The sequence below is a fragment of the Prosopis cineraria genome, unplaced genomic scaffold (genome assembly GCF_029017545.1).
Source record: "Prosopis cineraria cultivar Desert tree isolate PC_DT_omini unplaced genomic scaffold, ASM2901754v1 PC1, whole genome shotgun sequence".
NCBI lineage: Eukaryota > Viridiplantae > Streptophyta > Magnoliopsida > Fabales > Fabaceae > Prosopis > Prosopis cineraria.
Genome location: NW_026555332.1, coordinates 31,476,405 through 31,548,493, shown reverse-complemented (window position 1 = coordinate 31,548,493; position 72,089 = coordinate 31,476,405). Strand labels below are relative to the sequence as shown.

General features: G+C 32.2%; 2 protein-coding genes across 5 annotated transcripts in view; both read left to right on the top strand.

Annotated features, from left to right (window-relative positions):
* The first annotated feature begins 62,712 nt into the window (after positions 1–62,712).
* Positions 62,713–67,258, top strand: LOC129293221 (sorbitol dehydrogenase). 2 transcript variants are annotated; one of them, XM_054931053.1, is made up of 7 exons: positions 62,713–62,854; positions 63,669–63,820; positions 63,924–63,991; positions 64,128–64,364; positions 65,529–65,819; positions 66,220–66,407; positions 66,927–67,258. In XM_054931053.1, exons 2-7 carry the CDS (start codon positions 63,709–63,711, stop codon positions 67,117–67,119), a joined length of 1,089 nt encoding a protein of 362 aa, XP_054787028.1. In that variant the 5' UTR covers positions 62,713–62,854; positions 63,669–63,708; the 3' UTR covers positions 67,120–67,258. The 2 variants fall into 2 exon arrangements, with proteins under 2 accessions (XP_054787028.1, XP_054787038.1); XM_054931063.1 differs by having other exon boundaries at positions 63,659–63,820.
* A 2,198-nt stretch (positions 67,259–69,456) lies between these two features.
* LOC129306482 (sorbitol dehydrogenase-like) overlaps positions 69,457–72,089 on the top strand; it is a 5,515-nt gene continuing 2,882 nt past the window's right edge. The window contains exons 1-4 of one of the 3 annotated variants that reach the window (XM_054947106.1): positions 69,461–69,758; positions 69,916–69,983; positions 70,632–70,868; positions 71,850–72,089. The exon at positions 71,850–72,089 is cut by the window's right edge and continues 51 nt beyond it. In XM_054947106.1, the coding sequence (XP_054803081.1) occupies positions 69,662–69,758; positions 69,916–69,983; positions 70,632–70,868; positions 71,850–72,089 (642 nt within the window). In that variant the 5' untranslated portion in view covers positions 69,461–69,661. Of the gene's footprint in view, positions 69,759–69,915; positions 69,984–70,631; positions 70,869–71,849 lie in introns of all 3 variants that reach the window. The other 2 variants (XM_054947114.1, XM_054947124.1) reach the window with 2 other exon arrangements.

Genomic DNA, 72,089 nt, shown 5'->3' with positions numbered 1-72,089 from the left:
GTGCTTTTGTTAACACTCAGGGCAAGTATTACATTTGGTATCAATTTTAGGTTTACAATACCTCTTTTATAGTTGTCACCCTAAATACATTACTCTTATGCTCTTTCCCTTATGCCATTAAGTTAGATTGACATTTTTTTTCTTTCTCTAGTTTATTCCTTTAGGAGGGAGAAAGGTTCGTATGCGTGTGGCCGTACACCTTTCAATTTTGATATGGCTATAAAAGGAAGAGGTAGATCGAGGAATAAGGAACGACTATCACCTCCATCTCCTCCACCTCTATCACTACAAGCACAGGGGACAAATGCAGTTACAGCTAGGTTGCTTGAAGTAATGGTGGATATACAGTAAAATCTTAAAGGTAGTACTATTCTAAATTAGCATGTTCTCAAGTATTGGGCAAAGAGCTTATAGTGCTGTTAGAAGTCATAGATTAGTTTTTGATGACCGGGAGGATAGCATATCTAGACCTTAAAGGAAATTCTCTCATTCTAATCCAACTACATATAATGATAGTATGCTTGTTAGGAAAGCTAAGGGGTGGTTGGATCGAATGGAAAAACTATTTATTGTGGTGAGATGTACACTTGAGTAGAGGGTTATCTTGATTACAATGCAGCTTATTAGTAAAGCCAAGCATTGGTAGGATTCTATTAAGCCCACAGATGGTAGATCTATGGCTTGGGTCAAATTCAAGGAAATGTTTTATGAGACTTAGATTATGAGACTTTTATAAGAAAATTCAATTAGCTGTTTAAGTTCTCAACATATCTAAATACTTTAAATGATAGCAAGTGAAAAGTGAAGAGGTTATTAGAGAAAATAAGGCTAGAGTATTGCCAACAGCTATCTTTGCTAGATGAGACAATATTTGATGAGATATACAATCATTTAAGGATTGCCACTCATTAAGGCCGAGACAAAGAGTAGCCAGAGTAAGGATATAAGAGGCCAATTTTATTTAGGTTGGCTCCTACTAGTGGTATAGCCAAGAGAGTGGGTTTTAGCTTTGGTTCTTTTTTTGGTGGCTCTTTTAAAGCTGGGTCTTCTTTTACTTCGGGTTTAGTTGATCGATCCAGTGTGGTGTGTAAGACTAAGATGACTTTTAATGGGTGATCAAATTGAGTGAATGTGATCAAATTTCCTATGCAAGGGATTGATTTAATCATCAGTATGGACTAGTTGATAGCTTATGGTGCTGTCTTAGATTGTGTGGTTAAGATTGCAACTTTAGTGAAAGTACCTGAGGTGATTGAGGAATACCTTGTTCATTCTTGTTTTCTTTCTTCTTTACAATTTGAAAGGTTAATTGAGTAAGGTTGTGAGGCTTATGTGGTAGTGCTTGCTACCCAAGGGTTTGAGGTAGGTCAAGTGGATGAAATTGAGATTGTTAGGGAGTTCCCGAAGGTGTTTTTAAAGGATGTGTCATGATTACATCCAAAAAGTGAGGTTGAATTCTTGATTGACTTGGTGCTAGTGACACAACCAATTTTAAAGGCTCCTTATAAAATGGCTCCTTTAGAGTTAGTCAAGTTGAAGAAGACGCTTGAGGAGCTATTAGATAAGGGATTTATTAGACTTAGTATTTTCCTTTGGGGATCCCTGTCTTATTTATAAAGAAGAAGAATGGTAGTTTAAGATTGTGTATTAATTATAAGCAGTTGAATAAGGTTACAGTGAAGAACAAGTACCCATTGCCTTATATTGATGATCTCTTAGATCAATGGGTTAGTGTCATGGTTTTCTCTAAGATTGATCTATGTTCAGGGCACTACCAGCTAAGGGTTAGTGAGAAGGATATGGCGAAGATGACTTTCAGGATTCGATATAGCCATTATGAGTTCTTGGTTATGCCATTCGGGTTGACCAATGTGCTTGCAGTTTTCATGGACTATATGAACAGCATCTTTTTGGCCTTTTTTAGATCAATTTATGGTGGTTTTTATTGATGATATACTAATCTACTCCAAAGATAAGGAGCAACATGCTAGATACTTGAGAACTGTCCTAAGGTTTTTATAAGATCATAAGCTATATGCCAAACTTAATAAGTGTGAGTTTTGGATCAGAGAGGTTAGATTCTTATGACATATTGTATTAGAAAATGGTATTATAGTTGATCCACATAAGGTTGAAGCGGTCTTGCAATGGGAAAGACCGAAATCAATTATCAAGATCTATAGTTTCTTAGGGTTAGTAGGTTACTACTGGTGTTTTATCAAGGGTTTCTCCTAGATTTTGATGCCTTTGACTAGGCTCATGATGAAGGATAAGCCATTTATCTGAGACAATAATTGAGAAATAGCTTTTCTTGAGTTGAAAGAAAGGTTAATGATAGCTCCAATATTGGTGATTCTAGATCCTCAAAATTTTATGATGTGTATACTAATGCCTCTCATAAGGGTCTTGGTTGCGTTTTAATGCAAGATGAGAGGGTAGTGGTATACGCATCTCGATAACTTAGGCCGCATGAGGAGAATTATGACTTAGTTGATACGGTGGTCTTTTCATTGAAGATCTAATGTCATTATCTTTATAGAACAGAGTTTTGAGTATTAAGCAACTATGAAGTTCTCAAGTTCCTAGTGGATCATAAAAAGCCGAACATGAGACAAAGACATTAGATGGAGTTTCTTAAAGATTACAATTTAAATTTAAGTATCATCTTGGGAAAGCAAATGTGGTAGTAGATGCTCTTAGTCATAAGACTTTACATGTAGCCTATTTGATAGTTTGGGAGCATAAATTGATGGAGTATTTAGTTGAGACTTCTCTGGGCATGACTGAGTTCTCCTTGAATAGTCTTAAGACTATAATTATTTCTATTGAATTTTGATAAGAGATATAGGATGCTCAGCTTCAAGATCTAGTTTTATCAAAGATAAGTCAAGACATTGAGAATGGTGAGACAATGGACTATTGGTTTAGAGATGATAGGTATGTGGTTTTCAAGGAAAGAGTGTGTGTTCTTGATGATTAGTCTATTTGAAAGCGATTGTTAGATGGGCACATCGTAGTAGCTACACCTTTCATCCTAGTGCTATTAAGATGTATCATGACATACAACGTCATTAATGGTGGCCAGGTATGAAAAAGGATGTCATAGAGTATGTTAGTAAGTGTTTCACCTGTTAGAAGGTCAAGATAGAGCACCAGAAGCTATCGGGGTTGTTACAGCCTCTAGAGATTCCCAAATGAAAATAGGATAGTATTTTAGTGGATTTTGTATCTGGTCTGCTGAGAACCCAGGCTAGTTTTGACTTTATATGCATGATTGTAGATCGTTTAACCAAGTAGGCATACTTCTTACTAGTCAAGACCACCTATACAGTTGAAAAGTATGTCAAGATCTACATTAGTGAGATTGTGCGACTACACAAGGTACCGAGGGATCTTATTTTAGATCGTGATCCTTGACTTATATCAAATTTATGGCAGGCTATACAAAGGGCTATAGGCAAAGATCTAAAGTTTAGTATGTCCTATCATCCATAGATAGATAGATTGAGTGTACGATCCAAACATTAGAAGATATGTTGAGATCATGTACTCTAAAGCTTCAAGGAAGCTGGGATAAGCATTTGCCTTCGGTAAAGTTTGCTTACAATAATAGTTATCATACTAGTATTCAGATGGCTCCTTATGAAGTACTACATAGTAGATGGTACAAATCACCTCTCTATTAATATGAGTTGAGTGAGAGCACACTAATGGGGTTGAATGTCCTAAATGAGACCATAGAAAAAATCAAATTGATCCAATAAAAGCTTCTTAAGGTGAAAATTACATAGAAAAGTTATGCAAATAATCATAGTAAGCACCTGTCTTTTGAGGTTGGGGATCATGTGTTTCTCAAAGTTTCCCAATTGACTAGCATCAGATGCTCGATTCAGGCTAAAAGGTTGTCTCCTAAATATATGGGTGCTTTTGAGTTTTTGAAGAAGGTTGGGCTAATGGCTTATCAATTGGCGTTGCTGCCTCAGTTAACAGGTCTACAAAATGTGTTTCATGTGTCACAACTTAAAAAGTACCAGCCAAACTCGTCACATGTGATAGAACCTGAGGAGGTTGAAATTCATGAAAATTTAACTTATCAAACTAAATCAAATCGTATTATGGATGCTAAGGATAAGTACCTTGGAAATAAGACAATCCAGTTGGTAAAAGTAATCTACAAAGGGATGGCTTCAGGAGATGCAACCTAGGAGACTGAGGAAGGAGTAGCTGCAGTTGTTCTCTAGGTATGTTTCTCTCTTTGATTCATGAGTTGATTTGGATTTTAGGAAAAAAAATCCTTTTTAAAGGAGGGGAGAATGTAACATTTTGAGAATTTTAAGACTCAAATTTAATTTAAAATAAAAAATATATAATTAAATTAAAATTAAGAATAATTTTATAGAGGTCTAGAGTTTGAATTTTACTAAGCAAAAGTTTAGTTTTATTTTATTTTTAATTATAGGAAAAAATTATCAAAGTTGCTTGTGACTTTTGTGCTAGAACAAAAAAATGCTGGACCCTTCTTTGTAATTTTTCCCAAAGCATTATGATTAGTGTTTTAAGAGGAGATTGAATGCTAAAACAGAAAATGAAATGCAAAACGAAAAGAACAAAGAGCATGTGAGAGAGAGAGAATGGAAGAGAGTGTGAGAGAGGAAGGAAGAAAGGGAAGTTATAGCTCAGCTCTCAAAGGCTTTGTAGCCGTTGCGAGCTTGACTACATGATAGGTAAACTCCTTATTTCAAACTTCTTCCTTCCCTATTAGTTTTCTTGAGTTTTTTGGAAGAGGTAAATTTTGAATTTTGATCCCAAAGGATTTGTTCTTATAAGCTTTGGTTTCTTTTGGTCCCAAGGGGTTTTTTTTTAAGTTTTTATATAGTGTTCTAATGTTTTGAGTAGGCAATTGGATGAAAAAGAGAGTTTTAGGGCAAAAATTAAACATAAGGGATTGGGTTTTGTTCTTTAATGATTTAAGCCTATTAATTTAGTTATAATTGTGCTATTTGAATCTAATAAGAATTAAATTAAGCTTTGGTTTTCATTATAAGGGCTAATTATGAAAGTTGGTAACATTAAGTGAAAGTTTTTGGTTGATTAAAAATTATATGGTTTGAAAATTAGACTAGTATGGCTAATAAATGGTTTTAGTTATTAAGTGATATTATGTGAATGATTGGTTTAATATATGGACCATTGAGATAGATTATAACTCAATGACCCAAGTTGTTTGGTATGACTTATAGTCTTCTTTTATGTTATTTGTCATGATAAGTGATGTAGAACACTTATATGTTGTAGGAATTGTTGGTGGAATTTGTTTGAAAGTTAATGGACAAGCCAAATCTTATGTTTGCATAAGGGAAACCCTTTTGGTACAAACAAGGTTGAGATAACAGTAGAATTTATATTTCTTATTACTCTATTTAGCTATTTTTGAGTAGATAATTTTATCTAGCATGCACTACATGTTTTAAACAATTGAATGCAAATAAAATGCATTTTAGAAGGGTTTATGGAGTATTACTTTAATAATAATGCATCTATGTTTACTATCTATTTAATAATGATGTTATTTATATTAAAAATAAGATTATTAGTATGCATTGTGGTCATAAAAATGAGGAGTTGCACTTACGGAATGCAACTAGGTTTAGTACCTCAAAACGGCTAAGATGAATTATGAGGGATGAATTATGAGTGTTATATTACCTTAGAATATTGAAGTGGTCAATACTAGAGAAAGGTAGAAAAGAGTAAGAGGCATGATCTCGGTGGGATTTTACTAATGAAAAGATGTGGTCTTGCGATATTCTATGGCTCACTATCAATACTCAATGTTGCCTTTTGTATTGTGGGCTTAGTACACTTAAGTAACTAGTGGATTGAGTATTCGACACCTCTCAGTAGGAAGGGAATTCAACATATGAAGTGTAAGGTTGAGTGCCTAGTCTAAGGTATCCCTTCACATGGAAAGTAAGTCAAGCTAGCTCTGGAAGGGAGTTAGCTTCAACTGTTCAAGATTCATGTCAAAGGAGCACAGGTGATTTAGTGGATCAAATCATGCCTTGATTTATATTTTGTGCTTATAGAGGTACAGTAGGTATAAAATTTACTTACAAGCTAAAAAGTGTCCGGGGGCATTCTATAATGCCCTCTTTGACATTATCATACAATCCTTCAGTTCATCTACTAATTCATACAAAATAAATTATTTAGAAAGTTTAGGATCCCATATAAAACATTTTCAAAATCATTTCATAAATTACTCGAACTATAAAACTCTGCGCAGCAGAAGTAATATGCAAGAATGCATCAAAGATCAAGAAAACATGTGCATTCTAATCAAATTAGCTCAATATAGGGGCCATGCATTGCAGCATGTGGAACAGAGATCATAATTTCCCACTCTATGCCATGCACCGCAGTGCACATACCTGATTTTGCTATCACTTAGTAGTTTCTAGTATGAACTTTGGATGTGTGCTGTTTCTACATTTGATATTTGATTGGGTTGATTCAAGTTTTCACATGAAACTTATTTCATAGTCTAACTATTGACACTAGTTTCATTTCAATCTGATATCTCATTTATAAATTAGATAGCCAAGTGCATTTTAACTGTTTCATGTCAAAATTTGCCACTTGAGCATTACCAATTGAAAGCCTATGTCATTAACCACTTTTAAGGCCTTGACGATGTCTAAATAGACAACATATTCTTGATTGACCAATTATTTACACAATATGACAGACATATACATACTTGTCCTATAAATTGCCCATAACACAAAAATTGGGCAAATTCCCATTTTTCATTTTCATTCTCATACAAGGCCACATTTCACATATACATCTCACATACCACCATGCCATAACCACAAATACTCAATCACTAGCCTGCATGGCCATTCTCACTATTTATACACATAAACACACAAAAGTCTAGAATTTTAAAGTTATACATACATATATATATACAGGGCTAAGGAAACCTAAGCACCAAAACACTACAGTAAAATGCACATGATTCCTAAGGTAACTTATATACACATTTACCACTATTTATATACAAATTCATTACACTGATTCTTACAAGGCTAAATTGAGAAATCTCTATTCTCAACCCAATTCCTTTCCTTTCACACCACTACTACCAGAACTTGAAAAATATAAATAACTATGAGTGAGATCAAAATCTCAATAACCAATATAGTTCATTTAATATCTATTAGCACAAATAACCATGCCAAAGTAATAAAACTAAAGTATAACATATATATAAATTCATCATAACATAGCTTTTCTCTTAAAAGCCCTTTTTCACATTTAACACACTAACATAATCATCTATCCATTGATCCTCCAAAGCTCCCCGACATTAAACCATAGGCTCTACTGGATTAATCACATATTGACCCAAGCTCAGTTTTATTGGTAGAAACACCCGGCCAAAGGTAATCTATCCTACCTACAGACTATAGTTGTCTTCTTTTCATTCACCTGTGATAGAGACATCGTTAACTCTTAACTGCACCCTAATAGGTACTAGAGAGTTGCCAGACTTCCTAAATATCTTATGGTAATAGTCCCATAATATGTTGTATTAGATTACCCATGGTACCATCCCATATAATGTTGTACTGGATGTCCTATGGTGCCAGCCCTGCCATATAAATTTTCACTCACATGTCCCACACACACACACACACATCCACACATATCCTAGGTGAACTCTCATCCCCTATAATCATGCTTTACACACATAGTTTACTACTTTTCCACAATTTGCACAGTATATATATACATATATCAAACAAAGTTAGAAATCATAAATTTTTATTTCATAAATTCAATTTCATGCTAAATCCATTTACAATGCTAAATCATGCATAAAAACCTATAAAACACAATTTCACATTTACTTCTACACAGTTACAATAGCTAATCAACACAATAAACTTTATGGTTACCCTAACCTTTCTATTCGCAAGAAAGGGTTACCCATGTTTCATAACCCTATTCTAGTTTCTTTTACTATTCAATTTATCATACACAAGAATCTACACCAAATTGGCAAACCAAAATCGATTCCGTTATTGACAAAAGTGCTAATTACCACAACTAAATATCTAATTACTATTATTCCTCTTATTCATGCCCATTTCCATACTCTACTTAGTTACCGCTCAATTTAAGCACTAAGACACCCATTATCTCCCCATCACTCTCTATAGCTTAGGTCAAACTTTGCCTTTAACTTGGTTATGGGGTGTGCTTTTGATGGATTCATTTAGTAGACCAAGTTATCACTACAAGAAAATGTTTATTTTAGTATATATGTGAATATATGTGATTCTATAAGTAAATGCAAAGTGATTGCATTGCGAATTGTGTGCTATAAGTAAACATACATCTTGAATTGATAGATTGGGTGTGTGGACCCCATAGAGATCTCTGAGTTCAGAGAAAATGTTTATCATGTGTATTTATATAAGTATATGGTGTTTAAAATAATTTTTGACCACTCCTGTATGATTTGTGAATTTTCAGGGCTAAGGATCCATTTTAGGAAATGGCACTCAAGTGGTCAAATTTTGATATACGGGTTTTTCTATCATTTGAATATCTATTAGGTACTCCTAGTCCTATTTGATATGTCCAAAGTGTTCCCACAAGTTTTGGGACCCTTAGGATGAGATTTAGACAATTTTGAAAATGACTTTTACCAAAAAGCTATACTTTTGAATTCAAGTGTTCAAATTTCAATCTGACCGTTGGATATTTTTAAAATTTGGGTCAGAAGTAAAAATTTTTATAATATTTATGTGGCCTTTGGAATCACCTTGCTTGGACATTAAAAGAAGAAATGGTGTACTTTGGAAGTTGGTCTGGAGGTGCTGTCATGATAGCAATAGTCACTAAGGTTGGAACGTGCATAAATTTCAATCCGTTTATTAGATATTTTCAAAATTTGGTATAACAATAGTACTCCTTGAATTTGATGTGTAGCCTCTAAAATTACTCTAATTGGATTTTAGATGATGAAATGGTACACTCTAAAATTTAGTATGAAGTTGCAGTCATGACAGTAAAAATGCCAAACTTGTAACATGTTCAAATTTTAATCCGATTGTTGGATCTTTTAAAAATTTGAAATACTATTAATACTCATTAAAAGTGATATGTGGGAGTTAAAACCACTTCAATCAGAGGTCAGATGGTGAATCGACACCTCTCAGAAATTTGTTCAGGAGGGTAATCATGATAGCAATTAATTGCCCCAATTTTCCCAATTTGCTTCTATGCGTTATATAGTAATCTTTCATGCTTTTCTAACAGTTTTAAAATGTTTGTTTTGCTATTATGTAAATTGTTTACTAATTTAAATCGTTTGTGTCATAAGTTGGTTTTAAGATCAATTCCCTAACCATATTTAGTTTATTGATTGTGGTGTGCTTTTGTTGACACTCACGGCAAGTGTTACATAAAAAATCAGATTAAGATCATGTTAATTACATTAACATCTAACTCATGTTAATAATTTCAAGAATAAAGTCAAATACAAATTTGGCACGATTGCCCATAAGTACTGAATGTTTGTACAAAATTGGCACAAGTGTTCGCATGTACATTTTTCACATATTTATCACATGTTCTCATTTTCAATTTCAATCATAACCTCAAATATAGCCATCAATCACTCAAATGGCATAACCATAATGAAATGCTTGATCAATCTCTTCTTTATATCCCCCTCATTTCTCTAGTATGAAATTCATGAGCCAACAACTGAAAGGGATCATCCATGTGATGAGACTACCCAAGGCTTTAATTATATTGCGAGGGGCTACTAGGTTAGGATTACCTTACTCACTTATGAACACATTTTCTCCTAAATCACACACTATGGGATGTCATATCCAAGACTAGCTCTATCCAAAATTTCAAGTAAGCTAGTAGAGTTAAGTTCCTTAATAGGAACAATGCTATAATACTCTATAAGGTAAGTAGAGGCTATGACCTCTAGGATTAATGGTCAATAGCCAAGTACTATATGGATTTTGTACAATTGCTAGCTCCTTTACTTAGGTGAACTCTTGCCATATGATCATGCTAATGAGAAAATGCATTTCAATAAATCTCATATATGTAATTCATAATTATTTCATATATTCATCAATTTTCATGCATCATATCTCCATCATGCCTCACACATCAATTTTCATATTACCACATAAATCATATTAGCATCATATAAAAACTCAATATGCTCATATACAATTCATCACCTTGTGTGATCCACAATTTATAATTAAGAGTATGTACATCATCATCAACCCTCAACCTCATTACTTAAATCATGTCACATTATACAATGAAAGCATAAATTAATGTTAATATTTCACATTACAAGCAAGCTTTCATATTCATTTCTTTTTTTCCACAAATGGGCATCACACTCAAATTCTTTACATGTACCACAAATAACTTTGTCATAAATTATAGAATCTTAATAAAGCCGCATATGCATTATAAACAACAATTTCAAGTTTTGGTGATATATATATATATATATATATATTCATTTGTTTCTCAAACATAAATAATTAAGGGAAAATTAATCATTTAGCCTTTGTAGTTTTGACTTAGTTATAACTCAATTCTTAAATTTTGACTCATTATAACTCAGTCTTTGAAGTTTTGACTCAGTTATAAATTAATCTCTAAACTTTTTCTCTTGCAATTTAGTCACTAAAGTTTTAACTTCTTAAATATTAGTTCCTATATTTTAAAAAATAAAATTATAAAGATTAAAAATGTTTTAAAATTTATTACTAATATTTTAAATTACTAAACCCTTTTAATCTTTATAAATATTTTAAATATTAAAAGTTTAAAACATTTTTAATCTTTATAATTTTATTTTTTAAAATATAAAGATTAATATTTAAGAGGTTGAAACTTCAAACATTAAATTGCAAAGGACAAAGTTCAAGAACTGATTTATATTCAATTTAAAACTTCAAAGATTGAGTTATAATGAGTCAAAGTTGAGTGACTAAGTTACAATTGGATCAAAACTATAATGACCAAATGATTAATTTTTGCAACAATTAATTCATACACAAATGTATAAAATAAATTTTTCCTTGGTTACCCCAACTTTTGAAAGGTCAAAGGTTACCTCACAAATCAATACTTCCAAAGCTTGAATGACAAAGCTTGAATGATGCCAAATACAAATTAATTTATAATTAATCATATCTCTATGTGTCAATAACCTTATTAATATAATGTGTGTGTGTGTGTTTTTTTTTTTTAAGACTTTAGTCTTAGCCTCTTAAATTTTAAAATTTAATTTCATATATTTGAACCTATTCACTTAGTTCAATAACTTCCTTCACAATAGTTTCATTAAAGTTTGGTTAAAATTATCTTTCAAAGAATTTTTTAATATCAAAATTTTTCTTTTTATTTCATAAATTCACATCTAAAAATATCCAAAAATTATAAACTTAGTCTCAAACTTAAAATTATTATTCTATAACTATAATAATCTATTTTTTATTTCAAATAATCATCTAAACATCAACAAATTAATTTATATTTTCATATTTAATTAAAAATCTACCCATAGAGATTTAGAGTTTAACTCAAAAGCCTTAAATTCAAGTTTCATAAAATAATATTCTAGAATATTTATTACACTGCCAACAACTTTAATAATTATATTTATTCATCAAAAATTTATTTTTCTTTTAAATCTTAGATTCTTTATAATCTCAAAATTAAAAATTAAAAAAAAAGATGACTAAAAAAATATTTAAAATATTTATATAATGTGAAACACTTGAAATTTCATTTAAAATATCCTGTATGAAGCGCTCTCTCACGCCTGGTCTCTTCGTCGTGAACGTTGCATCTCTGGGTGACACGGAAGAAATGGAACGAAGAAAAAGGTGGTGGTGGTCAGCTTGCGTTTCGTGTGGCCCTGTGAGAGTTAAATATTCATGTGGGTCCCATTTCCATTGCCTCCTTAATCATATCATATGTGTGTGTGTGTTGTATCGCCCCTTTTTCGAAACTGTGGATCCCTTTTCTTTTTCTTTTTAATTCTATTTATATATTCATTTGTCAATCTCTCTCACTTTTTAATATTTATTTATTTTATTATATATTTATTTATTTATTTGTATTCTAAAAATCTTAAATCAAATTATACCCTAAATTAAATTCAATAATCATCTTTTAATTAATTTACTTATCTTTAAATATTTTTTTAAAATTTCTTTTAGTTTAAAAAGACTATTAAAACTAAATTGAGATGTTACAAAAGGTATTGATTCACCTTAGCCATTGTCTTCTTGGAAACCCATTAATTTGGTGCCAAACTGGTTTGTTCCTTTTGCTATCTTTAATCACTTCTTCGATCCTTTCTTGAAAGAAATGCTTATTTGCTTTGATTAGTGAAATCTGTCTCTCTTTTCCTCTACGAATAAGTTATGGAATTTGTGGGAATTGTTCATAACTTTCCCTATCAGCTTCTCTGAGATTCCATGATTCGTGAGCTGTTACAATTCACACATCGCTAGCCTCCAACAAAACTAAAAACCCCAATTTTAGAAAATCAAAGATTGTGTTCAGTTTGACTAAAAAAGACCAAGTGTGTAACAACCTAAGTATATAATTAATTAATATTAGTTAATTTTCTTATAATCTCTTGATCCAGTTAGTCTTGAGAGTAAAAGGATGTGAATTGGCTTAATCTATGTTTGACTTAACAATTAATTAAAGCCCAAAAGTTCAAAATTTTGAAGAATTACATTGTTAGCTTTCTTTGGAAATCTCCAGCAGTAGATTTAGTGTTAGATTTCCTTATCATATCAGAGTTATTATCATCTCCTTTAATTTTGAGTATTTTTGCCAATACATGACTAATAGAAACAAGTTGGAAGCCTAGTATGTGAATTCCATTTGAAAGTAGATGAATATTGTACTGAAAATATGCTTGGATGCTTGTCTAAGAAGCATTATGTAAGGTTTGAGCTTTGAATTGTGATCAAATGTACCTTTTTCATGACTTAACGAGAAGGTTAGGAATATTTGATAGAAAACAAAAAAGGACGAGGTTCATTAAGAATGAAGTTTTGCTCGCATGACTGCATTATGTTAACTTGCCTTGTTGTAAAAATAATTGAAAATACAGAGCAGTCTAAAAAAGTGGCTTGTAGCAGCAATCTACATTAATATTATGAAAAGGAGGACTCAGCTCAGTAGCAAAATGATCAACCAGAAATTAATAATATTGTATTATTATGTATTACTATTCCATGATAAAATTCCTGTAACTTCCTACCCAATACTTTCTTGAAATTAATAATATAATAACATTATATCATGTATTTTCTCTTTGGGCACCAAATGTCTTTCCACTTCAGCCATAGACTGCTGCATTTTCATCTCTGCTTTACTTTCTTACTCCTTTAGAACTCAAATATTATTTTTTTTCCACTTCTCTTTCTTGTTATTAGCTTTGCTCCATTCCTTTTATCTATCTTATCTAATTTTTTGTGCATCTCATCCATCTATAAGTTGATTGAAAAACATACTCCCTTTCTTTAAAATATAATATTTTCAACTACACACACACACACATATTTTAAGACAACTTTGTTGATGTTGCAATTAACTTATTTTCTGCATGTAATACACATTTTGTTGGATATGAACCAATGCACTCTTAAATAGACATAATTTACATCTTTTGGTTTTGAAATGGTATTCAACTATAATGCATTGACATTGGAAGCTTAGAGTAGGAAGGAATTGAGCAACAAGCTTGCAAACTTTCAAGTATAAATTGTTGTTGTAGCTTATTTAGCTAAGTTATATCTAAATTGGTGAGATGCTCTTGTCTTATTTGTATACTTCTTCCTCCTAATTCTTTGCTTTGTTCGTGAAGCATCAATATTGTGAAGAAGTACCTACTTTCAAGTAATTTATTCTCTTCTTAGCATTGCCTTAGCTAGCATAGTCTTTTAAATGTGGATTTTAATTGTTTCATTATTAGATAAATTTGTTGTTATTTAGAGGGTTATGATTATTAGAATTATTATCGTGCTAGTGTTTTTTCACTTTCCCTTTTTTACCTAGATCTCTCTAAGAACTCTTTTTATTTCTTTTTATAATGTAGAGAGCATGAGGGCTGATAAAATTTGGATGTAGAATAGAAAGGATCAAAATAGAAAAGGGATAATTGAAGAATTTATAAGTGGCATAGATGAGTATTTAGAATTTGTAATATGCCAAGACAACTTTGTTTCTAACGGCAAGATAAGATAAGAAAAAGAGAGATAATCAATAGGTGGATAAGAAATAAAAAACAATACCAATGCAAGTTTAGATTCTCAAAAGCTAAAATGATATCTCTATATTTTGATTATTTATTAATTCATATGAACTTTTTAGGTAACATTCAAAAAAAATATTCAACAAGATATTGGAACTTTTGAAGAGGTTGTTGAGGAGGAAGATGGACAACAAGGAAATGGTGATAACACTATAGAGCTTGATAATAAATGTGCAAGTGAACAACCAACCCAACAAGATGTAGATGATGGCTTCATTCAAACCCAAGCCTCTCTCCCTTCAGAAGAAGTGGCTTAAGCATGGTTAAAGGTTATTGGTAGAACAAAAAAAGTGTTAGAGTTTATAGATTGGGATCACATGTTGCTGTAGTATGTTGTAATGACCCTAGTCACTACTCCCAACACACCATACAGCATTATATTTAATAAATTAGGATAACCTTTAAGACTTACTATCCTTAAACAAGATACATAAATTTCATATATGTTTGCCATCAAATTAGAATAATCATATAATCATGGCTCATAGAAGGTACTTTCTTGTTTTAGCCTCAGGGTACGCTTGCCCTGGCTTGTAGCACAACTCGCATTGGTCTACACGTTGAGGCATCACTCGCCTCGGCCATTTCTCCAATTAACAATTTTGAATACTTTAATTAAAGGGCAATATGCCCTTTAACTCAACAATTTCACAAATGATTTCAACATTGACAAAAAAAGGCATATTGGATGGTTGCTTATTGAAGAAATAGTATAACCTATGAAAGAAAAATTTGACAAATGTTGGGGAGAATACATTTTGTTGATGGCTATTGCAAGTATTCTGGATACAAGGAACCATTACTATAAAAAAAGACATATTGAACGGTTGTTTTTGTTTATATTGGATGGTTATGAACCATCCAATATGCCCCCATCATATATTGAAAGAAAAAACAAATATTGGATAGTTAAATGAACTATCAAACTTCAACATATTAGACAATGCAAAGCACCGTCCAATATTTGTTTGGATATATGGGTATAAGGGAAGGACACTTATATTGGACCATTGTCAGATAAACATATCATTGAATTAATTAGAAAATTAGTATTGAATACCCTACTTGAGATGATATTTGTGGCTTCATTGAACACTTCCAAAAGCCTATAATTTTTCTCAATCTTCACCCAATCCTCATTTTTAGATGCATAAAATAAAATGTGGCTCTTTTTATGATAATATGCAAGGCATGCTTAAATTTCATGGCAATTGTCAACATTAAGAATATAGAATTCCATTTAGTAGGGAAACCTAGAATGAGTTTCCTTTCTTTCAAGCCCTTTAACTCAACAATTTTACAAAATTAATAAAGATTCCAATTTGTATCAACACAATGGCACTTTGACAAATTGGTTCAAAATTTTTAGGATGTTACAGGCACTTTGACAAAACTTAGTACTCTCTCTTAAAGATTTCAATTTGTATCAACACAATGGCCAGTAATAACCATATATTTAACTACTTAGTGACTTGATTTCCACATATTTTTTGTATTGCTAATTTTGCTTGCACTCTTCAAATTGTTCTTCAAGACTTTTTTCTTCTCAGCTTCACATAATGAAACAATCATTTCTTGCTATTTTATGAGACTTTTTTAAAATCTAGATTCGATGCTTATGCACCACGATATCAGTAGATAAGATTTCTCTGATTTTTTTCACTGGAATACCTCAAACCAAGAATAGTGAATGGATTACTAGAAGCATCACTATAGGGATGAAAAAGGATGGTAGACTTTTTACTTAATTGGGATGCTACCAACTTTCTCTAGAAGCAACTCTACAAATGCCTTTTAAGATGGCTAGTGCTAGCCTCAAAGGCAAACCCACATTACTGGTATGGGGGCCTTAGCCCCCCCGGTCCATGCTTCTCGTATATACATGAGATCTTGCTATTGCTAAAGCCTTGGTCTCTTCAATTTTTTCTTTGGTTTCCCCACCCCTTCATGCCATAACCAAACAAATCTCCACTCCTTACTTCTTTGCACATAATTATATTAGGTTAGGTAATACACGTATCACATTAAGGTATATATAATCTTACTGACAGAACTAACAGAAGTTATCTTTTATTTTTACTAACAAAACAAACACCTCTAACCTTTAATTTTTTTTTACCACAAATTTTCTTACTGTTATTTTTTATTTATTTTACTAACAAAAGTTATCATGTAATATTAAAAAAAAAGATATAAAGCAACTTATTTGGTATACAATGTAAGTTAATAATAGCTTTATAAAATCTTTATCCATATTTTTCTATTTTTTATTAGCTTCAGATGTCACATAATTGCTGTGTCTCTTTTTGACATGATATGAAAACTTTTATTATTAAAAGGATAACTAAAAAATAACAATAGAGAGTCTATGGTTAAAAAAAAAAGTTAAGAAATTCAATTCTAACATTTCAAAGGTAAGGAGATTCCATGCAACTCTCTCAAAGGTTAGAGGATTTTTTTGTATATTTTAACCAAAATACATTGCATATGTAAGCTTAATATTTGATTTTATTATTATTATTGTCTTATTTTATTAAGTTATAAAAAATTAAATTAATATATACCTATTGATTTTAGGAAAAATAAAACTTGGCCCCCTTTGAAAAAAATTAAAATGATGACTCTTAAATGAAATAGAACAAGAAATAAAATAGAGAAGAAAGCGTAAGCCAAGATGAAACAGAATGTGTGAAACTCAAATGAAACAGAACTTGATTCGATGGACGAGATGAACGAATTGGAACAAGAATCTATTTTCTCTCTTTTTTACTAACACTTTTTCTAAACATATTGGAATATTCTATGTTTGTCATTTTTAGGTTGACATGGTTGACTGCTCAAAGAATTTTAAAAATTATTGGATCTTTTGAATTAAACTTTTTGACTAATAAAAAATGATTATGGGGATTAGAGCATTTCATAAGCACTGCATCATCCAAATACAATGCTTCACATTTAAAACAATTTATACTTGTAGTTATTCTTATTCGGTGATGGAGAGTTAGAGTAATTTGACAAATATTTCTCAATTTTCTTAAAAAAAAATGATAGATGTTAGGCCTGATATATTTTTTGGCCGAGGGAGATGAATCTCATCTAGTCTAGTTAGAAGAGGAAAAACTTTAATGAACTTGCCCCTACTAAAAATGAAGGATTTGGACAAGAAAGGAACACATAAATATATAATTTATATAACAATCAACTTGTCATTATTTATTATCATAATGAAAGAATACCTTGACGTCTCAAAAAGCACTCATACTCGAACTTGATTTCTTGGAGATGAATACCTTGGAGATGAAGATTAAAACTTGATTTGTGAAAGTCGAATTTGAGCCTCTAGAATGGAGTGTGGAGTGAGATTAAGTCGACATCAAACTGTGTTAAAGGAGACAGGGAGATGCTTGTTTGATCTTTAGTCTTTATGTTAAGGAGGCAAAGAGACTTTGGCCAAGTGTTTTATAATTTAGATTAGGATGTTCTTATTACTTTCTATGCTATATTTGTAATTAATAAATTATATGTTATATATTATAGATATTATATAATATATAACATATGTATATGTAATGTGTAATATGCGTGTGTAATATCTGTAACATGTATAATATACAATTGATATAATATATTATAGCGTTAAGATGCAGCTTTACCGTTGAGTTATTTTATGAGAAGCACCCAATGTTTTATACTATCTATTGTAGCAATCTCACTCCTAAAGTAATTAAAATGTAGTTTATTTGTCCCTGACAATAAATATCCAATGTTGACAATTAAAAATACTGACTAGGACTTAAGTTTGATTGAAAATTTCATTTGTCATGCCAAGTGAATCTAAGTTAATGTGCATTTTTCCCCTCAACTATTCTCTAAGAAGCACCTAATGTTCTAAACTATTTGTGCTATAGCAATTTTGCCCTTAAAGTAATTAAAAGATAGCAAAAATGCACCTTAATATAAATTCACTTGATATGACAAGTGGCATTTTTAATCAAACATAAGTCCCAGTTAGCATTTTTAACTTCACCTTAACTTAGATTCATTTAGTATGATAGGTGGCATTTTCAATCAAACATAAGTCCCAGTAAGCATTTTTAACTATCAACATTGGGGTATTTTATGTTAGAGATAAATATGTTATATCTTAATTACTTTAGGAGCAAAATTACTACAACAAATAGTTTAGGACATTGCATGCTACTAAAAGAATAGTTCAGCATTTTGAAGGTGCATTTTTACCTTTGAACTATTCTTTGAGGAGCATCCAATGTGCTAAAGTATTTGTCATATCAATTTGGCCCCCAAAGTAATTAAAACATAGCATATTTGCCCCTAATGTTAAGTAATCTAATATTGATAGTTAAAAATGCTAATTGAGACTTGAGTTTGACCGAAAATGTCACCTATAATACCAAGTGGATCTAAATTAAGGTGCATTTTTACTCTTGAATTATTCTCTGAGGAGCACTCAATATCCTAAACTATTTACATCATAGCAATTTTTCCTCTAAAGTAATTAAAGCATAGCAAAAATGTACCTTAACTTAGATTTACTTGACATGACAAGTGTCATTTTCAGTCAAATTTAAGTCTCAATCAATATTTTTAATGATTAACATTAGAGCATTAAACGTTAGAATAAAATGCGCTACATTTTAATTACTTTAGATGTGAAATTTCATTGATAAATACTTTATGACACTAGGTAGTCCTTAGACAATAGTTCAAGGATAAAAATTTACCTTAATCCTATATTATAATATCTGATCAACATATCTATAGAAATCTCATAATATTCATCTGATTCACCAAAGATTGGCGCCCTCTTAGTGGGCAAACTCATTAATATTAACTTGTATTCTGCCTCACTATTGGTCAATTTTTTTTTTCACTACAAGATCTTGGTTCATATCACCTTTTCCATTCTCTCCCTATTTTCCTTAAATTATTTCTGTATGCCAATTTTTATTTTTCATTTCCATTTATCTTTTTCTACTGCCTATTTATGTTCTTGCAACCAATTTGATGATTTATTTCAAATTTTAAATTTATTAGAAATGGTTGATTGGCATAGATCCTAACCTATGTGCTTTTTCTTCTTTTTTTTTTTTTTCATTTTCTTCATCTATCCGTCCCTTGACATTTGTTGTCCCTAGATTCCTTTGTCCTACATCCTCTCTTCCTCGAACACCAAAAGTTTGCTATAATTTTTCTTAATGCCTGTTATTGTAGTCATTGTTCTTTTCATATTTTGTCCTTTATAATCTACCTCATAGTTTATTGGCTATTATGCTTAACTCTTTTATGGTTGAAATGTAGTTTTTTTCATCAGTTCCTTTCTCTATATTAAATCCCTTAAGTTTGAATTTCATGCCTTTTTATCTTGTAATGATATATTCTTGTAGATGTTGCGGGTTTCATGTCTCTAATTATAAATTTTCTTCTCTCTTTTCATGCGTTTTATAAGTTTTTGCCTTAGATGTTAAAGTCATCCAAAACCACTTCAATGCCCCTAGTCTTAATTTCAATGTGGACTCTAAGATCGCTGGAAATTTTAAGAATAGCTTAAAACATAGGTGCTTTATTAAGGACTAGAGCAAAGCATCTTGCTCTAGGAGAAGTAACTTTTATAATATTCATTATCTTAACAATTTTTATGTTGATTTCAAACTACTATATGTATTTTTTAGCTGATCGGCATTGATGTTCACTAAAGCATCATTACTGGATGATCATTTCATTGTATATCAATAATGAATATTGTTTGAGTGTCTAATTTGATATTCATACTCATAGAGATTGTAACATTCTACCTTTTTCAAACTGAATTATTTAACTCTACAATAGTAAATAAAACAAAATTCATCCTTTTAAAATGTTTACCAAGCTGTACCATAGTAGAAAATAATATTTCGTAACTAATAAAACAATTTTCAAACTAACTACCATAGTAAAAAGAGTCTACTATAGTAGAAGGAATTAAACTTAATAAATAAGCCTACCATGACAATTAGAAGTTTACTAAATAATAAAGATATAATTTTTAATTGAGGATAAACTAGTAAATTAGTAAATTAATTATGGTAATTATAATTTTGGATTAGGAATTGACATTTTGGGTTGTTAGACAATTGTGTGATCAAGATTGGAAGGAAGTAGAGTGATTCAAGACAAGAGTAGGAGAGTTAGAGTGAGAAGTGGCTCATAGTGCCATGTGCTATGGCATGGCATAATGTGCCACAACGCATGGTTTAGAAAGTTTATTAATAAATGCGTGGATCAACTCCTAGACCAAAGAGAAAAAAGGGGGAGAGATACGAGAAGAGAGGGAAAGAAAGCTTATTATGGTAGGGCAAGAAGTCTTGGCTACCTACAAGATAGTTCTGACTTATCAACTATTGGGTAAGCTTAGTACTTTCATACTCTCCTATTCTACCATATTTTCTCTTGGTTTGAGGTTTAGAGAAACTAAATTATGAGATTTTGAAGGGTTGATTTTTGGCCCAATAGTCACAAAAGAGTTATTGGAAGTTAAATTAAGGATTTGTAACAAGTTTGGTTGATGATTAAGTAGGCTTTAGCTAAATTTTAGCCACAGTTTTGAGGTTTTAAAAGTGTAGAAATCTTGTATTGATAGTAAGAAGGTTAATAGAAGTTGTAGAAAGTTGGTGGAAGTTGATTAGGACTTAAGGTTGTCCTATGATGGAAGTTGAAAGTTTAGATTAGCATAATTGTATTAATGGATGATTGTGTGAGTTTGGAATTTGACATATAGTACTTAATCGTGTAGATTGACATAGCTCACGTTATTTTTAAGCAATAGACAGTAAAAAGGGCAAGAAGTACCAAAGGTAACCTTTTAAAAAATAAAAGAGTTGAGGTAACTAAATAATTCATGCTATTTATTAACTTGTTTAATTGTTTTCAAGTTGTTTATTTTATAAATATGCTATTACATGCTCTAATTTTGAAAGTATATGATTTTGAATTTATAATTGATAAAAAGGCTTTGGATTATAACTTATATATTAATGATACCTTTGTTTAAAGTTAAAATGGAATAAAATATGAATGTGATTAAATGTGTGAATTACATTGTGTGTAAAAGTCAGGATCATGATAGAGGGTGGAAATTCACCCTAAGTAGAGTAGTATATGAAATTCACATGGTATGGCTAGCATCATAGAACATCCGGTGTAGCAACATATGATAGACTATTACCTTTGGACATCTAGGCAGTCAATAACATGGTTATAAGCTCTTCAGTACCGATAAGGGTGTAGTATGGGAGTATATGGCACCCCAATTATGTGTAATATGGTGAACTTGTAGTCTAAAAGTTGGCACCTTAGAGAGCTACTTTGTAGTTTGCAACATTATCTATTATTATTTGCACCACATTTTTCTCTCTCACTTTTTTTTATAACTTCATTAAGCATATCAAAAACTCTATCAGTTGTCTTCGAAATATCAAAAGTGTGCAATGAATATAAAAATATAGTCCCTTTAAGACTATTCACTAAGAAATTACAAATTGAATGCTTTTTTTTTTATCAATCCACCTATCAGACATGATGGAACAACTTGTTCTTGCCCATTCACGCCTAAATTGATCACATAGCATAATTGTTTTTTGACTTCTAAATTCAAGTACTTCTCTCTAATCTCATGATAAGAAGGAGGTATACATCCAATTCAATATTTTCCTATAATCTCACACATATTTATACACTTTACTTTTTACCATTCCCATCAATATCCATTCCATATTTACATATATATCAAACCTATTACCAAGATAATTTTTCCTTCCAGCCATAATTTTTTTCTTGCAGCTCCACTTGGTGATAAGTTAATTTATTATATTAACTACTAACTAAGCAGTTAACCTAAATTATAAAATAAGAAAACATGTTAAACAAAATTAGATATATAAAATATGATATTTATCTAAATATACACTAGTATAGAATTTGACTTTTATAAAGGACCTTTTACAATAGTTCGAAGGCAAACAATGTGAAAAGTCTAAGCGGTAGTAATATTTGGCATAGTTTGTTGGACTTTCTACATCGAGTGCCTTTGCAACTAATGTGAAAAGTAGTTTCTACATTCGGTGAGGTGTCACCCAATGTAAAATGTAATCACTTTCAACATTAGGGTGCTAGACCCGATTTTGAAGGTTGCAAGAAATTTAAAAAAAAAATTCAAACAACTTTCAACATTGGATGCCTAATGTAAACAACATTTTATAATAAAAAAGATTTCCACTTTTTACATCAGGTGGAAGGTCCACCTTATGTAAAAACTCATCCTTGAATACCTTGTTATGTACCATTCTACTCCTTATTCATCATCATCATCATCTCTTCGCATATCTCTCTGTAAAACCTTCCCCCTCCTTGCATTGTCTCCTCACCCCACCACCTCACCTCCTTGCCTCCCTATCATCCTCCCCTTACTTCCCCACCCCACTCTTCCTTCTCCCTCTCCCTCAGTCACAGGTCAACAGGTATGCTTCCTTTTCTTTTCTTTTTTAATTTTTAATTTCTATATATTAATTATTATTTAATTTTATTTAAAATTTTAAATTAATTTAATTTATTTTTAGTTTTTGTTGAATATTTTATTTAATTATTTTAATTAGTTATTATATATAATTGCTCGTTGGGAGTGTTATTAGTGGTTGCCTAATGCCTTAGATTATTGCATGTGTGATCAAAGTGTTGCTGCTGCACAGATTGTTTAGGTATAAATTGTTATTTTTTCCTAGTAAATTTTTTTACAAGTCTAATCTTTAGGGAAAATCATGCCAAAATTTTTTCAAGTTCATTTTTTTCCCTAAATTACTTCAAATTTAGTTGTTATTAATATTAATTGTTGCTGGGAGTAGCTTCAAAAGCCCTTGAGTTGTTGCATGTAATTATTTATTTAGTGCAAAATCATGAATTTTCTCTTATAAAATTTTTTTAAAGTTTTAGGAGGTCCAATTTTTAGGGAAGACTACTAACATTTTTTTAAATTTATTCTTTTTCTTAAATTTTTTAAAATATTATATTAATCAAGAATTTACATTTTTGAAATAATTTGAAAGTGATAATATGCACATTAGTTCTATTATTCTTTGGGTAGTGATATATGGATCATAATTGGATGAATGCTAGACAAACAAGTAAGGAGTATGATAATGGTGTGAAGGAGTTTTTGAAATTTGTTAAGAAAAATGTTATTGATAATAGTGAAAGGTTCTATTGCCCTTATATAAATTGCTTGAATGAGAAGAGACTATGTGTTGCTAAAATAAGATAATAATTGATTTTCGATGGGATTTATAAGAATTATATGGTATAGATTTGGCATGATGAATGATTAAAAAATCATTGTAGTACGTCTCAATATGTGAAAGTTAATCATAATCATGATGATGAAGTAGATATGGATAAAGATCGGTTAGAGGACATGATCCTTAATATTAGGAAAGATGCCTTTAAATGAGCATATGTATATGATAACTTATGCACTGATGTGAGCCTCTATACCTGGGGTATATTGATTTCAATCTATTGTCTAAGGCACTAAAATTAGTTACCTTAAAGACAAGAGCTAGGTGGAGTGGCTAGAGTTTTACATGGTTACTAGAGTTACTCCAAATAATGTTTTTGAAAGACAGTGTATTACCAAATTGTTACTATGATTCTAAGAAGATCTCGTGCCAATGTGTATGAATTTTAAAAAGATACATGTATGCCCTAATAATTGCATGCTATACAAAAAAGAGCTTGAAGCAACAGAGAAGTGTTTGAAATATGAGGTACCACTATTCAAAGAGAAGAGGGCTCTTGTAAAGGTCTTATGTTATCTTCTGATTATACAAAGCTTTAAGCAATCATGCATTGTAATTGTGCTAATTTGTATATGGTATATTTATTATGTATATTTTAAAGCTTGTTTATAACTTGGCAAGTTAATTAATAATGTAGATTATCTTAACTCTTGAGATTTTTATCTCACCCCGTGGTTATTATTTTATAAGTTTTACTGTCAAGTTTGAGCAAGGAAAGGAATCAGGTAAGGATTAGCTGTTTAGCTCCACTTGTATTTGTAATTCTTGATTTTATTGAGTTGTGTATGTAAACTTAAATGTATGATAATATGAGTTGCCAACTAGGAATGCATAACATTTTATAGTTAGCAACTGTATTACACTGTGCTATTTTATATTTTAGCCTAATATTGTATATAATGTGAGTATGTGGTAATTTTTGTGGTGAAGGGCTAAAATACAAATACAAGTGCAAGAGATGTTGTATACATATGGTGAAAATGTATATTGGGTTTATTATATGGCAATAGAGGCTAAACAATGTGTGATAGTGATTTCGTGTTTTTGGTCATATTAGGTAAAACTAGCCTTAAGTGGCCAAATTTTGTGTTTAGTGTGTTATTGTGTATTTAAATGCTCAATTAGGTATATATTGGTCAATTGGACTTAGTTCAAACCTCAAAATGAGTTAATGTTATAAGTTTTGAATTTTGGGTACTTGAATGCTTGAAAACAATTTTAAGATCTGACTTTTACATTTGGATGTCTAAAATTTACATATGGTGTCAGATCATAATGAAACTTGTATCATTAGTTAGCTTATTGAATAAGTTTTGTGTGGGGGCTTAAATCACTCCAATCTAACATCGGATATGAAAATGATACACATTAGAAGTTCACTCTGAAAAGCTGTCATGACAGCAAAAATACCATCATGATTTGGCATGTGCATTATAGCATAAATTGCATATGTCACAGCATATGGTATAGTGGTGAAATTGAGCTTTATGTGCCATTTTTTGTGGCATATGGGCCATATGCCGCAGCATAAGTGCTAGATTATACAAAAAATAGAATTTTTGGCACTGTTTCAAGTGTTTTGTTTCCAAAACTTTTCCATACTCCTGTTATGTTTAAAAACTATTAAATTTGAGCTCAAACTACTTATTTGAATAGTTTTCTTAGGATCCCAAATATTCTAAATTATTTTTAAAGGTTTATTAGATTTAACCATTCTGTGTTTAAGGTGAGCTTTTGAGCGATCTAAAGCTCCTAATTATCATTCTTTGTTGTGATTGTGTGGTGAATATTAGTAATGTCAAGGTGGATATTATAATGGGCAAAAATACTAACACAAATATAAGAATATTGTATACATATGGTGATAATGTTAACTTGGTTTGATATATGGGGTTATACTTGTATAAAGGTCATTTTGTTGTGTGGTAGCCTAATCAAAATGTGTGATACAACATTGTATCATGAGGTTCAAACAAAGATATAAGAATATGTGGTGATAATTGTATATTATGTGGTAATGATTTGGCCAAGTAATGATTGTTTATGGGATTGTGCTATATAGTCCAATTAGGTGAAATCAGGCTTTAAGTAGCCAAATCTTATGCTTGATATGTTTTCATGTAATTGGTTGGTCAAATAGGTGTACAATGGTCCATTGGACTTGATTCAAGCCTCAAGTTGGGCTAATAGTATTAGGTTTGTTGTCTGATGCCTTAAAATGGTTTTAAAAATCTAACTTTTGTGTTTTCAAAAAAAATCAAAATTTTGCATATGGGTGTCCAAAATTTACATAAAATCTTGGATCATAACAAAATTTGTATCATTAGTTCGATTTTTGAATAAGCTTGGATCACTTCAACCGTACTTCAAGTATGAAAATGGTGTACGTCCAAAGTTAGTACAAAAAAGCAAATAATAGCAAATAAAATAAAATTAAATAGCAAATATGAAAAAATATCAAAGATACTATTTATATTTTAAAATTCAAGATTTAGGTGGTTAAAATCCAAAAGTTGAAGGCTGACTAGTATAAATCAAATAATATTCAATTAAACTCAATTATCCTCAAATAAATATTTAAAATTCAAAATTAAAAGGATAAAAATAAATGAAATTAATATTTATCAATTCCTCCACGCTTAGACTTTTGTACTCTTGGATAAAACTTAAATCTCAAAATTTAAAAAATAAAAAAATGTGGAAGTAACAAAGCATAAGAACAATCATAGTTATTTAACACTTTAACACTCTAATCAATTTCTCTTATATCCAAAATAATAAGTATTATGGCAATTTCATTTGGCAAGAATGACTAAAGCAATAACTACTCATAAAGGTTAAGTGTTTAACTCTTAACACTCAAGTGTTTATAGGCAAGTATTTCACTCAAGTTTCCCTATCATAGGCTTGTTTATCATCTAAGTCTTCAACATGGCACCATCTATGTCATATGCAATGCAAAATTTAAAAGAATTTTGTTGTAGGTTGTAATGGGACTTAAGTAAAGGTATGATATGAAAATAAGAAAAAAAAACCTAATAAACTTTAAGAAAATGAAAAGCATCTTTTAAAAAAAATATGTAAAATTGAAGAAACAAAATAAATTAATTTGAGTTTTATTTTCCCTTTTTTTAATATTTCTCTTTTCTTTTCTTTTCTGCACCTTTTCAACTTCTCTCTCTCTTCCTTTTTCCCTCCCTCCCTCCCTCTCTTCCTCTCTTTGTTTTTTTTTGGTTTTTGGGCTTGTTGGCCTCCCTTTTTTTCCTTAAAATAATCCAAATTTTTCATCAAACATATTCATTCATTCAAACAAATATAATGCTGTGCTTTTCATTGCCTAAAGTGGGGTGAGAAAAATTAAGAGGAAAAAGGTATTTTATATCTTACATTTTTAATTGGCTAAAATTTCAAAGAAAAAGGTCTAGACTCAAAGTGGTTAATAAGGGATAAATTAAAATGCATGGGATGTCTATTTGGCTAACTAAGTTTAAATTAAAAAAAAATGCCTAAATCATCTTCACACAAAAGCATATGCAATTATAGTCTCAATCAAGAATCAAGACATTTTCTAAAGTGAGAATAATGATAGGAATATACACATAAGAAAAGAATAATATTAGGCTCAAATCTTCACAAGCTAATGACTATTCACTATAATTCATTAAAGTCAAATTCATTGCCACTTAATTTAAATTCAAGACACAAGTTCAATTTATTTTCATGCCAAGAGGCTTTAAACCAAGAATTGCCTTAAATTTGCAACTTCAAACTAAGAGACACTAAAAATTATCTAAAAAATACAAGAAAACACTCCAAAAAAATTAAAATTTTCAAAACAATATTTCACCATCCAAAATCCTAACCACATATTAATTTACTAATTTACCCTTACTTAGAGATTAATTCTAGAATTAGAAATTCAGAATGTTACATAAAGATTACTAGCATATTCAATAAATTTTTTAGAACAAGAAGAGTTAATGGAAACAAGAAGGGATATAACAATCTCAATATTTATGTTGAAACTTTTGACTGCTCTGTTGAAAATGCTAAAACAACATGTTACTCTCCAGTATCTACTTCATCATTACTTCCAAATAACTCCCCTTGCTAGACTCCTCAAGTACTGGAATTTGTTGGCTTACAAGTTGTAGAGGCTGTGCAATCTCAAGCAAATCATTAGCTTACATATAGGTGTATTGTTGGACAAAAGCTAGAGTACTCTCTCTCATATGGATATGAGTAGAAGTGATGGTGTAGATGGTAGTATGACCATTGCTCAATATATGTTAGGGAACTCCCAAAGGGGTAATAGTGAGGATGGTAAAGGGCCAATTCAAGTGGTTGCACCAATACCTATTCAGCAAGCCATTGTCAAACAATAGAGGACAATCATCAATTTTCCTATCAATACTATTATAATGAATGGATGGACAAAAATGAGTATCAAGGTGATAACCATTTTAAGCCATCTTCATAGCCAAAATATAATCAGTCAAACTAAAGGAAAATAATTGGAAGTAGAAAGTCCTCTCAAGTATATGATCAAAATCATTAATTTTCTTTCAAGTGGGCCTTGTCCTCACTAAAATAACAAATAAAAATAAAAGAAACTACCTAAAACAAGGAAGGAAAAAGTCAAAACATTAAATTCAGAAAAAATTTAAACATAACCTAAATTTCAAAAAAAAATTAATTGAAAATATAAAAAGTGATGATAATGATGAAATTTGGTCAAATTAAGCATAACAACTAAAGCTGAGAATTTCACTCAACACTACCCAAAATATAAAGATAACAAGTTTTAGAAAAATCTAGGCAAGGAAAAAAATTTCAGCCACCACAAAAATGATATTGGTAACCAAATTGACCAAATTAAAGCACAAAATAAGGGGAAAAGTGAAACTAAAAACAAAGCAACTACTAATCTTCCTAATTCAACTAGTTAACATGATTGGCTCCCCAGCAACAATGCCAGAATCTTGACACTACTGTCAAATAGTATCAAAATTAATAAAAATTTAATTTTGCAGTGAAGTGCAACCTAGGTCATCTCTATAAGAGTTAATAAATTAACTATTTGAATTAGAATTATGAAAAGCTAAATAGTGGGGAGATTTTTTTTATGACAAACTTAATTTAAAAACTAAATTAAAAATTAAATAATTAAAACAAGTTCAACTAAGTAATTAAGCAAACACTAGTGTAATCAGTCACAGCCCAATCATCCAAACTTAATTTTCCTCATCTATAAAAAAATTGAATTTATTTAACTTTATTGTTATGGTTTTATTATATATATTTCCTAAATTATCATTCAAGAATTAAACTAGAAATTCAGTTATAGGTTAATTAAAATCTCCCTTAACCCATAACTTAATAATTATTCTATGTTAGCCACACCAAAAATAAAGCATAAGTAATCACCTAAGCTAGGCCAAATTACTTTTATATTACTGTGTCAATTGATTATAGCAAGCAAAATCTTAGATAAAATATACAAACCAAAACTTATGCAGTAGAGCTACCCTAATTAGCAATAGCAATCAAAGCATAAAATTAAGAGATAGAGGGAATAAGAGTAAATTAGAATAAAATCAAAATAAAATCTTCCATAAATATCAAAGACTCTGATAACAGCTTAGGGTCATGATTTGTGATTGATTACACCAAAAAAATTAATTCTTCATAACTTTAAAAATCAACCAGCACAGCATAAGAGAATGAGAAGCCATCGCATAAGAAATTGAAGGAAAGAAAATAGATGAAGAGCGATCACCCTGTCCTCTATTCTTCTCCAATATTTTCTTCTGAACTGTGCTTTCCTTTTTTATTCAATTCAATGTGATTTTGTGCATCCATGTATTGGCTAAACCTAATAATTTAATAAAAATGACAAAACTACCCTTAATAATCCTAATTGAAAAATATATTAAAAGACCCAAAATAAATATAAATAAAGTTTCTAAAATTTGATTCTTGACTTGATTTTCAAGCATGCTCATATTATTCTATTCAAAATAATTTCCATCAATATCTTTCAAATTGAATCTAAAAAATTTGCACAAATAAAATAAAATTAAATAAAAAATGTACAAAAATATCAACGATATCATTTATATTTTATAATTCAAGATTTAGGTGGTTAAAATCCAAAAGTTGAAGGTTGACTAATAAAATCAAATAATATTCAATTAAACTCAATTAGCCTCAAATAAATATTTAAAATTTTAAATTAAAAGGATAAAAAAATATATAAATTTGGTATTTATCAACATCCTATATGGAGAGAATTATTAAAAGAAAGGGAATCAACAGAACTAAAATTTTTGATTGGTATAAAACTTCATTAGCCATCACCCTCCATCCTCAAACTGCCTTCTACCTTGAATTTGTTGCTAGAATTTTATAAATCTCCTCTTTTTCTTCAGCAGTTATATTACTTGGATCATTGTGAGCTGCATTATCAACTTTTAATTGGTATTCAAGATTGAGCCTATCATAAAAAAAATCATAGAGTATATATGAGAATTGGTAATGAGGACATTGGCTTATGAGATTATAATGCCCCCAAACTTCATGGAACAATTCTCCTTTTTATTGTGTGAAAAAATGGATCTTGTCCCTTAATTCTGAAGTTTCATGAGGAGAATACTATTTCAATATAAATTGCTCATAACTTTTTGTCCAAGAGTTTATGGAAGCTTTTAGTAAGTGTAAAAGCCATCAATGATCTTCTCCCTTTAAACAATAAGGGAAACAATGCAACCTTAAATCATCACCCAATAGATCATTTAGCGGTAATGTGTCAACGATATAAAATTCTTGTATAAAATTCAATGCATCTTCAATTCAGTACCCATTGAAATTAGGTAGTGCATTCAAGTAAATATTCTTAAATTCATAATTATGCGTTTTAGCACTCGATTGGATGCATAACGGATTGGATATGATAAATGGGTGTTGAATACCTCTAAATGTAAGGGGTGGCTCTATAATAGATTCATCACCCATCTTTCTTCTTTGAGATATATTTTTCTTACAAAACCATTTAATTTTTAGATTATTAGGAATCAAATTTAATTCACTAGAACTTCTCAATTGCATAAAAATAATAAATAATAAAAAGAATTAAATAAAGACTAAAAATAAAAATGAACTAAAAATTAAATAATCAGTAAATTCGTAACTTCCTTGACAATGATGCCAAAAACTTGATTGCTCCCGTAAGTGGTATCATAATAATAAATTACTCAAAGTATTTCAAATGTTGAACTCACAAGAAAGTTATGCTTTTAGTAATTTAAAAAATTCATAGTTGGAAAAAAAATAGGTAAAATAAATTTTTTGATAAGAATATAAAGAATGAAAATAAAGCTAGAAAATAAAGGTAAGGAAAACATGATCACTTGAAGTGTTGGGGTTTATGATTCACCCTATAAATTGATAGTTTCTACCCTTTGAGTTAACTCTAATTAGTTATAGTGACAAGTATTCTTAAAGCATCTTACTATTCTCTCGAATTATTTGTCCTTTTTTAATTAGTATTGAATTCATTCTCATGACACCCAAACAACTAATTAAATCATGAAGCTATGGTTCAAGTCACTAAAAATTTCTAGAACTATCCATAAACTAGTTATTTATGTCTATTTCTATGGATCTAGATTCTCTCTTTACCTCCAAATTAGTCAAGATTACTCATTAATTTGATTGAATGGTGGCTCACTACTATAGAAATGAGAGTTAGTAGCATGCATTTCTTAGCAATAAAAAAAATAAAATGCCACTAATATTAACTCTAAAGATGTCTGGTGGCATTTCTTTTTGCAAATGCCACTGCTTTTAAATTACTTTCTTTATTTTCAATTTAAGTAAATAATATTAGGTGGCATTTATTAAATGAAATGCTACAGCTTTGAGTTCAATAACATTATTGGTGGCAATTTAGTAATAAAATGCCACCTATCTATTTCATTTTAACTTATTTCTATTGTTTTATTAGATCATATAATAATTCAAACATAATTATTTAATTGATCATTAATAAAAAATATATATTCATAATTAATTAATTAAGATTAGATAATTGGCGTTTCTAGAACATGAAAATGCCACCTTTCTTTTCTTTAATATATACATTTAATAAACTAAGAGAGGTGGGTTCCAATCACCAGAAACGCCACTTCTCTTCTTATTGTTAAAAAATTTATATATATATATATATATATATATAAATAATTTTTTAATCATATTAAAATAATTTAATAGATAATATGAATGAATACTTATTTATAACATTTTATTTAAATAAATAATAATAGTTAATAATACATATGGCCTCACCTTTTTATTTTACGATAAATTTTATTTTCTTTAACAAGTTATTGATTTGGTTATTTTTTATTTATAATGAATAAATAAAATATATTTAATAAGAATTAATTGCTAAATTATATAAGTAATAATTTAACTATAATTTAAGTAATAATATTTTGTAATTAATTAGTTTCATATTATTTCATAATTAACAAAATATAATGTATTTATTCATTAATCATTATTTTATTGGATATATGGTTATTTATATATTGTATTTAATTAAATTAAATTGCATATATATTTATATATATATTTTTACTAATTACTAGAAGAGAGGTGGAATTTCCATGATTTAGAAACGCCACCTCTCTTATATTTATATTATCTTTATAATTAATTTTATTTTATGCCATAATATAATTATTTAAATATTTTAAATCATAAAATTTCTTAATAATATTTATTTTTAAATAAATATATAAAGAGAGGTGGTGTTTGTAGGTTTTAGAAACACCACCTCTCTCATACTATATTATTTTTATTATATATACTTTTAATATAATAAAATAATTATTTTCATGTTTTATTTAATTAAATTATTTAGTGATATATTTTTAAATAAATACTGAAAGAGAAATGGCATTTTTAGGTGTGAGAAATACCACCTCTCTTATACTTTTATTATTTGTATTACATATATGTTTTAGTATAATAATATATTTATTTATATATTTTATTTAAAGAAATTATTTAGTGATATATTTTTTAATAAATACTAAAAGAGAGGTGGCATTTTCAAGAGTTAGAAATGTCCCCTCTCTTATACTTTTATTATTTTTATTACATATATGTTTTAATATAATAAAATATTTATATATATATATATTATTTGATGAAATTATTTAGTGATATATTTTTTAATAAATACTAAAAGAGAGATATCATTTTCAGGAGTTAAAAATACCACCTGCCTTATACTTTTATTATTTTTATTACATATATGTTTTAATATAATAAAATATTTATTTATATATTTTATTTGATGAAATTATTTAGTGATATATTTTTAAATAAATACTAAAAGAGAGGTGGCATTTTCAGGAATTAGAAATGCCACCTCTCTTATATTTTTATTATTTTATCATAAATATATTTTTAATATAATAAAATAATTATTTATAAAATAAACATGAAGAATAAGAGAGTGAAATAAATATAACTGGAAAAGGAAAAATATATTAATAAATATAAATGCAAAGTCAAAATAAAGAAAATAGAAAATGAGCTCCTCAAATGAGCTACATCCCTACCTCAACTAGGTAAATTAAAAGCACATAATAAAATTACTATAAAATCCTCAATTATGGGAAACGATCATAAAGAAAATTAAAGAGTAGAAAAATTTATAATATGTAGAAGTTCTTAACAATCTTATTTTCAGCCTTCAGAATACTCTAGGCTCCAAATCTATCAGAGAAAATTATTGAGATACTTAAATAAGTGATTGGATGACCTAGAATAAGGCCATGAGCTCTTATTTATAATATTTTGCAATTAATATTTCCTAATCCTTCTAAAATATCATAATATCATTTTGTTTAGAATTGATATTATTTAAAATATTATCTTCTTTTTCTATGTTAAACCTTCTCTCTCTTGCAACTCACATTACCTTTCCTAGATTTTGTACATGTATCTCAAGATCAATTGCAATCATCTATGTCTTCAATGTGGGACCCAAGCAAGTTTTGCTTGATTTCCTTTATTTCTATTCAGATTTTCCCTTTTTTCTTCAATCCTCTCTTTTCTTTGATTTGAAGTATTCTTTTGTTTCTAAAAAAATATAAAAATAAAAATATAAGCATACTTTGTAGCAAAAATTTCTCTTTATCTTATAATTAAGTGATAGGAGGAAAATTTATAAATATCAATTAAATAAGCATTCAATCTTACTAAATTTAATCAAATATAAACCTAAACCTATAACTACTTAATTATAAAACATGCACTTATCACCCCACACAAAAAAAATTCATTTTCTTTTTACCATTTGTAGTGGAGGAGTAGTTGGGAATGTGTAAACATAGCATTGTGTGTACTTTGATTTATGTCTAAAATATAAACCTTGAATTTTATATTAAAAAAATGAAGATAATATTTTGGCCAGATGTTTAATTTAACTATTTTTTAATAATATAGGCTCAACCAAAGAACTTGGCGATGGTAGCTGGTAGCTTGCAATGGAATGACTATTTTATGTTATTTTACTTAATATTTTGTGATAATCTAATTGATTAGTTATTTTGAATTATGTTAAAACTCCTGGACTTATTTGTAGTTTTTTAAGGAATTATTGTTATTATGTGATGGATTATTTGTTTATTATTAAGAACTTATATTAGGAGGATTATGAATTTATAAATTATATGTGGAACATATAAGTTATAGGCTTTCTTTGATAGGGATCAGAAAGCCTATAATATATTTTCATATTTTCAAATCTTCTTAATATCATAGATGATTAAAGATATTGGGCTTTAGCATATTGTTATTGTTTTTTTGGAGACAGGCCCAATTTGTTGACACAATACAGGTCTAATGTGTTAACAAAAACAAGCCCAATAATTGAAATAAATAATTGAACCGAATCATTAAATTTAAATTTAGTTTTAGTTTAGTTATTTTTTAAATTTCAATTCAGTTTGGTTCTAAAAATTGCTAAACTTCGATTTGTCAGTTTCTTCAAATCACAATCGGACCATACCATAGTAATTGATACCCACTCCTAATTATGGCAATACAATTACATTACAAAAGTTTTCATTATACAGACTATGAAAGAAAAGTTCCTTATGAAGTGCTCAACTAGAACCCATTTTAGAACTAAAATGAGTCAATGCAAATGCTCCGAGCCAAGGATAAGTCATGGTTCATGGCTGTTGTTAGTGTAACTCCCTATGTCTTTTATATTTTACATTTATATTCCTCAGTAGAGAGCTATTAAGTTGGAACTATAAGTTCAACTAAAAGCCTAAACAAATGAAACACGTTATTATAAAAATCAATTGAATACATAATGAGCAAGGGATGAATTAATTTTAAATCCTATGGCACATGCCCAAGTTCAATGAGCAAAGAAGAAAGCAGGTTTGAAATCATTCTAAGTGAAAGTAGCGATAGAAGTAGTGCCTATGCTTCCATGAAATCGTCTTGCCTTGCACCTGCCTAATAACAATCTCAAGGCAAAATAGCTTCCATGCAAATCTAAAGAACACTCAACAAATACACCCCAATAAACTTCAAGAACACTCACAAACCCATTCAATTGCAAGGCTAGGCATGAAAACAAATGGTAAAATCAAACAAAAATCTAGATTACTGAAATCCATCACCATACGAAATAGAGTAGGCAACAAAATACAAGAACAAATCAAACCTTTAATAGAGTTGGGAGGAGAAGCTGATCCTGTCAATGCAGACTAAAGAGAGGGAAAAGGTGAATGATGGTTGAGGAGGAAGACACATTGAGGAATAAGCTATTAAGAGAAAGGGTTAATTTTGTCCTCTGAAAATTTTAGCATAAAAATAGCTGTTTCCATTTAGTTTCTCTCTCACCTATCTTAGGGTTTATTTCAAAAGCTACATAGATTAGCTTCTCCAAATAATCAAGTATTTGATTTTTTTTCTTAGATTCTGATTATTTTTAAAATATTAAACAAGCACCTTAAACCTTGTCTAAAGTGATTTTTTCAAAAAAAAAAATAAAGTTCTGTTGAAAAAATAGTAAAAAAAAAAATGAGTTGACAATGTGATTCCCAACTATGAATTCATTATGTAAGATTATTGTCCATGCTATCTCATTTTTTTTAAATCACAAAGAAGAGGCAACATGATATGTTTATTGAAATAAATAACATACCATAACAATTTAAATTAAACAAATAAAGAAGGATCTATACGATGACATTCCAATGTTTATTAAGTTGTATTAATATTGGAAAGATAACTTATCATACATCATAATTCACTATTTAAATTCACACAAAAATATTGTTAATGCATACCAATGTATTACATATTATTAATTGTAATTCCTTTTAAAAAATAGACAAGTAAAAATCAAGGAGATTTCTACAGTAGAATCAAAATCATATATAGCTTATATATGTAGCATCAAATATAAATGCATAATTTTCTAATTAAAGCTTGCCACTTTCAATGTATTTTTCTTTTCAATGAAATAAACATAACCATAAACATAAACATAAATATCAACATCAACATAATCATAACCATAAACATAAATATACAAATAAACATGCAATTAAACGACAAAGCTCATTTACAATTGCAACACCTTGCCTTTGCATATACTCCATTTAGGTGCCTTTGCTTGTGCATCTTGGGTGAGTCGTCGTACTCCATAAGGATCATGTGGACATAAAGAAAGGCATTAATTCCATTAGTATCTAAAATTGACCAATTAATGGCTAGCCTATAATTCTTTAGTTCCTTTTTGTTAAATATTAATTCCTTAACAAACTTAGTATAAGAGGGTATTATAGTAAGCCCCTTACGAAAGGGATATCGGAGTGGATTTGGTTAATGGATGGGTTATATAGATGGTTTCACATAAAAGTTGTAACATCCCAAAAATTTTTTAAGACTCGAATTTAATTTACGGTAAAATATAGATAATTAAATTAAAATTAACAATAATTTAATAACATTTAGTTCAAATTCTATTAAAAAAAGTTTGATTTTATTTTATTTTTAACTATGAAAAAAATTATCAAAGTTGCCCTGGACTTTTGTGTTATAACAAAAAGATTTAGTTCATTCCTTGTAATTTTTTCAGTACTAAGTTGAATTTTTTTTATCTAGTAGGTACTTGAGACTTTTATGGTTGCTCAAGACCCTGAACTTTATTTTATAAAGAAAATAATGCTAGATCTTTAACGCAAAGACCATTACAGTAAACTCGAGATCATGTGTCGGATAATTCTCCTCATGTGGCCTAAGCTGTCAAGATGCATATGCCATTGCCCTCTCATCTTGCATTAAAAGATAACTAAGACCCTTATAAGAGGCATAAGTATACATGTTATAAGGCTTTTAAGGATCAATAATCACCAACACCAGAGCTGCCATCAACTTTTCTTTCAACTCAAGAAAGGCTATCTCATACTTATCATCCTAGAAAAATGGCCTATCCTGTCACACCCTAAAAAAATCAGGTGTGACCAGCACGGGATATGGGCACAAACCTCACATCCCTTAAGCCGTGATCCAAGGAAATCTGAAATTAATACGTTAAACACACTAACAGAGTAATTAAAAATTATAATATTAAATCAGATATTCAATTTTAAAAGAAATGTGAGGATCCTACCTTTAGTCTACATGGAGCACCTAAGGCCAGACGCCAACATAAGTATAAAGTTTAAATTTTTATCAAATTAGAATTTGACTAAAATAATTCTTCTACTTCAATTCAGCAATAAAACTTCTCAGTAGATGTCTCAAGTCACGAGTTCAACTATACCATTTGATACCAAAATATCTTTTCCAGTGAATAACGTTTCAACAATAAATAATAGAACATAAATAAAGTGAAAAGTTTGAAATAGTTATGTAAGTTAAATAGACAAAATTTTCGTAAAAATTTTATAAACTTCATAATAAAATGGCTCTATAAATTTCAAATAAAATCTCAAATTATTGAATTATCATAGAAAATGATAATATCACTTGATTTCAAGAAAGAACATAAATGAAATAAATATTTATAAATAAATTACTAAATAAAAATTAATAGAATATAAAATCATCAAACGATTGGATTCATAATTATAGAGACTTATCAGAACAATTAACAAATGTGGATGCACAATCCACGAGGATAACTAACCAAATGCGACTTATGCCACGAAAACAAACATGGACACTCAATCCACGAGAGTAAATAACCAAATGTGATCGAAGCCACGAAACAAATGTGGACACACAATCCACGAAGGTATGTAACCAAACGTAGCCGAGGCCACGAAACAAATGTGAGTACGATGCTCACGAATAACCATCCCTCCATTCCACATGCGTTGGCCATCGCACGGGGCTAGCACCTCCCATACACACCCTGCTAGCTAGGTGTATCATGGCGCGTCAAGGGCTAACGGAACTGCCGTTAGCAACCAGTGTTCTATATAAAGTCCCTTTCAAGTTCAATTTCAAACATGCGAGAAATTGATCATTATTCAATCAAATTTTTCTCTCCAATGTCAAACTCGCATGAATCATTTTTTATCATAGCAATTCAATAATTTCCAAAATAAAATTCCACAATTAAAATTCAACTTGTATTTATTGATTAACCAAAATGATCAATTCTGGTAAAATAATTTCACAAAATAAAGTAATTTAATCAATAAAATATCTCATAATCACATTGTTGTTGTAAAAAGAATTTGCATAAAAATTTAATATTTGAATAAAAGAGATTTTAATGAAATATTAGTTGAGACGCTATCCACTTACCTGAAAATTTTTCAATAATCTTATAATTAGACTCCCTCAATTTCCCGCTTTCTCCAGTGATACTCCAAATTAATCTAGCATTTAAACTAACAACATTCAACCCCAACCATTAACACTCTTCTTATTCCATGTTTAATAAAAACCTCAATCATCACATAACCTAACAATTTTTCTTTTTGGTGCTATACAAATCTAACGAGTAAATCAACTTTACAACTTGTATGTAAAGACATATATTTCATCAACAAACTATTCAATTTCAAGAATTCAAATAATCACATCATCATCATCATCATCATCATCATCATCATCATTATCACCTTTGCAATATTCTCTAGCAAACATTTCAACAAACATCTTATAGGCACCAATATTTAAGTTTTATATTTAAGCTATTCTTTTCCAACTTCATCCTAACAAATTTTTCAACATCACCCAATCTAAACAATTAGTTCAACTCAAAAATTATGACCCATGAGTATATTATTCTTAGTCTTTAAGATAAATTGGCAGCTCAATATTTAAATTATCTCTTCCTTATAACAGCACAGCAGCAACAGAAAACATACTAAAATTTGATAGTTTCACGGACACACAGAGCAAACCACACTCTAACGCATAGCAACAACAGTCCACATTCACAAGTGCAGAAAATTATTTCCAATTCAATTTAAATTTCTCCCTTTTTTTCAACGCACGGATAGCAGCATCACAAGAGGAAAAAAAATTCAACTAATAATTCACACACTCACGCACACAAGATTATCAGGAAGAAGATCTCAATGCTTCTCACCTTAATCATAGACAGCACAATAAGAAGGGAGAAGATTTGCAGGAGCTATACAAGGAAGAGGGAGTCCGACAGAACTCGATAGAGGAGGAGGAAAGAGATGCTGTTGCACGAAGAAGGAGGACGAAGGACGAGCTTCACTCACCAATACCTAAATGATGTCAACGAGGAAGGGAGAAGACGTAATCGATGGTGAAACAAAGAACAGGGGAATGACGAACCCATGACTCTAACCTCGTCCGCAGTGAGCAACAGAATTGTAGACTGAATAAAAAAAACTTGAGCTTATTATTGACGCACACACTAGCCTCCAACAGCTGAGGAGGAAGAAAAACTGAAGCTAAACACACACGCACATAGAACTGTCAAACCTAAATGAAGAAGCAGCAAAAAAACAGGGATGAATGAAGGATTTTGATTGCTCTGCACGCTGAACAAAAGAGATGAACCAGCGAAGCAAGATGCACGCCACCGGTGAGAAGAAGAATAAGTTTAAAGGTGAGGAGGAAGGTTTCGAAAATGATGAAAGAAATGAGATCTAAGTCGGTGAAGAGAAGATTCTAGGATGCTCTGTTTTTGCTTCCATGCACGTAAGATATAAAACTAAAGAAAAGAACTTTTGGAAAAATCACAAGAAAGAACACGAGAAAATCACAAGAAAAAGAACAATAAAATTACAAGAAAGGGCACTACATTCTCTTATAATTTTAAAAGTAAGCTTTTGTTCAAAAAACTTTGGACCCTAAGTCCTTGAGGAAATTTCCAACATAAATTCTTATAAACTATCCCTTTCTCCTTGCTATTAAACTTATTTAAATAAAATATTTATTAGGAGAAAAAAAGTTTTGTTTAATTTAAAATTTAGGGTCATTACATATCCTTCCTCATGAGCCTAGTCAAGGCATCAAAATCTAGGAGAAACACTTAATAAAAAATTAATAGTAACCTACTAACCCCAAGAAACTATGGATCTTTGTAACTGACTTTGGTCTCTCCTACTACAAGGCCACTTCAACCTTATGCAGATCAACTGCAATAACATCTATCAACATGATATGTCACAAGAATCTAACCTCTCTCATCTAAAACTCATACTTACTAAGCTTGGCATATAGCTTATGATCTTGCAAAATCTTAAGACAGTCCTCAAGTGTCTAGCATGTTGCTCCTCATTCTTAGAGTAGATTAGTATATCATCAATAAAAACCCCCCACAAACTGATATAAGAAAAGCTGAAAGATGCGATTCATATAGTCCAAAACTACAGGCACATTAGTCAACCCGAATGGCATAACCAAAAACTCATAATGGCCATATCGAGTCCTAAAAACCATCTTTGCCACATCCTTCTCACTAACCCTCAACTAATGGTACCCTAAATGAAGATAAATCTTAGAGAAAATTGTGGCACTAATCAACTAATCCAAGAGATCATCAATGTAAGGCAGTGGGTACTTGTTATTCACTATAACCTTATTTAACCACCTATAATCAATACACAATCTTAAACTACCATTCTTCTTCTTTACAAATAAGACAAGGGACCCCCAAGGAGAAACATTAGGTCTAATAAATCCCTTGTCTAATGGCTCTTTAAGCTACTTCCTCAACTTAACCAACTTCAAGGAGCCATTCTATAAGAAACCTTTGAAATTAGCTGTATCCTTGGCACTAGCTTAATCGAGAATTCAATCTCATGCTCTAAAGGCAATCCTGACGTATCCTCAAGAAATACCTCTGGGAACTCCTTAACAACCTTAATTTCATTCACTTTATGTAACACCCTCAAATTTACATACCGATTTTTCACAAATTATTAAAATCATTATCATGGTAGAAAATTTTCTTACCATGATACAACCAAAACATACCACAGGTCTTAAAATATCCCAAAAAGCAATTAGAACCATGAGGGACAGACATGATCCACATGGCATGATATTCAAATCAGATCATAAATCAAGAGGGACAGACATAATCCTCTTGATCATATAAATACTTTTAATAAAAAGAATTAAAGTTTACATGCTTCTCAAAGAATATATGTCCTAAGTTGGTACAAGATACATTGTATAATCCAAAATAAGAGGCAACGTAAAAGATGGTGTCTCATACACCATAGTTACACCTCTGGTGCTTTCTTGGCCAGACTCACTCCTGTAAAAATATTAACCACGGGGAATGAGACTTAAAAGTCCCAGTAACTAAAAATTAATATGTAATGATGCATGCGGATGTAACTAATCATGCGATTGCTAAGTGGGCACACAAAACATTTAACCGAACAATATTTTCAAACAAACCGAACAAGTATTTAATTGCATGACTGCACCTTATATCCTCCTTTCACCATGCTCGGACGCCAAATCACTCAGCCAAAGGTGAGTTGGACCAAGTGACACGCCACTCATTGGGTCCAATGAGGGCTTACCACGTGGTAATAATTAACCGAACCGAAATTCCCATTAACACCATACATTAAAATACCCTGACAAGTCATGCATCATTCAAATATTCAAACAGAAATATATCCGAACACTAATATCTCATTATGATAAACAAAAATAAATTTTTAACTCACTTGGCAATAATTTCAAACAAGTATATACAATATTTATTTTCAATAATTCATAATTTTTCTAAACAATAAAACAACACATAACCATTCACAAACACACCCGTCACAATACATTAATAATGGTTACCTTATGTCTTGAATAACAAGTTCCCCTTCACAGCTCCTTTTTCACCACTATCTTTGTCAATATAATCTACATAATTATTTCACAATACTATATATTAATTTTACATTAAAATAAATAACTCTAATTTAAAGAGTTAGAAAGTCTTAGATCTATAGTCCATATTAACACATTTAAGATTTATGCCTCATTTAACTTCTCAAATTCTTTTCTAAAATTCTCGTACCCTAATGAACTATTTTTTTATCCTCAATTCACTTCTAGTATCACAATTTCATCCTTCTATATTCTAAAAATTTATCCAAAAATAAATTAAAAATTTTAGAATTATCCTGAAGCCTCAAATCACCTTTCTATAACCTCAAAAATACCTATTCATACTTAAATAAATATTTAATAATCATAGGTTTATCCCTACATCTCAGATTCCACATAAATTCAACCATATAGATCTAGATTTTAACTCAAAAATTTTCAAACATGAGTTTCAACCTCAAGAAAATATTCTACAATATTTATTATATCCCTAAGAGTTTTAACCTATATTTTTACTCCATCATATCATTAAATTAACTATCCTATAGAAAAATCTAAATCAGAATATTTACTCTATCCTACAAAATAATCATATCACTAGAAAGCTAATATTATTTAGAAAATAACTATAAAATTAATTTTGTAATTAAATAAATTTTTAAATGCTAATCTAAATAAGAAAGTTAGAACATACCTAAAGAAAAAGAAAATAATCCCCCCTTGCGAGAAGACGCCGAGCAACGTGAGAGGAAGAGAGAAAAATAATATAAAAATGAGATTTTGGGTCCCACAATTATATTAAAAAAACTATAAGTTTGAATTTAATTATTCAAACTCTTGGGCCAAAAGTTGCAATTTCCTCTAAATTGCATCTTAGCCTCTCATGCTTCCTAATGCACACACCCCCTCCTTTTTATACATGAAGGCACCTCTTCTCTTCCCTCATCTAACCAATGTGGGACTTAAAAACAACAACCTTCTACCCCCCCTTTTTTTTGTTCCTTCTACCTTCTCTTTTTTTTAACACACATAAAACAAATTATTTATGTATTATATCTTAACTAAATATTACTTATGTAATTTTAAATTTAAATTTTTAAATTTATAATTAAATACCTAACCATAATATCATTTCTAAATAACCTCAAATAATATAAATTCCTATAATTATCATTTTTTTCCTCAAAACCTAAATTCCACAATTTCTTTATTGTATAAAAATCAGGATGTTACACTTTACCTGTCTTAGACTCATGGGTAGTGAGCACTACCACGTAAGCCTCACAATATTGCCCAATTAACCTTTTAGCTTGTAAAGAAGAAAGAAAACAAGAATGATTAGGGTATTTCTCAATCACCTCTGGCACTTCTACTAAATAAGCTTTTAGCCATCCATACTGATGATTAAATCAATCATGTGCATAGGCAATTTGATCACATTCACCCAAGTCGATTGACCATTAAAAGTCACCTCCATCAGATGAAACTAATAAAGGAAGATGGAGAATGGGTTGCAACTGATGGAATTATCAAGGGCGATGAGATTATTGAGAAAAATGATGAAGGGGCCTGATCAATCTCATTCCTTTACCTCACAAAATCAACCTTCATCCTCATAACCATGTGAACCTTAATCATTTGTCCCACCATTCCAAGCTACCCATCCTATTACCAATGAATTTCTTTATATAAATCTTAAATCAACAAGGCAAACTCAATCAATTGATTTAAAAAAAGCTTTGCTCATCATCAAATGATTAACAATCTTTTGGAAAACAATGTTTCTCATTAGGAGACTCTAATACATTGTTGATCATTTCAATATTGCTCCACACATTAATGTAAAATGGGAAGGGGGAAGGGATAAAAGAAGAGGAAGGAGATAAAAATATATTAGAGAAGAGAAAATTAGAGAAAATAGAGAAATTCATATACAAAAGACAATTCAATTCATTCAAAATTAATCTAAATACAAAGAAACCCTATAACTATTCATAGAACCCTAAAATATTAAAAACTAAAAATAATGATAAATCAAATCCTAATCTAATCGTATGAGATAACAAAGATAATCTAGATTTACCTAGATATCTTATTTTATTGAAAATAAATAAAATTTAAAATACATCTTAAGAAAGAGATTGGTAAGAAAATATAATTAAATTTAAAATAATTTAAAATAAACTAATTACATTCTGTCCATATCTGATCATTTCTCTCCCTCTTGAAGAACTCCCCGGCATAAATTTGGGGAGGGGATGAAATTTTAGCATAGTATATTAATTTGGAGTTTCAAGCATATGTAGGGCACGTGGTGCACAGATGCCACATGATAATGAGAACTTCATGTGTTTTGTACATGTAGTACTTGAATCCCACATGCAAAATGAGATAATAGAATGTGAGGGTGCATCAAGTGCAAGGAGTGCACGAACAAGGGTCTTCAATAATAACTAGCCCTAATAACAGTAAAAGGAAACAAAAGTAGAGCATGGTGTAAGAGTGAAGATGAAGGCAAGTAGAAAGAAAAGAAAAGTGTGAAATAAGTGAATGATGATGAAGATAGGAATTCTAAGCTAGGAGTGTTTAAGGAGTTTCTTAGCTTATATTAAATGAGAGTTTACCTTCCCAAGAATAATGGCAAGCATTACCAAAACTTGGATCTTTGAAGAAACTAGTTCTTGGTGGTGGTTCAATATTATGGAAAGCACGAAGTTGATTGCCCATACTCTTGCTTCGTCTTGCTCTAAGATTTTGCTATGTTGTCACTTTGAATCATGCATAAGGAGGAGAGCTGCAGAGGAAAAAGGAAAGAGAGGGCTAAGTAGGAAGAGAAGAAACCATGTAAAAACCAAGTTTTTGTTCTTAGAAAAGAGAATCAACTGACAAAAACATGATGGGTCATATAAGTTTGAAAATAAATGGCGTTAGTAGAAAATTGATGAGAGGTGCTGGGCACTTTGTTTTTAATAGTTGATAATTTATTTTACACCACTCTATAGTATAGGATACTAGATACTCCTTGAAAATAGTTTATGATTAAATTTGCACCTTTACACTATAAAGTCCTCCTATAATTCAGGGCTTTACCATCCCCCAACCACACAATTAATCATCAAACACAAATCAATATCAAAGTAATAGCCCTTTATTTATTTTCAAATTACGGGATCCTAACTTCTAAAAACATATATTCAAATAAAAGGGCTAGCGGAACTGGAAATGCATTCAAATGACTTAAATGACACAACATTCTTAACCTTAAAAATGGGCCATGCGCCGCGACTTGCAGCACATGTACCACAACATGTGGCACAGAGCTACGCACCTGACTTTCTACGACATGCCCTACGACGTGAGATACCATGCGTCATTGCATGCTAGTTTGAATTTTTTGCTATCATTTATTAGTAAAAATGATAAAATTTTAGCGTGCACCATTTTCACATTTGACTTCTAATTATAGTGATTCAAGCGCCCTATTTATTCTATGTCATTAAATTTATCAATATAAAAAAACTTTAGTTTTATATAAGAATTGCAAGTATTTAAATTATAATTGATATAATTAATATAAGTATAAATTATATTAATATAATTAATATATTTAATGTATATTTTTAAAATAAAAAGTAATATATATAACATGTCCCATCTCATCCTGAACCCCTTTCTTGTCTCGTCCTGTAAAGTCCTATCCTAATTGTTTTTAGGTCGGGACAAGACTCATCTCGATATGATTGAGATGATATCGGGCCAATTAGGAGGGGTACAAGCTGAACATCCCTAAGCGCAAGAGCCCTTCCAATATACAATTCGTATAGAGTCTTTGGAATTGACTTGCTAGAAACTTGATTAAAAATATAAACAACATTTTCAAGTGCATCATCTCTCAAAAACTCTGACAATGAGCAGTTACTAATCATGCTTTTAACCATGTCCATGAGAGTATGATTTTGCCTTTCTGTAACCCCATTCTGCTACAAGTGCTAAGCACAGCATACTGAGCTTTAATGCCATACTCTTGAAGGTACAAAGCAAATGGCCTATGGTTCCTGCTAGTCTCAGTATATCTCCTATAAAATTCTCCTCCTCTGTCAGATCTCACACATTTGATCAACTTGCCAAATTTCAATTCAAATGCTGCCTTAAAGTTCCTAAATGCATTAAAAGACTTGCCCTTTTCACACAAGAGTTCAATCCATCCATAATGAGAATAATCATTCATGAAGATGATAAAATATTTGAAACCACCTATAGCCACAAGTGTAATAAGTCTACAGATGTCTATATGGATTATGTCTAAAATATTTTCAAACCTCTTTGCCCCTTTGATTCTAGCTCTAAAAGGGAATTTTTCCCTTTATGCAATCAAGACAAGTGTCAAAATAAAAGAAATCAAGGTGTTGTAAGACACCTTGCTTGGTCATATGTTCCAATCTCTCTCTAAAGATATGACCTAAATGACAATGCCATAACATAAAGAAATTATCACTATTCCTTTAATGTTTATGCCTAATAGTAGCATTAATTTAGATATTAGAAAGTTCAAGTGACTAATCATTCAATCGATATAAACCATATATCAAGGAAGCATAACCAATACTGGAATTAAAATGAATATCAATTTTTTCATTTCCTTGAAAGAATGAATAACCACAACTATCCAATGCATAAGTTGAAATTAAATTCCTCTTTACAGAAAGTACATAAATAACATTAATTCAAATTTAAAATATATCCAAAATTTAAACATAAAGAAATAGTTCTAATGCATTCGACTGATGCTTTGCTCCCTTCAATATCAAAAACTAACCTTTATGCCTCACTTAGAATCTTTTGATTTCTTAGCCCCTATAGAGAATTCCCAATATGCACAGTGGTGATAGAATCCAGCTACTATGAGTCAAACAAAGTTTCAATGGTGTTAGACTCAAAACAAACTAGAGCTAAAAGGGAAGTTTGAAGGATTGTGCCTTCACTTTCTTGTTTGTTCTTCAGTTGGAAGCAATTAGCTTTAACATGGTTGAGTTTCTTATAATAATTGCATAACCCCTTAAGGGGTTTCTTTCTTAGCCTCTCATTTTTATCACCATCCTTTTTAAAAGTTAGATTATTAGGCTTTTAGGCCTTTTGGGCCTCAAGCTTCTTCCCTTATCTTTTATATGACCCTCCAGATTTGCTGTTAGAGCCATGAGAGACATAGTTTACTAAGTGAGAGGAATTCTTCTTTATAGCTTCCTTTTCTTAAATGACTATTGATATCATTTGGTCAACAAACCATTTAGCTTCTTGTGAATTGTATGAAGCCTTCAAGAATGAGTACTCTGGTGGTAAAAATTATAGGACATGGTAAACTAAAGTACTTTCACCCAAGCCAATTCCATATGATTTAAGCTTGTCATAGTAATAAAAAAGCTTTAAATTATGCTCCTTGACACTAGATACTCTGTCATATTGAGTACTATCAAGAAATGACAAATAATCATTCTTGAGTCTTCTCAAGTTTGTATTTGTTACCAATAGCTTTCAAGTATTCTCCTAAAATATCCTTTTCAAGAATAATGTCCCTAATTTCATTTTCAACTGTATACTTGATGATCGCTAGACAGATTCAATTAGACTCACTCTATTATTTATGAAAGGCCTTTTCAATAGCACTAGACTCAAAAGAGAGATTCATAGGCTTGGGTTCTCTCAAAATCAAATCTTTCTTTAAAATAGTAAGATACATATTCAGGGACTTTTTCCGGTCATCATAATTAGTCCTATTAAGAGCCTTCACAAAGAATAGTTGCATAAAAGCAAAAACTAAAATTGCAAAATAAAAAATGGGAAATATTAATTATGCATGCATGACATAATTATAATATAGAATTCCCCGACAAACAATTATCAATTATAAAACTATAATCATGCACCAAGAAGGCTTAAATATCATAAAGATTTAGCTCATACAAAAGTCCATATAAATAATGAATTAAACACTTCCATACCTATAGAGTACAAAAAATATCTAACACGTTAAAAGAGTGCTCTTTGCCTATCCTTAAAAGAACCAAACATCAAAATTACATTAATAATGTCATACCTATGGGGTATGTCCATTACCAATACTACAAGATCTTAAGTGTCACCAATAATTCACAAAATTATAACCTTTATAACCTTAGGACAAAACAAAATAATTTCAAAAGCCTTTAGGGTCTTTTGGGAATTAGAGAACAAATCTGGGACTTAAGTGAAATTTTAAAAGGTGTCCAAGGGTTAAATGGTAATTCTAAAAGAGATTTTGGATCAAAAGGAAATTTTGGAAGTTAAGGGATGAAAATATAATTTCTAAAAATTTATTGGGGTCATGGTGTAAATTTTATAAATTCTGGGCCAAGCGAGGTAATATTAATCTGGGGCTGAAATAAAATTTGCAAATATATATATTAATAACAAGCCTAAATCGAAGCTAGATCCCTAGGACTCAAGATCTGCTTCTTTGGCCCAATCCCTACTTCTCTAGTAGCTGTGATCTGCAGATCTAGAGGACACCTCCACCAACTAAGTAAGTAGCAGTGCACAACCTAGAGGATAGTACACAACCTGTGGCAACACCGTGAACCTAAATAGGGAAGATGACACTAACAAGCATGCTGTTGCCAACCATGATGCTGTCAACTTCTTCAACCATGCTGAACCAAAACTAGGGGAGAACCACGGCGTCATGTTTGTAGCAGCTTTCAGTGAATCCAAACACTGACAATGATAGAAGCACCAAAGACACACCAACAACTCACATGTAGCATCGGTGATGGCAAGAATGAAAAGGAAGGAGAAAAAAAGAGAGAGGTCATACAATAACTAACTCACATGGCTTAGAAAATATGAGGAGTCAAATATAGTTATATTTAACTAGAATTTCAATCAAAATCTCATATTCACTTTCAATCACAATGATAGAATGAGAATTATCAACATATGAGCACATGAATAAAATCTAAGCATGCTTTGAAAGGAATTTCTATTAATTAATCAATAAATGTATAAGATAATGAATTGAGATATACAAATTAATATTTGTAACCTAGGCTCTAATGCCATGTGTTAATCTTTAATATCTCAATTCATATAAAATAAATAATATTAAGAAAATTAATATGCATACCTGAAGAATCCATATATGAATGTGAGACTCCTCAATCACCCTGAGTTTAGACAGACACACTATCCACTAGACCTTTGTAGTTTGCAGAATACAGAGATAATAGAGAAAATGTAAAATGTAGTGTGTATGGTTATCGACTAATTGACTTATATGGACATATTAGTAACCACCTTCATAAATTAATTAATTAATTATCTCACATTATCCTTGATCTAGTCAATTAAGAGATAGAAAACAACTGAGTAATATAGGGTTGTAGGTTGGGCCTCTGTCTATTAGGCTCACTTATATGGTCTACCTATTACGGTCCACACAAAATTATAAAGGCCAATATATTTGGACTTATTAATTAATACAAATCCATCATATTTATCAATATTCCAACAATTCTCCCTTGAGAATTTTAGTTAAAGAATTCTAATGTAATAAATGGGTGGTATACTACTATTGCACTATGGCATGTGATTTCTGAATGCCTTGAAATTGTGTGGTGGATAACGAAAACAAGATATTTGCCACATAATTATCATTTCGCACTGTTGCTCCATGTCAGCTATGGTTAGGTACCTTTACTAATTATAAGGATAGATGGGCTGACAGATTAAAATTAGAGAGAATTTCATTTTAGGATCAGGGATGTGACATAATTTCAAATCAATTCCAAGTTCTAATATTACATTGTAAGACTAAGGGATAAAATTAAAACTATGTTCTATAGGGAAAAGATCAAAATGCTCTTAGAATAACTTTTTCTAAAGAAAAAAACCATAGTTGTCAGAGCTCCAATGCATACAAGAAAAATTAATTCCCTAAAGGTGGCTAAGGAAGTTTGAACCTATGACTCCTTGGCTCACCAAAAAGATAAAGACCACCAAGCTATTGAACATGTTTAATTATATAATGCATATATATATATATATATATATAAAATAAACCTCATTTCCAAACCTCCTACTTATTACATTATTTGTTTAATTACTTAACTTTGCTTGTTAAATCCATGACACTTTCAACAAACCTATATTACTTATTAGTTGCATAATTTTACTTGTTAATTCCTTAATAAAACTTGTTAATTAATTAACTTCACTTACTAAATCCGTGACTCCCTCCACTAAATTATAGTACTTATTAATTACGTAATTTTACTTATTAATTTTGCAATAGAACTTGTTAATTGCTTGACTTTACTTGTTAAATCCGTGACTCCCTTAAATGAACTGCATTTCTTAATTGCATAACTTTACTTATTAATTTCTCCAAAGGAGTTGTTAATTTTGTAACTTGACTTGTTAAATCCGTGACTTACTAAACTAAAATACATTACTTGCTAATTACATAAATTTACCTGTTAATTCCTCAACCAGAGTTGTTAATTATTTAACTTTGTTTGTTAAATCTGTGACTCTCTCAAAATTTTATGTATGTATGTATGTATGTATAATAAATCTTGTTTCCAAATCTCTTGATTAATGTAAGTGGTCTTGTTAAAAGCCTAATATAACTTGCTATTTCTTTAATTTTACTTGTTAATATGATATTTTTTTTTGGGGTATATATCTCTCTCAATATATATAATTAAGCATCTAATTTGATAAACACTGAAAACAGAGACCCAACAGCCATCACTTTCATATATGGAAAATTCAATTTTTTATGTTCATTTAACAAGTGACAATAAGAAATTAACAAATGATGTTGAGAAATTAACAAGTTATATAATTAACAAGTAATTTAGATGCTTTTCATATTAATGGATTAAACAAGTCTGGTCATAGTATTAACAAGTCAAGTTATGAAATTAATAACTCCTATTAAGGAATTAAAAAGTAAAGTTGCATGATTAATAAGTAATGCAGTTCAATTGAGAGGGTCATAGATTTAATAAGTAAAGTTAAGTAATTAATAAGTCATATTACAAAGTTAACAAGTAAAGTCATATGCTTAAATGTAATTCAGTTGACAAAGTCACGGATTTAACAAGTAAAGTTAAGTAATTAATAAATAAAGTTACGCAAAGTAATGTAATTCTGTTAAGGGGGTCGTGAATTTAATGAGTTAAGTAATTAATAAATTCTATTAAAAAATTAACAATAAAGTTACGTGAGTAAAAAGTAATGTAATGATTGAAAGGTTTGAAAACAATGTTTGTTATATATATATATATATATATATATAATTTTATGTATTATATGATTGAAAGGTCTTTATTATTCTGGTGAGCGAAGAGATTATGGATTCAAACCCTCTCTTGACAACGTTTTAGGGAATTAATTTTGCTGATGGTGGTTTGGTCGTTGTAGCTGCAACAACGATGGATTGTTTTTTTTTTTCAAAAAATTATTTGGAGAGCATTTTGATTTTTTTCTCTGCAAAACTTAATTTCAATTTAGTCCTTTGATCTTACAATGCAATGTTAGAATTTTTTGAGAATAATGTGAAATTATGTCACATCATTGGTCCTATGATGAAACTCTCCCTTAAAATTATAGGGATTTATATTAAAAAATAATCCATATAATTTAAATATTAATTTTTAATTTACTCTTTTTAAAAAAAACATGACTTCAGCGTAAAAATGAAGAAAAATTTATTTTACTTATAAAAATTTTTAATAATTTAATTACTTTTATTTAGCTTCAACTATATATAGTTTAAAGTACACTATGATGAAAAACTAAAATTATAGCAACTTAAAACTTATTTTTCCTATTTTTTTAATGTTGGCTTTTGGATTTTAGGAGATTTAGATTTAGACTTAAGAAAAAAAATTCTATTTGGATACATAATAAAATGTATACTTTATTACAATTCTTTTATTTAGATCTTTTTAATTTTGTTATTTAAAATTTTAAATGCTACAATTCTTAATTCTTATTTTCACTTTTTTTTTTCATCAACTAGGTTAGCTAAAGTTAGAAGGGGAGATCACCTAGTGCTAGTATGTTAGCAATCAATGGGATAGACCTCCACTATAGCCAGCCAAAAGCGGTTCACAATCGCTTGGAATATCTCTAAGAAAAACTAATTCATTGGTGGAGCTTTGAGCCATTTTGGCCAAATAGTCTTATGCATGACATCTGCTCAAGAGAAGCATACAAAAGTTTATAACCCTTATGAGCAAATCGAATTTCTTGCACCTCAAGAATGTCCTCAAGGTATGGATGAGCTGTGTTGACTCCTCTATATATAGAGTTAATTACCTCTATTGAATCAGAGAATATGTCAACCTTTTTCAAGTGTAGTTTCGCACAAAGTTGTAGGCCATATTTAATGGCTTTAATCTCAAAAATCATGATTGGAAAATTACCCAAGGTACAAGAAAAGCCACCAAGCCACTCACCACTATAGTTTCTTGTTAATCCCCCACATGCTACACTATTGAATGAATACTAGAAGCATCCACATCCACTTGTGCTATACCTTGCACTGGAGCAGTCCATTTGTGGTCAAAATGTGTTTCTATATTGCATTTTAGTGTAAGAAAGCCCAAAGCTCTTTCCTTTACTAGTTTTCTTTTGCACACATTGATATTGTCACCAAGAGTATGGTTAGTTCCTTCAAAGATATCGTGGCATCTATGCACCCCTAGCAACTAGCATATGTTTATTAATTTCCTTCCATATATTTTTTGCTCTCAAGCAATCTCTCATAATATGGATTGTATCTTCCTCATGATCACATATGGATTGTATCTTCCTCATGATCACACTTAAAAGGACAACAGGCATCAGTCACAAATCCCCTCCTCACTCTCAATTAGTTACTAGGTATTCTCTTATGTAGGACTTGCCAAAAGAAAAATTTAAATTCTCTGAGATAGGCCACTTCCATAAGCTTTTCCACACCAAGACCTTGTTAGTAAGCTCATTGTGTGTAAGAAACTTGTAAGTAGAATTAACTGAGAGCCCACCATCACTACTCACTTTCCACTAGAAGGAATCCCTCTGTTGGTTGAAGTAAGCTCGTACGTGAAGGACTCTATTGACAACACTCGGAGGAAGGAAGCAATGTAAAAGTTCCCTATTCCAAGCACTAGAGGGTAGGAGAAAATCACTAACCTTAGCTTAAAGTTCCATCTGGGAGTTGAAATTGGTCACATGCTCAATCAAACGTTGTTCTAAAGGGGCCCATCTATCCCACCAAAAACTAGTTGATGTGCCATTATTAATCTTTTCACTCACTCCCTTGTAGAACTCTTCCCAAATTTTGGTTATGCTACGCCAATCATGTGATGCAGTTTTTTTCTTGGCCACTATAGGAACATCTCCATCACCTTATTCCAAGAGATCAAGTGTAAGTTTTTTTTTTTTTTTATCATCTTTATTATTCCAAAGGAATTTCCTACTGTATTTCTCAATATCCCAGCGTGCTCTTAGGAAGAAATATGGATTGCATGAGGTAGGAGGGCAAAGCTGATATCACAAACTTAATTCTTATTTTCATTTTTAGTGCTCTATTACTCCCTCTTCTTCCTACCTCCCTCCCTCATTCTTTCCTTGTCAATTGGAGAATAAAAGTAAGTTTTTCATTCACAATTTTTCATTTTTATCTTTAAATTTCGTTTCATTTTTTCATTTGAAATTATTTACATGATCTAAACAAATATCTTAAATAATGATTTATTCGTCCACATGATACGAGACCAAGGATAGATGGGTAAGTTGAAACTTTGAATCAAGACACTTCTTCAACACTTGAGCCCCATAGGATTGCGAGTCATAGATTTGGATTCATTGAATAACACAAATTCACTCCATGTCACATGTTAATAACATTTTTATTTAATCGAATGATTATTGTAAATTTTGTCATATGTCATTAAAAAAGCACAAAATCTCAAATTGTTGAAGAACTAAAATACATGAAGAGTGTTTCTGACAATAAGGATTATTTTGAATTTTAAAAAATATATTGATAATTTATAAATTTATAAATTAAAAAAAAAATCTAATGGTCATATTTGATATCGGGTGCCGGTTGGATTTGAGTATTTTTTTTTTTTCCATGTGATGGATATGGATATAAAGATGGGCATCACATTGAGATGGATGAGAATAGCCCATTCATCATCATCTACAAAGCCCACAGTGTAATTATTATGGAAGATGATATTGTTTCGATGCATTGAAGAAACAAGTGCATAGCTTGTAGAAGTCTTATCAAAAATAATAAGGGTAACTAGATAAAAAAAATTTTCAAAAACTTTGATTACCAACTTAGCACAGCTGCTGAAATTATAAAAATTTTAAAAGGGCTAAACATTTGTTGAAATATTAAAATTCTTAAAATTAATATTTGTTCTGATTCCATGAAGGTCATATTCCTCATTAATAGCAGCTTCGACCAAAGCTATCTGCCTTCAGCAATCATTAGAAGCATTAAAAATCTCATCATGAAGGACTAAAAAGTTATTCTGAAATATGTCTACAAAGTCTCAAGCGAGCATTTTAATATTATTTTATTTGATAACGTTTTTATAAATTATAAAAATATTATGACTTCTGACATGGCTTGCCTTTTATATAGTATTTTTGTCATGACCTTATATTAAAAAAAAAAAAAAGAAAGTGACTTGTTAATTAATGACATGCAATCAAATCGATCTGCCAGAAGAAGGCCTGTTGGCCTCACTCTCTGTGTGTTTCAAGGACAGGGAAGCCTTGTTTTTTTTTTTTTGGCTGCCTTCTATTACAGTGCACTGTGAAGCAACCCAACGATGGAAGCGTGAATGTTACGTCTGGCTTATTGAAATGAAGGATTCGTCTAAGGAGGGCAAGAGAAGCTAAAATACAAAAATAACCTCTTTTGAAAATCATCATTTTCATCTTCGTCGTCTACCTTTTACTGTGATTGATCCGATTCTCTTTTATGTCTGTTAGTTTTCCCCAGTTCGCTCTCTTCCTTTAGTCTCCTTCAACTGTTTGCGAATATCTTTCCAGGTTCGTCCTCGGATCCTTCTCTGTTTTACTCTGTTTTTCTTCGTTTTCCCCCATGCTTCGTGTGTTTTTCAAGAGTCTACGCTGCTATTTTGGGGACTTCCGTGGCTGATTGCTAATTTATATTAGTGTGTACTATTTTATCTCCATGTTCATGGAATTTCATGCTTGCTATGGACATCCCTCATTGGTTTGCTCATTTCCATACGATATTTACTTTCTCGGTTATTAGTTCTCGGAGAGAAAAAAGAAAAAATAAAAGCAGAGGAAATAACCTGGAAAATCTCAACTGTATGAAGGGTCACGCTGGTTAAGAGCTTAATGTCACGTTTCGTCATTTTTCACAAGGTTAAAGAGGTCCGGAATGCTCCAGAACCCTCCAGAAGGCTCCCAGCTAACCTTAAGAGTGCTAGATAGTGCAAGAACATTCTAGAGAAGCCTACACAACTCTAGCCTCAATATTTTAATATTGTCTCTAGATTCTTCCATTAAAATATCTAGATATTTGTTAAGAGAATTCTAGAGAATCAATTGTAACCGTAGGATAGATTTAATCTCCACCGTCCATTAAGGAGGTGGGAACATTCTAGATCCAAGGGGAGGCCTATAAATACCTCACCCCTCCTCATTTGTAAATCATCCTTGAGTTCTCAAAGCTATAGAACTCTCACATCCTCTCTCTACTCTCCTTTGCCTTCAAGCTTTCCCTTTCCTCTTCTTAGCCAAGCATCCTCCTTTCATACGAGTTAGGCTTACTTAGCAACTTCCAGTGAAGGTTGTCTAAGTGCCGCACGGGTCGAAAGACTAGCCCCGTGACAGTTGGTATCAGAGCTCGGTTCTACCGTTGTGCTTGAAGGAAGGTATTGTACGATGGCAACTGAGGAAGGAAACGTCGTTGGCACGGAAGCACAGGAGCAAGCTCATGCACAACAGGAGCAAGCTCACCCCAGGTCCAAGCGAGAGCGAGGCCGGAGCAGGGCACCCGCAGGTGAGTCCCTTGAACCTCGTGTTGGTAGCTTGGAATCTAACATGGAGGAAGTGAGAACTACTATAGGGGGACTCAACGATCAACTCAACAATCTCCTCCAAGAGAATGCTGAGATAACGCGGGCTGCCAAGTTGATGATTGCAGACCTTAACGATGATTTAGGGGAAGACATTCGTTCCCTCAGACGTGATCTCGCCGATCTCCGCAAATATGTAAGAGATGAGGTACGAGGTCTACGCTCTCAAATGGATGAGATTCGTCATGAATGGGATTCTCATCACTGTGTGAGTAGCCCTATTAGTGGTAGTACTTCAAACGCCACTTCTCAGGGTCTGAAAGTGCCCAAGCCGGCCATGTACAATGGGACTCGTAGTGCTACAATTGTGGAGAACTTTCTCTTTGGCCTAGAACAGTACTTCGAGGCCATGGGAGTCTCTAACGACTCAATCAGAATCAACAATGCTTCAACTTTTCTCCGGGATGCAGCCCAACTATGGTGGCGCAGAAAGCATGCCGAACGAGAAAAGGGCCTTTGCACTCTCAACACATGGGAGTTGTTCAAGTCAGAACTCCGCAAGCACTTTGTTCCCCACAATGCTGAGACAGAGGCTCGAGGTAAGCTTCGTAGATTGAGACAAACTAGTAGTATTCCTGACTACATTAAAGAGTTTACTACCATTATGCTCGAGATTGAGGACTTGTCCGACAAGGAGGCTCTTTTCTACTTCATGGACGGACTTAAAGACTGGGCGAGAGTAGAACTCGATAGACGTAAAGTGCAAACTCTAGATGAGGCAATTGCTGCTGCTGAGTCTATAATCGACTACTCCACCAAGTCCAAAAAGCCTAATCCTGGTAGCAGTGGAGGAGACAAAGGAGGACAAAAGAAGAATTTCGATCGTAAGGATGGTGGTAGATTCTTTGGTGGGAGTTCTAGACAGGATAAACCACCCTCAATCAGGCGTGATGCCTCAAAGCCACCGAGGCCATGCTTCGTGTGCGATGGTCCACACTGGACTCGGGACTGCCCCAACCGCAAGGCTATGAATGCCTTGGTCGCTGAGATGAAAGAAACCCGGGACAAGGAGCAACAGATCGACCTTGGTTCCCTCCAACACTTGAATTCCTTGACTGGACTCTTTTCCCCATCTAAGAAGGAAGAGAAGGGTCTACTTTATGCTGATCTTGCCATTCAAGGCAAGTCCGCCTCTGCCATGCTCGACACAGGAGCATCCCACAACTTCATGGAGGCTGAAGAAGCTAAGAGATTGGGTATCCAACTCAACAAGGGAGAAGGCACTATCAAGGCAGTGAACTCCCCAGCCAAACAAGTCCTTGGGATTGCCAAGGATGTGAAGGTGAAGATCGGGGACTGGCAAGGTACGTTAGACTTTACTGTTGTCCCTATGGATGATTTCAAAGTTGTATTGGGACTTGCTTTCTTTTGCAAAGCACATGCCTTCCCTATTCCCGAAGCCAAGTCTATGGTGGTCATTGACTCTAATATGATCCGGGTAATCCCCTTGAAACGCTTGGAGAAATCCAACCCTATGATTTCTGCCTTGCAATTCAAGAGGGGTCTCAAGAACTCAGAAGGGTATATTGCCACTGTACGTTCATTGGCCGAGGAAGAGGATGGCCCAACCAAACCACGGGAAACCTTGCCACCTGGTATCCAAGAGGTACTACAAGAGTACAAGCACGTCATGCCTGATGAGTTGCCCAAGAAACTACCTCCCAGAAGAGAGGTAGACCATCAGATCGAGTTGGAGCCTGGTGCCAAACCACCTGCCTTGGCACCTTATCGCATGTCACCTCCAGAACTTGAAGAGTTAAGGAGACAACTGCAAGATCTCCTTGATTCAGGATACATTCAACCATCTAAGGCCCCATATGGTGCTCCAGTCCTTTTCCAGAAGAAGAAGGATGGATCGTTGCGAATGTGCATCGACTACAGGGCCTTGAACAAGATTACCATCAAGAATAAGTACCCGATACCTTTGATCGCCGACTTGTTCGATCAGCTTGGAAAAGCCAGGTACTTCTCTAAGCTTGATCTCCGATCCGGGTACTATCAAGTACGCATCGCCGCAGGTGATGAACCGAAGACAACCTGCGTGACGAGATATGGAGCATTCGAGTTTCTTGTTATGCCCTTTGGACTGACGAATGCCCCGGCAACGTTCTGCACACTCATGAACAAGTTGTTCCACCCTTACTTAGACCAGTTTGTGGTGGTATACTTGGATGACATCGTGGTGTACAGCAAGACTCTTGAAGAGCATGCTCAACACTTGAAGAAAGTCTTCCAGGTACTCTCTGATCATGAACTTTACATTAAGCTGGAAAAATGTTCTTTTGGTAAACAAGAGGTGGACTTCTTGGGGCACAAGATCAAGGATGGAAAGCTCATAATGGACCCAACTAAGGTTCGAGCCATCCAAGAATGGCAGCCTCCTACCAAGGTCCCAGAGTTAAGATCATTCCTTGGTCTGGTGAACTACTATCGGCGGTTCATCAAGGGGTATTCAACTATCACTGCTCCATTAACAGATTTGCTCAAGAAGAATAAGTCTTGGCAATGGTCACAAGATTGCCAAGATGCTTTTGAAAAGCTCAAGCAGATGGTCGCGCAAGAGCCTGTTATGTCCTTGCCCGACTACTCCAAGCCGTTTGAGGTACACACTGATGCCTCAGACTTTGCAATAGGGGGCGTGTTAATGCAAGAAAGGCACCCTATTGCGTACGAGAGCCGCAAACTCAATGACACAGAGAGGCGCTACACGGTGCAAGAAAAAGAGATGTCTGCCATTATCCATTGTCTACGAACCTGGCGTCATTACTTACTTGGGAGTAAGTTCACTATTATGACAGATAATGTTGCTACGAGCTACTTCCAAACACAAAAGAAGCTCAGCCCGAAGCAAGCTCGCTGGCAAGATTTTCTTGCTGAGTTTAATTATCGGTTGGAATACAAGCCAGGCAAAGCAAACGTAGTGGCGGATGCCTTAAGCCGGAAAGCCGAGTTAGCCACTCTCTCAGCAAGCATGCCCCAGAATGACTTCCTTGAACGAATCAAGGAAGGTATGTCTCAGGACTCATCTGCAAGCAACTTAGTAAAGCTTGCTACTGAAGGCAAGACTCGAAGATTTTGGGTGAATGATGGAATACTCTACACCATTGGGAACCGAGTCTATGTGCCGAAATGGGGCAACCTTCGAAGGGATGTCCTAAAAGAGTGCCATGATTCCATGTGGGCCGGACATCCAGGTATGGCACGAACACTTGCTCTCGTACAAAATCATTTCTATTGGCCACATATGCAAGATGATGTTGAAGCATATGTGAGAACTTGCTTAGTGTGCCAGCAAGATAAGGTTGAACAACAACATCCTGCTGGTCTGCTCGAACCTTTGCCAGTGGCTGAGAGACCATGGGAGAGTGTCTCCATGGACTTCATAGTTGCTCTCCCTAAGTCTGAAGGATGTGGGAGTATCATGGTGGTGGTTGATAGATTCAGCAAATATGCCACCTTTATACCAGCCCCAGCAGATTGCAAGGTCGATGAAGCGGCACGCTTATTTTTCAAGCATGTCGTGAAACTATGGGGGATCCCTCGCAACATCGTCAGTGATCGAGATCCCCGATTCACCGGGAAATTCTGGAGAGAACTTTTCAAGCTCTTGGGGACAGACTTGAACTTCTCAACAAGCTTTCACCCTCAGAGCGATGGACAAACGGAGCGAATCAACGCTTTGTTAGAGCTCTACCTTCGCCACTATGTGAGCGCTCATCAACGAGATTGGGCTAAGTTGCTCGATGTGGCCCAATTCTCTTACAACTTGCAGCGAAGTGAGTCGACAGGTAAGAGCCCTTTTGAGATAGTTACCGGACAACAACCTCTAACCCCCAACGCACTTGCCACTCCATACAAGGGAGACAATCCAGCTGCCTATAGGTTTACCAAGGAATGGCAAGAAGAAGCCGACATTACTCGTGCATGCCTGGATAAAGCCTCTCGAAAAATGAAGAAGTGGGCAGACAAGAAGCGGCGCCCCATTGAATTTCAAGTAGGTGACTTGGTCCTGGTTAAGTTATTACCGAATCAATTCAAGTCACTACGCAAAGTCCACAAAGGCTTGGTCAGGAGATATGAGGGCCCTTTCCCTATCATTAAACGTGTGGGAAAGGTTGCGTACCAGGTACAACTCCCTCCCAAGCTTAAGATTCATCCTGTCGTCCATATTAGTCTCTTGAAGAAATACTATGGAGACGAAGAAGATCCATCTCGAGGTATCTCTAAGAGAGCACCGACAGCGGTCATCACCGAGTACGACAAGGAGATAGAAGAGATCCTCGCCGACAGGGTGATCAGGAAGAGAGGAGTTCCCAACTACACCGAGTACTTAATCAAGTGGAAGGGTCAACCAGACTTTGAAGCTAGTTGGGAACGTGAAGACCTCCTGTGGCAGTTCACTGACCAAATCCAACGCTACAAGGAGGAAGGCGCGACGAGGGCGTCGCGAAATCAAGTGGGGGAGAATGTCACGTTTCGTCATTTTTCACAAGGTTAAAGAGGTCCGGAATGCTCCAGAACCCTCCAGAAGGCTCCCAGCTAACCTTAAGAGTGCTAGATAGTGCAAGAACATTCTAGAGAAGCCTACACAACTCTAGCCTCAATATTTTAATATTGTCTCTAGATTCTTCCATTAAAATATCTAGATATTTGTTAAGAGAATTCTAGAGAATCAATTGTAACCGTAGGATAGATTTAATCTCCACCGTCCATTAAGGAGGTGGGAACATTCTAGATCCAAGGGGAGGCCTATAAATACCTCACCCCTCCTCATTTGTAAATCATCCTTGAGTTCTCAAAGCTATAGAACTCTCACATCCTCTCTCTACTCTCCTTTGCCTTCAAGCTTTCCCTTTCCTCTTCTTAGCCAAGCATCCTCCTTTCATACGAGTTAGGCTTACTTAGCAACTTCCAGTGAAGGTTGTCTAAGTGCCGCACGGGTCGAAAGACTAGCCCCGTGACATTAAGGTAATGCAAGATGAGTATGAAGTTGAAATAGGCAAGTATATTGGGCCACTATCATTTCTCCCAACTTGGGCCTTAGCAAATTTGCTTTCAGTCTAGTGCGTTAAATTCAATTCAAACATTTGGTTTTCTTATTTTAATTTATACTTCTAAATAAAGATAAATATAAAAAATTTATTTTTTTATACAAAATTTTAATTACTTAATTACTTTTCTTTAATTTCCAATATATATAATATAATTTAAAGTACAATGTATTATAATATATATAGTAGATTTTAAAGACTAGAGGGAAGTTTAATTAAAATTATAGCAACTGAAAACTTATGTTTCTTACTTTTTAGGTTATTTTGAATTAATGGATATTTAAATTTGAATTTGAATTTAGAAAAAATATTTTTATTTGGATATATAAAATTATATGGATTTAGATTTTATTTATATTATATTCAAATTCAAATCCAAATCTCTTTCTTGCATAATTTTTTTTATAATTTTAAATTCTCTTTCTACTTTGATTATTTAACAATTTTAAGTGCTCCAACTCTTAGCTCCTATTTTCTGTTATTTTAACCTTTGTCACTTGGCTGCTTCTTTATCTCTTATTCTTTCCTTGTCATTTGAAGAATAAAGGTAAATTTATCGTTTACAATTTTTGGTTTCGTTTCAATTCTTTTTTCTTTTCATTTGAAATTCTTTACAAGATCTAGGCAAATATCTTAAATACATGATTGATTCATCCATGTGATGTGAGACCAAGGATATAGCGGTAAGTTGGAACTCAGAATCAAACTTTCCGCAGCACTTGAGCCTCACAGACTGCGAGCGACGAATTTGAATTTAAGTGAGTAGGACGAATTCACTGAATCAATGAGTGTCATGTAACATGATAATAATAATTTCGTTTAATTGAATGATTATATGTTACTTCGAAAACGCCAACTTCGAGAAGAATAACGTATTGGATGAGTGTTCTGAAGGAGAGTTGCTTGACTATTTTTATTTTTATTTTTTTTAAATATTAAAGAAATCTAGTGGCTGTACTTGGAAGACTGTTATGGGATCCAATTCGAGAAGAGTATCTGTTTTTTACCCCCATGTGACTGATATGTATCTGAAGAAGGGCATCACATTGAGATGGATCAGAAGAGCTGATTCATCCACAAAGCCAACAGTGCAATTATTATGGATGATGATATTGTTTCGATGCATCGAAGAAAGCGACTTGTTAATTAATAACATGCAATCAAATCGATCGGCTAAAAGCAGCCCTGTGGCCTTACTCTCTCTGTGTTTCAAGGAGAGGGAAGCCATTATTTTTTGATGCCTTCTTCTGTTACAGTGTACTGTGAAGTAACCCAACGATGGAAGCGTGAATGCTACGTCTGGCTTGTTGAAATGAAAGATTCGTCTAAAGAGGGCAAGAGAAGCTAAAATACAAAAATAACATCTTCTGACCAGCGTCATCATATTCATCTTTATCGTCTACCTTTTACTGTGATTGATTCTATTCTCTCTTTGGTGTCTATTAGTTTTTCCCAGTTCGCTGTCTTCCTTTAGTCTTCTTCAACTATCTGCGAATTTCTTTCCTGGTTCGCCCTCTGGATCCTTCTCCGTGCTCCTCTATTTTACTCTGTTTTTATTATTTTCCTTGTGGATTTTTTTCATGCTTCGTATCTTTTTTAGAGTCTACGCTGCTCTTTTGGGGCTTCCGTGACTGATAGCTAATTTTATGTTTGTGTGTACTATTTTATCTCCATGTTCACGGAATTTCTTGCTTGCTATGGACATCCGTGATTCTTTTGCTCATTTCAATAAGATATTCACTTTCTCTCTTATTAGTTTCGCGGTGTTAATGTTTTTTACCAGGTCAGGTGAGTATATCCAAGATCGGACTCCATATTAGTCATGATGAAACTTAAGGCCTTATTTAATAGTGAATACTTACATTGCCTGTTTGAGATTTTTTTCTTGTCCATTTTCTGGCTTTTGTTTTTTCCCTTTTAATCTTTTCACCTGATATTTGATGAGAAACTTGAAGGAGGATATCTTATTATTTAGTGAAGTAGATCTTAACTGTTGTTTCCAGTAGTGTAGTGCAAGCATTCACTTTATATTTCTCCTCCATTTTCTGGTTTCTTCATGATGCATATTTGTTCAGTTTTCTGAGTTCTGAAGTAGTTTAGCTTCCAACATTTCCATACTATGTATGGACCATGAAGAAAGCTTAAGGGCATTTTGGATAATCCACCTTTCTCATTTCCTTTCCATCTTTTATTTAATTCCAACCAAACAAAAATTTATCTAAAGAAAACATGTATCCGACTTAAATATTTCCATTTTCTTCCTTTCTTTTCCTTTTCCTTTCCTTTCCTGACGCATTAATTCAACCTAAGTACCCAACAGGTGCTTAGCTTTGAGAGAGGAGCAGAGTTAGCTAGAGCAAATGGGTAAAGGTGGGATGTCACATGAAGGTCATGGAGAAGAAGAAAATATGGCTGCTTGGCTTGTTGGTATAAATACCCTCAAGATTCAACCTTTCAAGCTTCCTACTTTGGGTATATATTCTCCCTCACTTAAGTGACTCTTTAATTTCATTTGAGAGTAATTTTCATTCTTCTACTCGATTTCATTGACTCACTTGTCTTTGCATGTTGGAAGGCCCCCATGATGTCAGAATTAGAATGAAAGCTGTTGGTATCTGTGGCAGTGATGTTCACTACCTCAGGGTAAGCGTATTTGTTATGCATCTGAATTATGTCAATTAAAAGTATACATGAAAGAAGTATCCTTACTTGCTGCTGTAAATTATCCTCATCGTTTATCTTATTTCCAGTAATGATTGATGATTTTATCAATTTGCAGACGCTGAGATGTGCAGATTTTATAGTGAAAGAACCAATGGTAATTGGCCATGAGTGTGCAGGGATCATAGAAGAAGTTGGTAGTGAGGTAAAGAATGTGGTACCTGGTGATCGTGTGGCAATTGAACCTGGGATTAGTTGTTGGCGTTGTGACCTTTGTAAAGGGGGTCGATATAATTTATGCCCTGATATGAAGTTCTTCGCTACTCCACCAGTTCATGGTTCCCTTGCTAATCAGGTTTGAAAGAATTCACAGCTCCTCAAATTGTAGTTCTTGACTTTTTTCAATAATGTTAATGTACCTCATCACTTCTGATGATAGAAAAACATACTTAGATGGTTATAGGAGAGCACAAGTGTAATATGTCTAACTATCTGTTTGATCATGTTTTATATGATGGTAGACCCTTCAATCTGTCGCCATCTGGTCCTGTATCCTTGTTAGAAAGCAATGTCATTTGATACTTTAAGAGTTCTTTGTAAGTGCAAGTAGGTTAAAGGAGGTTGTTTTGAATACAATCAAGGACATTTAAAGTATAGGAAACTGTCCCATTTCATCCAATATTGGCATTTCTTATCCATATCCTGAGATGAATGTTAGTGTCTTGTTTGCTTCAGATCTCTAATAAATCGAATATTTTGACAGATGAAAATAAAAGGATGACTCCATTCAAAATTAGAGTTGACAATGACACATTTTGTTGATTTAATAGCTGCAATATTTGCTCAAGTGTCATTGGATTTCCTGGTTTTATACTACAAATGCTTCTCCCATCGAGTCACTTACATGTGAAAATGCCACAACATGGTGTAGGATGGATATAAAAAATTAATTGCCCAAGTTTGAGTTAATTGCAAGTTTTTGAAGATTTCTTGCGGAGGAATAATTATTGTCACAACTTAGGGACACGAGAAACAGTTGTGTCTTTACAGATCACTGATCTTGAAAACAGTCGTGTCTTCACAGCTTATTGTCATGTGTGTGCTATATAGGATCATAATTACATTCTCAATAACTTTTTACTGAAAACTTGAATATCATGCTATAAGTCCCTTTTTTGAACCCCCCCTTTCACTGTGTGTGCGCGTGTCTGAATTTACTCAAACCAGAATATCCATGTTTGTTATACACTTTTCTATAGTGCACACAGGATAGTTGCATCCTGTAAGATTTATGTTTTAAACTATCAGACAATGTGAACTTGGAGACTGGGGCAATGTGTGAACCCTTGAGTGATGTGTGCATCCTGCAGACCTGTTTTAAACCACCAGACAATATAAACTTGGAGGAGCGGCAAGTTTGTGAACTCATGCGCGGTTTGTTTGTGTGTGTATCATTTGTGGTGAAGTGAATTTTCTCAAATCAAAAGTCATGTTTGGGCTACACTTTTGTTTTTGACAGATAGTGCATCCTGCCGACCTATGTTTTAAACTACCAGATAATGTGAGCTTGGAGGAGGGGGCTATGTGTGAACCGCTGAGCGTTGGCGTTCATGCTTGTCGCCGAGCTAGTGTTGGACCAGAAACAAATGTGCTGATCATGGGAGCAGGTCCCATTGGACTTGTCACAATGCTTTCAGCTCGAGCTTTCGGAGCACCCAGGATTGTCATTGTGGATGTGGATGATCATCGTTTATCAGTTGCAAAAACTCTCGGTGCAGATGAGAGTGTTAAAGTTTCAACAAATAGTGAGGTACAGTTGTCATTATTGATCTGTAAGGCACTTAGTGGCTTTAGATGATGTGCTGGTTGGCAAACAAAAATTTTGAAGAAAAATGAAAGAAGAAAGCTGACCCTCTAACATGTTGGTTTACGTTGTTATGATTTTTCACCTTTAACATCTAGAAATTCTATGCCTTAGACGGTTACTAAAGTTGCACCAGCTGAGCAGGTAGTCTTTACTAGGCATCTGTTCCTTTCCCTATTTCCTGTATATTCAAGTAACTCTTATCTGTTACATTGGGAAAATGGTTCTTCTTCTCAAACGATATTGGCAAAGTCAATAATAGTTTACTCCTCTACAGTTTAATGCAACTGGTCATCCTATATAGTTGAATACCAGCTAGGCCAAGTTTTATTTTGGTACTTTGCAGGATGTGAATGAAGAAGTTGTTCAGATACACAAAGCCATGGGAGGTGGGGTGGACATTAGCTTCGACTGCGCAGGTTTCAACAAAACTATGACTACTGCATTGACTGCTACTCGTGCAGGCGGCAAAGTATGCCTGGTGGGAATGGGTCATAGTGAAATGACTGTTCCACTCACACCAGCTGCTGCAAGGTATGATTCTTGGTCCAAGTATGCATCAATTGGAGATCACTTTTCTGTATAAAAAATATTTGCTGGAAAATTTCTATTATGTTGATGATGCTTAGAGCTAACATGAATTACACAGTAATGATGATAAAGAAAATGTTAGTCTTGTTGACAAACACTTATAAACACGATACTGTGTGGTATCAGAGAGCACATGAATGTTCAGATTTCGTTAAACATTGCAATATGCATCAGTGATATGTAAGTTTTTTTTCTAATTTAATAGTTTGAGGACCAAGGACATCAATCCTCAACATTTTGCTATGGGGACAAAGTTCTTTGATGGTGAAGAGCAAGATATTTTATAGGCATATGAAGAAAATGAAACTAGTAATGCTAAATAATTGTGCAAGCTTTCGTAGGCATCCGTATCTAAAAATTAATTCGATATGACAAATCAACCTGATCATGTACCATGAGTTGTTATGTTTAAGGTTATGATTGATTGTTTAAATGACTGGCTGATTTTGGTTTCAAATACAGGGAAGTTGATGTGATTGGGATTTTCCGTTATAAGAACACATGGCCTCTGTGCCTGGAGTTTCTGAGGAGTGGGAAGATAGATGTGAAACCTCTTATAACTCACAGGTTTGGATTCTCTCAGAAGGAAGTGGAAGAAGCCTTTGAGACCAGTGCTGGTGGTGGCAATGCTATCAAGGTCATGTTCAATCTGTAAACATTAGATTTTACATAAACTGGCCATGTTCAATCTAGAAACTAAGGTTATGTTCATCTTTGTGGTTTGTGCCAAGGACATGAACACCAAATCTTATATCTCAGTGTTATCTATCAATAGCAATGTCAATTGATGACTAGTATGATGTATTTTTCGTAGAAGAATATCCAAGAGTCTACTTAAGTGCAGAGTGGGACAATGTTAACAATTTAACTAATTTACCCAACTTGTAGGGACTGGACATGCATTAAATATGAACGCTAGGAGCTAGGATGTTATGAAATGGGAGCTTACTACCTCCATCCTATTTAAGACATTTTTTAGAAGCTTTTAATAGTTTTCAATATGAAATTTTTTTTTTTATGAAATTTATGAATTTTTTTTTTTAAAGTACGTCCTTTATAATTATAACTCTGTTTCTCTTATTTCATATATTAGTTATTCAAGTGTAACTATTATTATTTTTTTAAATAAAAAAACAACTACAATTGAACAGGGAAGGAAAAGAATCACGTGATTCAGTAACAGGGAAATGGGTATCTAGGATAGTTAAAACAAAAAAACTAAAAACAGGGAAGGAAACAGTAGCATTAGACAAATAGCTATGAGACTGAAAGCTCTCACTAATTAAGAATAAGGGCTTCCACCAATTCAACCAGCTTTCCGGCAACTCCTTGAACCAACGATAAACAAAGCAAAGATAATTAGAGTACTTTTGTATAAAAGAGCTTGAGCCAGGTCCCTTTAAAACCCAAAAAAAGAAAAAAAAAAAAAAACAGGTTCATGCTTGAACCTCGAAAATTTGTGATATTTTATATTTTTGGATAATTAAACTTTACAACACTTTAAAATTAGGATTTATATTATTTATTTTAAATTTTTAGAATACTTTAATTTGTATTTAAACCATAAATATGTAATAATATGATGACAAATATAATTTAAAAAAACAAAAATAAACAAGGGCTTTCATACTTGGTTCAAGGCCTAATTAATGAGAGGTAGGCTTAAAAAAAGGATGATTTTAAAGAAAGGTTAAAGTGTAAAAATATTCATGAACCATGAACTTTTTTTGCCAAGAACTACCAGTATTCTTAAATCAACAATGGTACATGAATAGCTTTGAACTTTCTTAAGTGAGGGCATCCTTCCCCATCCCATTAAATTTGACTGACGTCCATAAACATGGAGCCGTTTTGACCCTTAAAATAAAGGAAGCAAACATAAATAAAGTGGAAAAGTATCTAGTAACTTTTTCTCCAAGAGTTTTTAATAGTCTTATGTCAACAATGATGCATAGGTACCTATTAATTTTATAAAAAAGGCTAACATTTTTTAGAATCAGTAATTTGAATTAGTTGAGCTTGTTCAAATCGAGCTTAATCTAGGCTAACTTAAAATACCCAAAGATATAAAACAGTCCATATAGCTTGGCTTGACCTTAATGCATTAGGCTTTCAAGTTTGTTCGGACTATCCTGAATACTTGAATTATTAAATATTATTTTATTGTATTTTTTCTTCTTTAGCCAATTTTAATTTTTTTATCTTAAAAAATTAAGATTTTCAATTTTTATATCATTTTAATTTAATTTCATTAATAATAAAAGGAATCCATGTATTCAACCTGGGCCCATTTGAGGTTGGGATTGATCTAAGCTATTGGCTCCAACGCATCCTTCTCCAAACCAATCTTAATTATATGAGTTTTTTTTTATAAATTCAAGTAGTTTAACCCTAATTTGAATAATAAGCCCACTTATCCAAATTATTAACTCTAAAAAAGGTTGGTTTTTTTTTTAAATTCATAAATACTCATACACTACTGTTAACTTATAGAAAACCATGTACTATTGTTGATTTTTATACTTTCTATTTGCTTCATGTTTTTAATGGTCAACACCACTTCATTTTAACATATGTCAGTCAAATTAAATAGGATGGAAAATGATGCCCTTACTAAGAAAAACTTATAGAAAACCATGTACTATTGTTGATTTCATGATTCTAGCAGCTCTTGGCAATATATATATATATATATTATGAGTATTCTATAAAAAAAAATCCTTTTGAGCCATAGCCCACAACAGGAGACCAGTCTATTTTTTAACTCTTTACAGTGATTCAATTTGTACGTCAAATCACCAATTATAATTTCTCAAACCTATGACAGATTTCCTAAAATGATATAGTTGTGATATGTTATTTCTTAATGAATCTTTATCAAACGACGTCGTTTCCCATAATGGCATAAAACTTTCACGTGCCAGTTGCGTTCCCGCATTATCTCTTTCGTCCAAGGTTGATAAATGACTGGACAACTCCACATCACATCGTCATATGGATGAGAACGGCTGAATCACACACAGCCACCGCGGCTACGCATCACATTTCCACACAAGAAAGAGACCCACTGAGAAAATAACAAAACCATTCAGAAGTTAATTTGCATGAGACTCACATAGTCACATTCTCAGCAGTAGCACTCAGTCTCACTGTTTTAGTGTTTCACATAAAACTTTAGAGAGAGAGAGAGAAAGCAAATGGGTAAAGGTCATGAGGAAGAAGAAGAGAATATGGCTGCTTGGCTTGTTGGTATAAATACCCTCAAGATTCAACCTTTCAAGCTCCCAGCCCTGGGTAAATATATCTATATCTATATTTCTCTGTTTTCACCAGTAAATCTGATCTCTGTTGAGAATAATATTCTCTTTTAATTTGTAGAGTAATCTTCAGTTGTCTGTGAATTCCTACTCAATTTGATCATTTCTTTACTTCTCACGCTGCATATTTGAAGGTCCTCATGATGCCAGAATTCGAATCAAAGCTGTCGGTATATGTGGCAGTGATGTTCACTACTTCAAGGTAAACCCATTTTTGCTATGTTCACGGACACATACAATTAGTTCTTGGGCTTTTTTTCATTGGTCCAAGTCTCTTAAATTTCATTTCTCTACAATGTTATGACCTATATTCTTAAATATGACCATAAGGACTTAATGATAACTAACGTGTACATAAATTCTGCTGCTTCTTATGTTGACTTATAAAAATTATGACGGGTTGTATAAAAGATGAGTAGAAGTGGGAAAAAAGACAAGCATGGCACTAAATTGGAATCCTTTAAATGCACAATGAATGAAACTTTAAAAAGAAGAAAGCATAACAACTAAGGCAGACAAGCACAAAGGTTTGACAACATTTAATCCAATATAATTTTACCAACTCAGAAACAAAATTAACAAAGTTATTTATACATCAGAAAATTTAACTCCATCAGCAATATTAATGAAGGACTAATCTTGCAGACCCATAAAACTTAAAGGACTTAATAAGGAAAAAAAATTATAGAATATCAAAACATGATAAGATTAGATAAACTTAGAGGACCAACAATTACATTTTTCCAATATTCAATTAAATGAATCAGCCTTGCTTGGGTCAGAAAATATCCCCTGCTTTTTATCTATATTCTCACTGATAAAGAAGTTACATTTGTCTTCGACTTTGCAGAAAATGAGAAACGCACATAATATAATGAAAGAACCTATGGTAATGGGCCATGAATGTGCGGGGATCATAGAAGAAGTTGGTAGTGAGGTTAAGAATGTGGTACCTGGTGATCGTGTGGCTATTGAACCTGGGATTAGTTGCTGGCACTGTGATCTCTGCAAGCTAGGTCGATATAATTTATGCCCTAATATGAAGTTCTTTGCTAGTCCACCGGTTCATGGTTCTCTTGCTAAGCAGGTTTAATTTGAAGCATCTCAAAGCATTAGTTCTTTCAATAATTTATATTGAAAATTGATTGATATTGATGTCAATGCTGTTCTCATTATTTCCATTTAGAGGAAGACATGCTTTGGTGATTGTGCAACATTGTTGTTCTGAGGACCAAGTTGATGATAGCTTCACCAAATAAAAAAAAAAAATTGCCCAGGTTGGGGATGAAAATCTCAGAATTCTTAAGAGTTCATATCAACAATAAGATGAAGGAGGATTATAATTTTATAACTACTGGCTAATAACATTGTGCAGCTTTGTTCCATATATTAGGAAGCAAATCTACTTTATTGAAAGAGATAATCTAACTTGTAGTCCCTAAATTTTTCTTTAATTATTGATTTAATTTTTAAATTTTAACTCGTTATAACTCATCTTTATAGTTTATTAAGTGAATGAATCATAGGAACTGAATTATACGAAGTTAAAAAACTATAAGGATTAAGTTGTTCCAAGTTAAAAAACTATGCTAAATTGTTATGAGTAAAAGTTCAAGGACTTAAATCAATAATTGAGAAAAAGTTCAAGGACCAGATGTTAAATTTTCTCTTACTGAAATATATTTTATAACTTTCCTTGTTTAACTTTTGGCATCTATCAGAGCACTTTATAGGAAGGAAGAAGAAAGAGTCTTTTGTATCTATATGCAAGTTAATAATTTGAAATGGAATACACATAAATGCTTCATTCTAATTTTCAACTTTTGCTGATGATCTTCATTGTTCTTTCTGCTCGTTGGCAGCTCATAGGTTAACCTATAATTCAAAAGTGCGTATGATCTTGACTGGTGTAATAGGATCATAATCACAGTCTCAATTATGGTTGAATGAACGAGTGAAGAAAACATTTAAGAAGTCCATGCCCTGTTTGTTACCATAAATATATAAAAGTGTCTCTGTGTTATACGATCAAAACCCATGTTATGAGCTACACTTTTTGTTTTTACAGATAGTTCATCCTGCAAATCTCTGTTTCAAATTGCCAGACAATGTGAGCTTGGAAGAGGGAGCAATGTGTGAACCCTTGGGTGTCGGTGTTCATGCATGTCGTCGAGCTAACATTGGACCAGAAACAAATGTGTTGATCATTGGGGCAGGACCTATTGGACTTGTCACAATGCTCTCATGTCGTGCTTTTGGGGCACCCCGGATCGTCATTGTGGATGTGGATGAACATCGTTTATCTGTT

What these genes read in the sequence shown, in the direction of transcription:
- LOC129293221 (XM_054931053.1), top strand. Translation starts at nt 63,709, where the DNA reads ATGGGTAAAGGTGGGATGTCACATGAAGGTCATGGAGAAGAAGAAAAT. An exon ending in ATGGTTCCCTTGCTAATCAG is followed by an intron (nt 64,365 to 65,528) that starts GTTTGAAAGAAT and finishes TGTTTTTGACAG; the next exon opens with ATAGTGCATCCTGCCGACCT. An exon ending in CTCACACCAGCTGCTGCAAG is followed by an intron (nt 66,408 to 66,926) that starts GTATGATTCTTG and finishes TTTCAAATACAG; the next exon opens with GGAAGTTGATGTGATTGGGA.